The sequence below is a fragment of the Dipodomys merriami genome, unplaced genomic scaffold (assembly GCF_024711535.1).
Source record: "Dipodomys merriami isolate MVZ:Mamm:240054 unplaced genomic scaffold, mDipMer1.0.p SCAF_6, whole genome shotgun sequence".
NCBI classification, from domain to species: Eukaryota; Metazoa; Chordata; class Mammalia; order Rodentia; family Heteromyidae; genus Dipodomys; species Dipodomys merriami.
The window spans coordinates 48,121,282-48,193,370 of record NW_027206179.1 but is presented as its reverse complement, the minus strand read 5'-3'; the positions used below and the strand labels follow the sequence as shown (position 1 = coordinate 48,193,370).

The following is a 72,089-nucleotide window of genomic DNA, read 5'->3' as shown; positions in this document are numbered from 1 at the left end:
TACACCCTTAACCCCAAATAGTTATTTTTATTCTAATGCTTTGTAATCTAAAAACAAGTGCTTTCTGCCTCATGTTTTAACACATTTCACTCTTCCATAATTTATGATATTGAGAATGTCAAAAGGAAGAGTATTTTCTCAGTTATCTAAATACCAAAAGGATTATTTGTTTCACTCCCAGTGAGAATTCCTTCAGAGTTAAAAAGTTTAACCCAGTACAGCTAATGGGAAAAAAAATTAAAGAAAATATATGTTTAGCCCATCACCATCTGAATTATATTTACCACTTTCATTTCTATATATAGGTATTTTTTAATTATATTGGTTCCATGAACACTGTCATTATGTTGTAAATATTCTTTCAGTGCATAACTTGTCTTTTAATTTTATGTTGTCTTTTTAATCTGCAGGTTTTTAAATTTTTATTTATTTTTTTATTTTTGTCAGTGTGGGTCTTGAATTCTGGGCCTGGGCACTGTCTCTGAGCTCTTCAGCTCAAGGCAAGCAAGTGCTCTACCACTTGAAATACAGCACCACTTCTGGTTTTCTGGTGGTTAATTGGAGATGAGTCTCATGAACTTTCGTGGCTGGGCTGGTTTTGAACCATGATCCTCAGATCTCAGCCTCCAGAGTAGCTAGGATTACAGGTATGAGCCACCAGCACCCAGCTACAATTTTATCATTGATGTTTTATTTTTGTGTCAGTTGACTCAGTCACTTTGATTAGTATTTTCTATTTCTTTCACAATGTCTGCATGAGCTGTGAGCTTAGATGATTTAAGCTGGACCACAGAGTAGTCTCGGTAGCTCTAAGGAATGGCAAGATTCCTTATGTCAGCCACAACATCTTTACATTGAAAAATAAGCATGTCACATGCTTCAGGTGTTCCCACGGGAATGATGGATTGTAAGGACCCTTCACAGATACACCAGCACAGGTTTACCTACTTCCTCTCACAGATAGTCTTTATGGTTTTCTTAGCTGTAGATACAGGTTCATGGATAGTTTGCAGTGGTACTATGACAGTAATGTATGGAAATTGAGGTAAGTGACTTCTCAGATTTCTTGCACCCTCCATACAAATCCTAAGTTTTCTTGACTATACACTGATATATATTCTAGATATTGAAAAAATCACCATTTTCATTTGAGATTTTATCTCTTCAGGCCTAGGTACAGTTTACCACAGTATGATGCTTTAGGGAGGTTAATTATTGTTTTCTACTTGAGAAAATCTTGGAGTATAAATAAATCCAAGATATGTGGTTTATTTAGCAGTTTCTTGAGGCCTGATGACTCACACTAGTATGAGACACACATTTTTCGTTTCCCAGGTAACTCATACTTTATGTTCTATTCTTAATAGATGGTAAGTTATATTTAAAAAAGAAAACATCTCCCTCATTTAGTAATTTTGAAAATATATAAACTTAAATTTTTATTTTTGTCCTGATCTTTTCCCTTTTATTTTTACTATATTTGTCTTTAACCACTTTTCCAGAACTCATTTCATGTCATCTTCTAATCACTACTTTCAAAATTAAACACTATCCTGACCTTTACTGCACCTACCTCTGTACAAAATTATCTGGAAAGAGAAGGTTCAGGACTTCTTCTCAAAAACATCTGTACCCCTCCCCCAAATTAACTAGCATTTCAATGGAAGTGAAATGTGTGGAATGTTGAAAAAAGGAGTGTGAAAAAGGGCCACATCTTAAGACCCCTTGACTTTAACTTCAAGTGTACATATCACACTCTTTTGGCACATTGTAAGAATGTTGTAAACAGGAAGAGATGTCCTGATGAAACAAAATACATTCTTTGTCAATTTGTGTTAGGTGCTATTTATATTATTACTAGATCACAGAAGCAACCTACTAAAATAATATATTTTCAAATATTACAGAGGTTCTTTTCTCAGACTTTTGTTTTGCTATTCCTGATGCATTTCCTATTTCCAAGACAGTATGTTAGAGATTTTTTGAAAGTTCTGGAGTATTCTGGATTGTTCTGGACTATGTTCACTTTAACATTTTAGAATCTGTTCTCTTATCTTTCATGGAGGTTAAAAATATCTACCCTTGATTACTTAGGTAAGAACTTTGCAAGAACGATAATGTAATAAAAAAGTGTTAATATTTGTATTTTCTTATACTTGACATTACTTATCATATCATTGTTAAAATACCTTTTTCTTTTTCTTTTCAAGACTTAGAAATTGTTTTAGAAGTTCAGTTGGTTGCCTCATGATAATCTAATGTTTTCTTGTTGGTTCTCATCCTAGATGCGTAGAATTTGAGATAACTCATCACTCTGTAGAGTCAGTATCCCTAGTCACTTTTCTGCTTTCATTCATAGTTCAGCTAAGGATGTATTCCTATTTTTGCCTTCTTTTGTGATTTATATAAATATGATTATTGGAATATATGTATTACTTTATATGTCTGGCTTTATATATTTTTGAGATCCTTCTACCTACTGAGTATTTTAAAGTTCATAAATTCAAGGGAGAATTTATAATATTTCATTATTCTAATTAGCATCCCAAATTATTTTAAATTGGATAATCTTATCAATCAGTTTGCTGGAAAGCATGCTGCCTAATGAAAGAATAGGAAGAAGGAAAGTAAAAAGAAAATTAATTAATGCAAAATGGAAGGAAATAATAGACACCATAAAGAAATAAAAAGAATACCATGGCTTACAATGAAAAAGATATTTATTTATTTATTTTAAATTTATTTTGGTGGTCCTGGGGCTTAAATGCAAGGTGCTGTTCCTGAGCCTGTTTTTGCTCAATGACAGCACTCTACTACTTGAATTACAGGGCCATTTCTGGCTTTTTCTGAATAGATTATTGGAAATAGGAGTCTCACAGATTTTCCTGCCTGGATGGCTTTGAACCGACCTCCTTCTGAGAAGCTAGGATTACAGGCATGAGCTGGTGCCCTGTTTAAAATTTGTTTTCATGTTTTGTACTTGATGATGGTAAGGTGGATGTGACTAGTAGCCATATAGAGTGGATTAAACTTTTGCTCAGAAATAACGCATTAGCTCATCACATTGCATGGAGCCAAAGCAATATGCACAGTGAAGCTGGATTTTCATTTCATTTTATCCATCAGACAGACCTTCAACCCTTTTCTTCATATTTTGCCTTTAACCTTGAATGGGCTCAAAATGATAAATTACTGCCTCAATCTTCTGAGTCATTTGGTATAGGCAAGTACCACCATTTCTGCATTCTTATTTTATGGATATTCAAATTGATAGAGAGACCAGAAGGATGATAATATTTAACAAACGTTTAATTTCCAATTTAAAACAATAACAATGAAACAACAGAGTACACATAATAATTCTTAGAAGAGATCAAAAATAGGAAAGTAGAAGATCTAAGTGTAATCAGAAAAATGGGAGGTTTACACTGAGATCTTTTAGTAACAATATTAATGTAGAAACATAGAAAAAGGATATAATTAGTAAATATTCATCAGTAAATAATGATAAAGGATTTCACCAATTCAAAACAAGAATATTTTATTGTTTTAAGCCTATAATTGATGACTTCAATATCTGTTGTGCCAATGGATCTATTTCCATTTTCTTTTTCTCTGGGTTTTAACCACTTATTTCATTTACTTGTACTTTTGATTATTTTAATAATCTGTTGGAAGTTGAATTTGTAATCTTCTTTATAGAAATACCTTGCTCTCTGAACTGCCATTATTCCTGTAAGTAGGATTTGTGTTTGCCTCTACTAGTCAGCTATGGGCTGAACTATTGTGTCAAATTAATCAGTGAGCTTATTTGAAACTGACCTTAAATCCTTGTGGCAGTAATTAATTTCTTGTCCATATTTATACCTTTGGTAAATTAACTTGAAGAAAGACAGTTTAGTAGGAGCCTTTTTCCTTTCTTCTTTTTTATTTTTATCTCCTCCTGCTCCTCCTCCTTTTTTCTCCTCCCCCTCCGCTTTCTCCTCCTCCTCTTCCTTCTTCCTTGTACTACAAAATATTGGTTGAATGCAGGATGGCAGGTTTTGCTCTTGCTACACAAGCACTGTTCTACTACTTTCTATGCACCCAGTCCTTGGACTTAATTTTCTTTTTCAGAGAGAGTCACAGGCTAATTTTATCCAAGTTGGCCTTAGATCATAATCCTCCTGCCTGTACCAGTCAAGTAGATGGGGTTATAGGGTATAACTATAACCATACCAACTCGTTTTTGCTTTTGAGCTCATCAACTTTTGTGAGCTAATCTAGAACTGAATTCATTTTGTCTTTTTTTCATGAGAAGTTGGGATTATAGACATAAGCCACTATGCTTGGCAAAACATTCTCAATCAGTCTTTTATTCTAGTGGTTTACCTCTGAGCATAATGTACACAATTTTCCCTCAGCCACTCAGCATTTCAGCCCCTTATGTATCCATGTCTTCATTTTGCAGGCAAGCTAGAACTCCCTGAGATGTTTTTTGTCCTTACTATTTGTCATCATATAATTTATTCTAGTTATTTTATATATTTCAAAGTTTGAAGCAATTTTCTAGAAAAATAGATGGACCAATTTATAAGAATCTAGCACAACACTTTATGGGACTTTAATGTAATTACACAACGATCAAAATAACAACTGCCTCTTTATTTTTAAAGAAACAGTCTCACTCTTTATAAGATTATTTGAGTATTAGAATGAGGAAAGTATTATTTCCAGTCTATATAGGAAATAATGAAGGTATAGATTCTGAAAGATAAAAAGGATTTGAACAAATGTTGATAAACTTAATGTAGCTTGTTTCTAAACTTTATTCCTGTTTAGAAAATGTTGATATTCTGAAGTTTGAATATCATTAGCTAATTTGTTGTTGGTGGTGGTGGTCATGGGGTGGTCATGAGCTCAAGGTGATGCTCTACCACTTGAGCCACAGAGTCACTTCTGATTTTCTGGTGGTTAATTGCCTTTGCTGTCTCTGAACTGCAACCCTCAGATTTCAGCCTCCTGAATAGCTAGGATTATAGGTGTGAGCCACCAGCGCCCAGCCAAACATTGCAATTTATCACAGAAATTTTTCTGCTCTTGAAAGTTTGTTAAAAATTAGCTTGGCAAAATTTTCATTTTGTTCTTTCAGAATAAACATCTAATATCTTTGCATGACAATAAAAGATAGTGACTTCAATAGTTATCATTTATATCTATGTATATAGATGATAACAGTTTCATAAATTATTCTAAACAAATTTTGAGGGAAAGCAGAGTATTAAGTTTTCCAGAAGATACAATTCTATATTTAAGGACAAGCTTTGATTTTTAAATCTACTTAAATGAGCTTGTGTACATTGTGAAATGAATATGACTCCTTATTGTCTTGGAAGTTGGGAACAACAATTCAGTTCACTATTTCTTTTTAGCCCATTTTGTCATTACGATACAAATTCTGGCTGTAACTAAAATGGGAGATTGCATTTCTTCATTCTGTTCTACTCAGCAAATGGTTGAATAATATGAATTCCCACATTATATGTCTCAGTTAGGTGAGATGTTCCGGGCATGTATCACATACATTCAACTAATTTTTGCCCAAATGAGTGAGATTAAGTTGGAATAATCAATGTTTGTTCTGTGTTCTTGTCTTGTTCTATCAAAACTGAATTCTTTAACAAGGCTTTGTGTTCCTAACTACACATAATGATGTTTCATAATGTATTCTATAAGAAATGTTGAATTGCAAGGTGCATAACATTTCTGGAAGATAGAAATGTGAAATGTTTATGTTCATTTTTGTACTCATGGTGAGTTTCACTTGGAAATACTTGACAAAGAATTATGTTTTATTATAGTTAAAGGATTTCATAAACCAGGTGCCAGTCGTTCACAAAACATGCTTCTAATTCTAGCTACTCAGAAGGCTGAGAACTAAGGATCATGGTCTGAAGTTAGATTTGGGAGTCTGTGAGACTCTTATTTCCAATTCATCACCACCAACAACAACAAAAAGTAGAAGCGGAGCTATGGCTAAAGGCTCAGCTAACAATATTGAGTGTAGAAATGAAGTGACAGTGTCCAGGCTTTGAATTCAAGCCACACTATTAGCTCAAAAAAAGGAAAAGCAAAAGTATTTCATGATTTTGTAATGCTAAAGGATCCTATGTGATATGTACTACTCTTCATGGTTCTCTCCTCACTATTATAACTTGCATTTCCACAGTGCAGAATAGGCTTTGCTCATCTTTATAGACAAGGTTTATCAGTATTGTCAAGAAATAAGCCAAATTTGGGAGAACATATAACTTCTGTGTGTTCAGCATATTTACTCCCTCCAGTAGGTTTGGTAAAATGAGATTGAAATCTATAGAAACTGAGTCAGTGTACTATTATTATGCATGACTAAAACCCTCAGGAGCAAACTAAATATAGAGGAGTGGACCTTTCATGAAAGAATCATGTATGTATCAGTGCTCTTAGGGGGTCACACATCTTGTAGAATAGAACCCTTTAGTGATCATGTAATTGGTGGCACCTGTTCACATGAATGTATTCTGACATATTAAATTTGAGATAATTCCTAGTAAAACAGTACACAAACACATTTCCTATAGAAAAATAAGAAGTCATCTTGTCATTGTTTTTTCGTACTTTCTTATCTGTCCTCCCTTTTCTTACCAGGAGTCTGACAAGGTTGTCAAAGTACTCTTGCAAAATTTCCAAGTGATCCCGCTGGAAGGAAATATAATAACCTACTGTTTATGTAGTATGAATGAAGCAAGGCATGAATTCTGTACAGGAAGGTAATCACTAGTTTCCAGTATTGTGCATTATAAAAACGTCAGTATGGTTTTAAGATTTTTATGTAGCTCATGGGTTTTAAACTTAAATTGGATCTAGCAAGAATAGAAAAGATTTAAAGACATGCCAGGAAATAGTGTGTTGGTAACCAAGCAGAATTATTCTGAAACTGTGAATTATCAAACACATTGATATCATTTCTAGTTTTGTAAGTAGTCAATATTTCACAAAGGGAATATCCTAAAATTGGAGACTTTACAAACTTTATGGAGGTTTTTCCTGAATAATCCGATAAGGTGGTGACTTTTACTTGCTATATTTTAGATTTTCAAGACTGTATTTCCGAGAAAAGAAACAGTGATCCAGGGCTTCAATATTGCACTTGACATAATCTAAACTGTATTTTTAATTATATTCTCTATAATGTGAGAGATCTTGTGTGACTCAGACTACCTATGGAAGAGAAACCAGGAAGGGTAATAAAAAAAACTAGCATTAAAAGATTTTACTCTATTTATGCAACATATTGGAGATTTGGAAAATAAATTTATTCCTTTATAATAATCTTAATTTTTTTCCAGTGTAGACATTCTCAATCACAGTCTATGGACTGTGCAGTAAAATTACAAATATATGGATTAAGGAACCAAAATAAAAATTTCTCTACTTATTATTTTTTAATTTATGAAGAGATCTTTGTATCTACAAAGCTGGTTGATAATCTTTTGGAACTATAATCCTTATATCGCTACATATGCTCTTTCAAAGAAAGATGTGTGAAGTAAAAATCATCATGTAGGAAGGACCACTTATAATGTTCTAGAACATCGAAATGCCTATTAATAAAATAATGAAATTGAAAGGAAAATGTTGTAGACAAATAACAGGTGTTGACGTCATACAGTCTGTGCCATCCACTATACCTGTCGCCTTGTTGCAGAGGGAGGTGCATGTTTGCATGTAGCCAAACACATAGACTACTGTGATGCAGATAAAATTTTTATATCAATGTAAGGTATACTCTAATGAAGACTGCTGGGCTGGTGTAGGTTGAATATTTGTGGTCCTCAAATATTATTACATGTTATATACATCTGAGTAAAATATTCCCAAACTGAGGACCCATCTCAATCTATCTGATTCAAAACCTCCATGGGAGAGCCTAAGCACTGGTATTTAAAAATAAGACACAAAACTCCTCAGCTGACATCATTATGAAGGGAAATGAGAATCACTGAGAAATTAAATGAACAAGACTTAATTATATCGTTCAAGCAGTAACTGTATGCACATAAAATTTTATTTAATTTTTTCTGACAAAGTCACAAGTAATTTGTTTATTATTCATCAACAACACATTTATAGAATGCTTGCTAACAGGCAAGCCCTTCTGTAGTGTTCACAATTAGTGATAAATATTTGGTTTTATCCTCGAAGACCTTGCACAAAAGTAAAATGATTGTTCTATTTGAGGTTGAATTACCATTCGTAGATTGGTGTGTAAGTAGTTATGAAAGAAAAGTTACTACTTTTTAAGTTCTTTGTGATTTTGATATTTTCATTTCTTCAAGAGATCTTGTCTTTAAAAAAATAAATTCCTTTGTTCATTCCATCCAGCTGTCACTAATTTCACTCATTTGAGAGTGCTCCCTACAGAGACCAGGATCTCACATGAAGTACAACTTTTTTACATTGCTTATTCTAGCCTCTCTGAATGTGTGCCCCTGAGATATTATTTGAACTGTTGGTAGAGTCACAATCATATATTCCAAAATAAGCTTTATGAAATAAACCTATGATAACAGATTATATATTGTTTTGTTCCATTTTTATGAGGCATCCAAAATAGGCCTATGGGTAAGAAAGAAAGAAAGAAAGAAAATTCTTAGTTGCCTGAAGATAGAAGACTGAGATAGATGCAAGTTGCTTTGGTGATGAATATGGGCCATATTTGATCATGTGAGTGATGATACTCCTTCCTTCCTTCTTTCCTTCCTTCCTTCCTCCCTTCCTCCTTTCCTTCCTTCCTTCCTTCCTTCCTTCCTTCTTTCCTCCTTTCCTCCCTCCCTCCTTTCCTTCCTTCCTTCCTTCCTTCCTTCCTTCCTTCCTTCCTTCCTTCCTTCCTTCCTTCCTTCCTTCCTTCCTTCCTTCCTTCCTTCCTTCCTTCCTTCCTTGTTTTCTGCCACTCCTGGGGCACTATGCCTGAGGGGTCTGGGCACTATCCCTGAGACTCTCTGTGCTCAAGGCTAGCATTCCAACACATCAGCCACAGCACCACTTCCACTTTTTCTGTGTATGTGGTACTGAGGAATCAAACCCAGGGCTTTATGCATGCTAGGCAAGTGCTCTATCACTAAGCCACATTCTCAGCCCCTGGCGCTGCTTTCTTAGTATACTAAAATTATTATATTGGGCACTTGAATAGTTGAATTCTGTGGCACATGAATTATATTTTATTAATATCATTAAAATTATCTTTCAGAGTTATTACTCATCATCTCTTCTCACATTACACTGTAGTCTTTTTACCAGCCTCTGGACTTTTCTCTTACTGAGAAAAAGAATAATTGAGGGCATAGGAAGAGATGTGCTTCCTTGCTTTTCTATCCTGAATTTCAACCTGTTATGTCATCAAGGTGCTTTTTTTTTAATCGTGAAAATACCATACAGAGGGGTTGCATCAGCAAGGTAATGAGTACATTTCCCCTTCCCATCCCTTCCCATCACCCCGCCCCCAAAGTTGTAAAGTTCGTTTTTCGACATAATGTCTTGTACATCTCATGGCTGCAATGGGTCCAATTGTATCCCTATTTTAACAGTTTGTTTTTTCCTTTCCCCTCCCCAAATTATACCAACATCAAATACAGTGAAAACAGGGTTATACCATGGGGAGGGACATACAAAGCAACAAAGAAATCATCTTATTGTTTCTAACAATAGCAAGAAAGAAAAACCATTTGAGTCCTTATCATAACCTTTTCCTACTACACCCTCTTCCCACCTTCAGCAAATGGTGAGTTCATTTTTATTTATTTAGACCCCCAATCATGTAATTCTTCTCTTACTAAACCTTAATGACACTACTTCCTTTGCTGCTATCTTTCTCATCTAAACCACCATTGTTGCTTAGATGGATGAAATAGCTGCAGGTGACAAGCCACCTGGTATTCTATATGGCAGCAGGTGGAAGGGAGTTTGGGATTTTAGTATTGATGGTATATGCTTCACTTAATCTTAACTGTTTTGTTGAAGCACTTCCATTCTTTGTGCCTGTGCCTTCTGCTTTATAATCTTGCTCCTCCAATTTTACTAAGAATCTTGTACTTTTCTTGGTGGAATACCAGTTGTCTATTTGACATATAGAGGATCTAGTACTTTTTTAGTATATAACGTCAATACATGTTTCTGAATTTATTTCAACTTGTTCTACCATTTTCATAAATTGCTGGTGTTATTTGATACTCGCAGTAAGCTTTTTCCTTTAGTTAGCTGATTTTTCCCGCAAATTTATTTATTAAATTTATCTTTACCACAATTTTACATGTTATTCCTCCCCTTTTTCCTGGAGTTTCCCTACGACCTTTTAAAAATCCCTATTCTGTTATTGGCATATGGTCTTTGGAAAACTAATAAGAAACAAATTATCAGTCTTAAAATTATTTATATCTCAATTTTTTTTTTTTTGTCTGTCGTGGAGCTTGAACTCTGGGCTTGGGCACTGTCCTTGCGCTCTTCAGATCAACACGAGCACTCTACCGCTTGAGCCACAGTGCTAGTTCCGGTTTTCAAGTGGTTTATTGGAGATAACAGTCTCATGGACTTTCATGCCCAGGCTGTCTTTGAACTGTGATCCTCAGATCTCAGCCTCCTGAATAGCTAGGATTACAGGGGTGAGCCACTGATGCCCTCAATTTTCTTTTTAATCAAATCTATTTAAGATTTTATCTGTACTGTTCCACATAACTTGTTATTGTCATGGCCCAAGACTTCAGTTTTGACAATCTGCCAATCTGTTTTAGCAACTATTAACACTATTAGTTATCCATACAGTATTAAAGTGTTTACCCATATAGTATATAGTACCAGATAAAGTGACCCTGTAGATAAAAGTAGACCCATTGTATTTAAGACCTGTCTTGAAAGCTGAGTGCTGGTGGCTCACACCTGTAATCCTACTACTCTTGAGGCTGAGATCTGAGGATCGTGGTTCAAAGCCAGCTAGGAAAGGAAAGTCCATGAGCCTCTTATTTCTAACCACTAGAAAACCAGAAGTGGTGCTATTAATCAAAGTGGTAGAGTGCTAGCCCTGAGCAAAAGAGATCAGGAACAGTGCCCATGGCCTGAGGATATGCCCTATGACCAACAACAATAACAAAAATAACCTATCTTGATCCAACTCCACAACCATTTCACAAGTTTTGTCTTCCTAATGGAGTAAATTGCATTACATCCTACAAATCCTGAGATTAATTTCTCTCCTTTTACTTCTCACCATGCTTGTAATAAAAACTTAGGCCAAATCATATTACATAGAGTCCTGATTTATCCAGCAACTGTTTGCCTTTTGAATCTTACATTGTTGTATTTCCTCTTTACCTCACTTTGAAGTTTTCAGCTCTGATAAATAGAACTCTCAGTCTTCTCCCTGTCAACTCCTTATTCTGGATCATGTGAACATGGAAGTAACTTACTTTATTACTCTCTGTTCATTACCTGTATATATTCAGATATACAGATATATATATATACCTATATATAAAATATACCTGTAATAAAATATATTTACCTGTAATAAAATGCATTCATATTTTATTACATTACATCTTATATCTGACATGTACTTCAAAATGACTTCATTATCTTATTTACTTCTTTTCTTTTGAAAATATCTATCTTACTTCTTTAGAACATATGATTGACAGAATAAAATGATTAATAAATACAGTGTATAGTAAAAGAGGAGAAAAACAGTGATTAAGAACATCAGGCTTGACATCAAGTCGACTGGACACCAAGACATTAACATTAAGCTACTTGCTTAACTCATATTTCATTTTCCTTAATATTTAAGATAGATCTTGAACTAAGTAAAAGTGGGCAAGAATTCTTAGTAAATCTGGAAGAATGATCTCATGGAAGACAAGAGTACTTTTTTCTTCATGAAGATAATGTGTTCAACAAGTGTTAGTTGATACTAAGATACTAAGAAAGAAATGGAATGGAAGAGTCCCTGGAAAAGGTAAATGCAAGAAGGGACCAGAGTTTATTTCTTTTCTTTTTTTCTTTTTTCTGTTTTGGCTAGTCCTGGGGCTTGAACTCCTCAGGGCCTGAGCACTATCCCTGAGCTTCTTTTGCTCAAGGCTAGCACTCTACCACTTGAGCAACAGCACCACTCTGGCCTTTTCTGTGTATGTGATACTGAGGAATCGGACCCAGGGCTTCATGCATGTAGGCAAGCACTGTAACACTAAGCCACCTTCGCATCCGAGAGTTTATTTCTTTCTTTGAGTTTTATTTCTGAAATAATGCAGGAAAATAATGAGATGTTATGTGTAGAAGATTTATAATCTGGGCAGTTCATTTGCTACTGGGTAGTCCCTTTTGGTGAAATGCAATGGCTGCCCAATAACTTCAGTGAAATAAAGGTTAGTTTCTGAATTCAGAGCTGACCATTAAAGTGCTATTCAGTAGTTTCTTAATAAATTTTAAGCAACGTGTGTCCAAGATTTCATAACCCATGATAAATATTCCATTAAAAATCCATTTCAGCCGGGAGCCGGTGGCTCACGTCTATAATCCTAGCTACTCAGGAGGCTGAGATCTGAGGATCGCGGTTCAAAGCCAGCCCTGGCAGGAAAGTCCCTGAGATTCTTAGCTCCAATAAACCACTAGAAAACCAGAAGTGGCACTGTGGCTCAAGTGGTAGGGTGCTCGCTTTGAGCTGCAGAGCGCAGGGACAGTGCCCAAGCCCAGAGTTCAAGCCCCACAACCGAAAAAAAAAAAAAAAAAAAAGAATCCGTTTCAATCCACTTTCTATTTACCACCTAACTATCTTATATACTGGTATCAGATGATACTTCATGTTTGGATTTTAATATTATGTACATTGATCAGTTTTATATATGTGTACACATTTTCATAGCAATCTAAGCAAATGATTATACTTAGAAACAGTATTTAGTGGTAATCTATATAGATTAAGGTATTTGTATTTTTTTTTTGGGGGGGGTCCGGTCATGGGGCCTGAACTCTAGGCCTGGGTGCTGTCCTTCAGATCTTCAGCTCTTCAGCTCAAGGCTAGCACTCTACCACTTGAGCCACAGCACCACTTCCGGCTTTTTTCTTTTTGCTTTATTTGGTGCTGAGGAATCGAACCCAGGGCCTCAGTCATGCAAGGCAAGCGCTCTACCACCTTCCCAGCCCCAAGGTATTTGTATTTTGATTCTGAAGTTCTTCTTTTTAAAGTGGATTATTAAACAACTAAGCATGTCTCTCTCCTATCAATCAAATTTTATTTTCCATCTATGGAGGGTTGGAACTACTCCTCCTCAAAGTTTTCTGTAGCTTATACAAATTATTTAATGAATCCATTGGCAAATATGATATAATTTATTCTACAGGAATAGTTAAGAAATGCAGGAGTACCATGTAATGTAATATGAGAAATAAAAGGAATATTGAATAGGGATTCTAGGGTTTGGAAGTGATCCTATTTAAACTATTGTGGTGGTTTGTTGCGTTTCATTTTTTTTAAAACTTCTTTTTTTTATTGTGAAAATAATGTACAGAGGGGTTACAATTACATGGGCAAGGTAATGAGTACATTTCTTATCAAGCATTGTAGCCTCCTCCTTTGCTTCCCCTTCCCATCCTACCCCGCCCCCTCACTCCTCCCCGCCCCCCCCCCCCCCACCAAAGTTGTAAAGTTCGTTTTTGACATAACGGTTTGTAATATCATTGTTGCAACGGGTCCACCTGTATCCCTATTTAAACGATTTGTTTTTGCCCTTCCCCTCCACAAATTATACCGACATCAAATACAGTGAAAGCAGGGGTTATACTGTGGGGGAGGGACATACAAAGCAACAAAGAAATAATCTTATAAATAATCTTAGAAGTTTGTTGGGTTTTCTGTATTGAGATATAAACTCACAGCCTTGAACTTGCTAGGCTGGTGAACTACCACTGGAAGCAAAACCTCCTGCCTTGCATTTTTCTGGTTATTATTTAGGAGCTGAGTTTAGAGAAGTTGGCTGCTCTGTTTGGCCTTGCACCATGGACCTCTATATTTCAGCCTCCTGAGTAGATAAAATTATAGATATGGGCCATTGGTGGCCAGCTTACATTTTATTCTAGATCATGTTCATCAAGCACCTGCATATTCACTTGAGTAAGAGTTGTGTTGTACATAGATCAGATATAAATCTATGAAAAATTTCAGGATGTTACTTATCTTAATCATGTTGAGTAAACTATTGAAATTTCAGGGGACAAAGCACATAAAGTTTATTAATATCACACATCATATTTAATTTTCATTAAGTAGTCTGATTTTAATTATTCCAAATTAATTACTTCAGTGCTATTTTAAAATTGTTTGCAGATACTTCTATGAAAATATTAGAACAAATGAGATTAAACTGTTAATGTCAAACTTGGTATATAACACATTTAAAATAAGAAAATAGACCATCTCATACAGTGAAAATTTTAAAAGCTTTTGACTATTAAAGCTTTAGACAATATTTGCTTATTAGCTAACACAAAACCCTTTTTAAAAATAATCACACATAGTTTATTTGTATGGTCAACAAAGTTATACTTCTTTTGATAAGAAATTTCCAAAAATCTAACCTGTGCTGCTTTTTATGTTTTCATTCCCATGAAACTTGAATAATATTAGGACTTAATAGTATTTATTAAATACCAGCTGTCTCATAATCACAATTTCTCTATTATTTAAATACTACTTAAAAACTTTAATTAATTAAATTGCTATGGTTCATATTTACTTAATTTGTATGCCACTTAGTAGTCTAGAAAAATCAGTTAAGCACGACCTTTTAATACATTCAAACACTGATTTTTCAGAGAAAATAATAACTGACTTTTAAAAGAACAACAAGATTGATGACTTAAAAAATAGAACTTTGGTTTCACAAAATGGTAACATGATCCTTGAGAAATGGCATAACAAACATCATGTGTAATTTGACCTGAATTTTCTTTGAAGCAGTTGTAAAGATAAAGAAATGAGCTTCAAGTCTGTGAAGTGTCAGTTAGAAAGGAGAAGTGACTACAACACTGGTAATAGAAATTATCACAAAATTGGTATAGTCTAAAGAATGAAAGTATAGACAGTTGATCTTTACAGGCTAAAGATAAAACTGTGAAGATTGGTACAAGTTAAAAGATAGAATATTATAATCAACATAGGATATTAAAGAGCTACTTGTTCTATTAGCCCAGAGCTTCAAATACTTTCTCTAGTATGTTGGAGGAGTAAATTTGTTCAGAATGCTCTGAGTGAATAATCATAAATATCACAACATCATATTGCAAATACATGGTAATTCAAACACAATCTAGAGAAAATAGAAGAAACATTTCCAAAAATTAACCCCATGAAGTAATATTGCAAATATCTTTTCTCTCTGTCATTTAGTTAGAAGCACCACTAATATAAAGAATTAAAAACATTTTAGAAGTACAGTATTTTCACAATAAAAAACTTATTAAAATATTTTAGAAAGAAAATATTCTTTTTTTTTTAATTTTATTTTATTTTATTTGAGAGCATACTGTACAGAGGGGTTACAATTACATTGGCAGGATAATGCATACATTTCTTACCAAGCATTGCAGCCTCCTCCTTTGTTTACCCTTCACCTCCCTTCCCAGCCTCCCCCCTCCCCCCCACCCAAGCATACCCCCATCCCCCCCCCCACACCGACATTGTAAAGCTTGCTTTGACATGACATTTTGTAATTCTCCTTGTTGCAACAGGTCCACCTGAATCCTTAAACGACTTGTTTGTCCCCATCTCCTCCACATGTTATACTGACATCAAATAAAGTGAAAGCGGGGGTTACACTGTGGGGGAGGGACATACAAAGCAACAAAGAAATAATCTTATAAATGTGTTAGAAACACATGCATGAAAGAAATGAAAACATTAAAATACATATTTAAGGGTTCGTTTTCCTAACATCACATTATCTGACCTTTTCCGCTTGACTCATACATATACTAGATATTGCAAATAAGGGAAACCATGGGACCTATGCTTCTTTGGGCCTGGCTTACTTCACTTAATATAATTTTTTCCAAGCCTTTCCATTTCCTAACAAATGGGGAAATGTCATTCTTTCTGATGGAGGCATAGAATTACATTGTGTATATATACCACATTTTCTTGATCCATTCATCTACTGAGGGGCTTCTGGGTTGGTTCCATATCTTTGCTATGGTAAATAATGCTGCAATAAACATAGTTGTGCTGGTAGCTTTAGTGTGGTCTTGTTTGTATACATTTGGGTAAATGCCCAAAAGTACGATTGCTGGATCATAGGGGAGATCTATGTGAAGTCTTTTGAGGAACCTCCATACTGCTTTCCAAAGTGGTTGAACAAGTTTACATTCCCACCAACAATGAAGTAAGGTTCCTTTCTGTCCACATCCCCTCCAGCATCTGTTGTTGTTAGAGTTCTTGATTTTTGCTGTTCTAACTGGAGTGAGGTGATATCTCAATGTTGTTTTGATTTGCATTTCTTTTATGGCTAGGGATGTTGAACATTTCTTCATGTGTCTATTGGCCATTCTTCTTTCTTCTTCAGAGAAGCTTCTCTTTAAGTCTTTCGCCCACTTATTTATTGGGCAGTTGTTTCTTTGAGGATTTGTTGTTGGGTGGTTTAATTTTTTGAGTTCCAAGTATATTTTAGATATGAGACCCTTGTCCGTTGTATGGCTAGTAAAGATCTTCTCCCAATCGGTGGGCTTTCTATTGATCTTGCTAGCTATGTCATTTGCCCTGCAGAAGCTCTGCAACCTTATGCAATCCCATTTGTCCAACCTTTCTTTGATTTGTTGTGTTTCCGGGTCTCTATTCAGAAAATTTCGGCCTGAGCCAAGGAGACCTAGGGTTTCTCCTATTCCATCCTGTAACGTTTTCAGAGTGTCTGCTTTGAGTTCAAGGTCTTTGATCCATTTGGAGTTGATTCTGGTGCAGGGTGATATATAAGGATCTAGCTTTAGTTTTCTACATGTAGTTAACCAATTTTGCCAGCACCATTTACTGAAGAGGCTGTCTTTCTTCCATTCTATTGTTTTAGCTTCCTTATCGAAGATTAGATGGCTATAGGTCTGTAGGTTCGTTTCTGGGTTTTCAATTCTATTCCATTGGTCCTGAGGTCTGTTCTTATGCCAATACCAAGCTGTTTTGATTACTGTGGCTTTATAGTAGAGTTTGAAATTTGGTATTGATATTCCTCCAGCAGTGTTCTTAGAAAGAAAATATTCTAAATCAACAGAATATTGGAAAATATTTTGATTGTTTCACTGTTGGGCATAATATATGAGAGAGTTCTCTTTATAATTTGGGGGTGGGAGAGAGAGGGAGGGAGGGAAGGGAAGGGATAGTGGGAGAAAAACAAGGGGAAAAGGGTAACAATGCTGGACAAGAAATATACTCATTCCATTACTCATGTAACTGTAACCCCTCTCTCTGTACAGCGTCTTTACAATAAAATAAAATGTAAAGAAAATATTAAAAAGTCAGTTATTAAAGTGACAATGTTAAATATTAAGCCTCATCAAAGTAATAGTTGAATAAAAACACATAATCACATGATAATGTTGAAATTCTATATATTTTAGTGAATAAAATTCGAGAAGCAATATTTTAATTTTCACTTCCTATCATTAATTCATGGAAATTATAAAATTATTATGGTGATCCTTTTAGAAGAAATAGTATTGCCCATGAGAAGAGGAGAACATAGGTGACTGTGACTGTAGAGTGTGTCATATATGTTCTTTAAAAGGCACGTCAGGAAATATACAGTTACGGTGGCATGTTCTAAGTTGAATTGTGCAGATAAAAATCCTTGGCCAGACTTTCCTGGAGGTGAGGACAAATTAATGTTTACCTAGTGATCTCTGTCAGGGAGCTATGAGGACTGTCCACAGTTACAGTCAGTACTTCCTCTGTTCCTGACCCAAATGGATGCCAACTCTCTTAACTGGTCACTTGTCATTTGGGGGCATCCTCTCTGTGAGGAGAGTGTGGATATTTTAATCTTCTGTACAACAGCCTTAAAAAAAACTCACATTGCCTGTCTTCTGCGAAAAATATTCCAAGTGAATCACATCACCCTGCACAGAACAAAGTCCCCCCTGCAATGTTGCCATAACACTGAACAAACGCATGTTTCCCTCAGAAAACAGGAACAGCAGACAGCACAGCTCTACAAAAACATGCTGCTGTTAAAATTCATGGGACAGCCAGTTCTCCGGAGACTCAGCAGAACTGTCTTCTTTCAAAATAAATCCGCACAAGCAAACCAGAGACACTGCGAATTCCCTTCTCCTCGTGAATGAAGCAAACACTGCCCTTGTAAGCAGAGTGTCTGGGGACGGTCCCCAGGAAAATTTGCACCAGTTGACTCCATTTTATTTCGCATAAACAAACACTTTTACAGCATTTGTTTTGTTATCAGCCTCCCTGCCCCCCATTTTTCCCTTTGTGCAATCCTGCACTTTTTAATCCTGGCGAGCAAGTCTAAGAAGGAGTTACTAGCTACACTCCATTTTACAGATAAGAAGATGGAGGCATATTGTGTAATATTAAAAGTAGTTATTGGGGTAGCCTTGTTAATGATCCGATACTCTATGGCTGTAGAATGCAACTGAGTAAGGATTCCAGTGCCCTGCTTTGAAATCAATTGCCATTTTCCAAGGGCTGCTCTGTGCCAGTGGTTTAATTAAGAGGACTTTACTTCTGACCTGGGTGATGCACCTGTCTTTGGTGAATGTGTCCTTAAGCATTTTTCCAGATGGCTTGGATGGTTTTTTGTGCAGCAGCTCTAGATGCATCCTTCCACTGCTCCCTTAACTCAATTCTAATGAACTATTCAAATCCATCACAGAAATGGAATTTCTATTTCATGATTCCAGCATATTTCTGATATTATAAGAAATAAAATATATAATAAAAGGACAGATCATAAAGATATTCTAAATTGCATATAATTTCACTTTTGAATATGTCCTAAATCATAGTTTATATACCCAAAATGAATACAACCCTATATTAAAGAAAAATGAGAAATGTATATTAGGAGACATTTTAAAATGTAGCATCAAAATGTATGTTAGTATTCAAATTCCATTCTTAAAAATTGACATTCAGTTTGCAATATGAGATTACTTTCTTTTTTTTTTTGGATGATCTCATATAGCTGTGAAATTCTTTTTTTTTTATTGTGAAAATACTGTACAGAGGGGTTACAATTACATGGGCAAGGTAATGAGTACATTTCTTATCAAGCATTGTAGCCTCCTCCTTTGTTTCCCCTTCCCATCCATTCCCATCCTCTTTCCACCCTCCCCCACCTGATCCTCCCCCCCACCAAAGTTGTAAAGTTCGTTTTCGAGATAACGACGTGTACATCTCATCGTTGCAATGGGTCCACCTGTATCCCTAGTTAAACGATTTGTTTTTTCCCTTCCCCTCCACAAATTATAGGAATTAACTTAACCAAAGAAGTGAAGGACCTCTATGATGAAAACTTTAAAAACTTGAAAAAGGAAATCAAAACAGAACTTAGACAATGGGAAAACTCCCATGCCCCTGGATTGGGAAGATCAACAACATGAAAATGGCAATACTTCCCAAGGCTATCTACAAATTCAATGTGATATCAATATTCCAACCTCATTCTTCAAGGAAATAGAAGAGGCAATGTAAAAATTCATATGGAACAATAAAAGACCTCGAATAGCAAAAACGTTCCTCAACAGAAAGAACAGTGCTCGAGGAATATTGATATCAAATTTCAAACTCTACTACAAAGCCATAGTAATCAAAAGAGCTTGGTACTGGCACAAGAACATACCTCAGGACCAATGGAATAGAATTGAAAACCCAGAAATGAACCCACAGACCTATAGCCATCTAATCTTCAATAAGGGAGCTTTAAAAAATAGAATGGAAGAAAGCCAGCCTCTTCAGTAAATGGTGCTGGCAAAATTGATTAACTACTTGTAGAAAACTAAAGCTAGATCCTTATATATCATCCTGCACCAGAATCAACTCCAAATGGATCAAAGACCTCGGAGTCAAAGCAGACACCCTGAAAATATTACAGGACATTATATGAGAAACCCTAGGTCTCCCTGGCATAGGTGGAAATTTTCTTAATAGAGACCCAGAAACACAACAAATCAAAGAAAGATTGGACAAATGGGATTGCATGAAGTTGCAGAGCTTCTGCATGGCAAAGGATATACCTAGCAAGATCAATAGAAAGCCCACGGATTGGCAGAAGATCTTCACTAGCCATACAATGGACAAGGGTCTCATATCTAAAATATACCTGGAACTCAAACAATTAAATCCCCCAACAACAAATCTTTAAAGAAACAACTGCCCAATAACTAAGTGGGCTAAAGACTTAAAGAGAAACTTCTCTGAAGAGGAAAGAAGGATGGCCAACAGACACATGGAGATTACTTTCTTAACATGATTGGAAAAATTCCATGTAGTGTCTTTCTTTTGGGGGTCTGGTCATGGGGCGTGAGCTCTGGACCTGGGCACTGTCCCTCAGCTCTTCAGCTCAAGGCTAGTACTCTACCACTTGAGCCACAGCACCACTTCTGGCTTTTTTTTTTTCTGCTTATGTGGTGCTGAGGAATGGAACCCAGGGCCTCATGCTTGCAAGGCAAGCATTCTACCACTAAGCCACCTTCCCAGCCCCATCGTGTCTCTTTTTGTTTATAAATGGGACTAGCTAGTTTTCAAAGATTCTTTGAAGCATTAGCTAAAACTATCAGTTATGCAAGTATAAATATATGATATTTATAATATTAATATAAGATAAGGAAATACATAGTGGTGTTAAAATGCACAATTATGATTTTATCATTTTATTATAACTTCTTTAAAATATTTAAAATTCTAGATTATTTTAAATGAAATACAATGTTCATTATAATATAAGGCTCCAGACATATATTATTTTAACTCATTAGATGCAAGAGTTTAACTTAGTGATAGTTTTGGCAAGCTGATCAGCTTACTTGGTTTTATAGCTGCAATCTAAGACTGTTTTTATCTAGCCTTTGAAGACATTCTGCACAATTGTGGCTTCTCTAGATTAATCTAGATTTGATTAAGAGTCAAGGATTATTCATTTTTGCTTTAAATTGAAAATAGATCAGATATATAACTCTGATTTACTCAATGTAATTATGCATTGTTTATTGAAATGTGTATCTTATTGAGTATAACATGTATTCCTAAGGTAGTTAAAATGTCAATTACACATTTAAATCTATCTTTATTTCAGAAATGGTATACAAGCACATTTTTTTTGCATCTTAAATTTCATGAAATATGGTAGACTCCTGGATCTTCCATGAAAATATACATTTAGATTGCTATGGTGAAATGCCTTTGCCTTGTTTTTCACACTATTGAGAGCAAGTTAGCCATCATTAATGTATTTCAGGGAGCCTAGAAGAAAGGTATTCACAAATTTTATTTCCTTGTAAACTTGTTCTCAGATAATCAAAGTGTCTTTTCCTCAATTCCCACCTCCTGACCAAGATGGCACCATAGAGCGTTATCCTCTTAAGCCTTAATTCCACCATTGCTTACTTTCCTGGCCTAAACCAAAAGTGTTTTCCTTTTGGTTCATCACCTCTCCCCATAATAACCTTTCCCTTTGTTAGTTCCCCACTATTTTGGGTTTCGTCTAGATTGAGCATCTATTCTGTTTTTCAGTCATTGTTCACATATTCTAGTGTGTAAAACTGTAATGTTATTTTCTATTTTTTTAAGTTTTACTTTAAGCCTTGTTTCTATTCTGTAGTGAAAAAAATCTAACAATTGAAAACAAATTCAGTCATATTTGTTATTTCTGTTTAATATGGACTTAAAATTCCATTGTGTAATCTTTTTTCAATTTGTTTTTGTTTCTCCTTGCCTTTCTATACTGAAGTTAATTAAAGTTTTAGTTCTTCTAGACACTTCTTTTACTAGAAGATTATTGGGAAGATAGAAATTTATTGATTCTTTACAGTATAAAATGGATCTGATGACTTATGCATGGCATTACTATATACAATTTACCTTTTTTTAATTTTGCTTATCACTGTCCACTAATGAACTAGTTTGGTTTTCACAGGATCCTTCAGTAGATGTAGCCAGACTCTGCCAAGCACACAAACTCCTGACATTCCCAGTAGATTTCTCAGTAAACTTCTACACCTCAGTATTTGGAAAGAATAACTTTCATGTTGTAACCTGTTCTGTATATATAGGTTTTCTATAAGCATTGTGGGGCTTTTAAGTGCCATACATCTTCATAAGGAAGTTCCCTCACAATACCAGGCTTTCTGCTTTTCTCTCAAGTGAATTTGGAAATAGAAGTACAGATTTTTTTTAATATACTTGGAGAGAGTATTCCAGACCATGGATGTGGAAGCAATTGATTTTCATCTTCATCCCAACAATCAACATCTGACACAGTAGTCTTTTTTTGTCAAAGCTCTTACTCTGCCTCTCTATCTCTCTGTCTCTCTCAGTGTCTTTGTCTTTCTGTTTCTGTGTCTGTCTGTCTCTCTGTCTCTCTCTTTCTTTCTCATACACCTTCTAAGCTTTCAATTTCATAGAATTACTTCAGGGAATTTCTTTTTCCCCTGTATGTGGACTTTGTGTCTCACAGCTGAAACTTAGGCATCTAAGTTTTCAATTTCATAGAATTACTTCAGGGAAATTCTTTTTCCCCTGTATGTGGACTTTGTGTCTCACAGCTGAAACTTAGGCATTTGCACCTAAAACCAGATAATGTTAAGTCTTTTTCTTTGACCTTAATCTGACTCCTTTTCTCTTCAGAGAATGACAGTCCTGTGTCCTGCCCTCTGCATTTCAGTGGTCATGGAAGTTTTACAATTAATGTCTCCAATTATTGTTTTGCCACAACCAGTTAACATCTTCCTGCTCTTCTGTGGCTTTTTCTCTCACTTCCTGAACTAAACTGAAACAAGAGCTTTTTCCCTGAGGGTATTGCTGCCCTCAAGCCCGTTTAATTTTATATATATACGTTTTGATCGGTCTTGGGGCTTGAACTCTGGGCTTGGGCGTTGTCCCTGAGCTTTTCAGCTCAAGGCAAGCACTCTACCACTTGATCCACAGTGCCACTTCTGTTTTTCTAGTGGTTTATTGGAGATAAGAGCGTCATGGACTTCCCTGCAGGGGCTGGCTTTGAACTGCGATCCTTAGATCTCAGCCTCCTGAGAAGCTAGGATTACAGGCATGAGCCACCGGCGCCCAGCCTTAAATTTTCTTATACCCCATATGGTTCAGGTAATCTTGACAATGGCTATTACTCCCTAACCTTGAGTAGAGGCTAACAGCTGCATATAGGCCCAGGCTTCATATCATAGAATTTTAAGGTGAAAACTGATGTAATGAAACTCAATTGCTACTACTTTGAAATCTAGATAGGCAACATGAGAATTATAAATATAAATAATAGTTTGGGTATGGAGAAACTGATACTTAAGTGGTTTAAGGATAAAGGTACTGAATTTGAATCATTGTCTTGGTAGTTAGAGTTGACAAAATATACTTATTTTAGAATTAGCTTTTAAGCAAATTTATGTAAGATTGACTAGAAAAGTATTTAGACAGATGTGAGTTTTTCATTTAGGTGAGTGTGGAGCTTATCCCCGAAGTAAATGTGAGAGTACTGCAAGACAGATTAACAACATTATGCTTTCAAGCTATAGACAATATTCTGCAATGAAACATTGACATCCTGCTATAATCTTTGTCATTATTATCCTCAGTGCTACTGACCACTCCAGCACATGTTCCCTGTTTCCTCCTGTCCCACCTCTGTCCCCTTAGCTGTGTCTTATCCCCTATGTAGTTAATCTAGTCAATACTCTGGTATTGAATTCTCTTACTGAAAAGCACCTTAGCTAAGGATAGACACCTTAGTTAAGTGGTGATTTAACTTCCACTCCCTGGTGGTAGAGCTTTAGCTCATTGGGTTCAATCAGAACTGCTTGACTTTCAAATACAAACATATTTTGTCTGACCATAATCTGTTCTTCTCCTTTAACCGAAAGAAATGTAGTACTCTATTTTATAATGTATGTTTTTAATCTAGAAAAATTCTTTAATCTCTTTATAGCTGCTTTCTTCAGAAATTGTTTGCCTTCTCTCTAAGTTTTAATGTTTCATCAACTTCAAACACTATCCTATTAGTATTTACAGCCTCATTTCCCTTTTTTAGTGTCATTTAGTATTTTTAATATCTTTTTTGTATAGTGTTATCGCCTGTGCACTGATTTCATTATTCTTGGTTTTCAAATGTCCCCTTGAGTCTGTGCATGTGATTGGTGATTACTAAGTTATATGTATTGACAGGGTAGGTTTACACTGTTGCCCCTTCTAATTTTTAACAGATAGTTCTATCTTGCTACTGTTTATTATGACTTTAATTTCTTTTAACCAACTTAAGTTTATTTTAAGCTGTTTTTTTCTTCTTTTGTTTTTTACTAAAATATTCATAGTGTTCACAGCCATTAATACCTCTAACTCTTCACTGGATAATCATTTTCCCGAGGTACCTTGGACTAGAGCAATTTATTCATTGATATTTTCTTTATCAAATTTTCCTTCTTACTCATTACAATCTATCCATTTTTGGTGGTAAATGAGTTTGAACTCAGAATCTTGAACCATGACCTTAGTCATTTCTACTTTAGTTATTAATATACTACCCAGTCCCACACAGGCTGTATTCCTTCTGGCATAATTTGGAAGACAAATGTGCACTATCATTCTGAGCTTTATTAGTTAAAATAGGGTCTTGCTAACTTTTTCATTGAGTAGCCTTGAACCCTAATACTCCTGAACACAGGCTCCAGAGCAGCTAGGATTATAGGCACAAGCTACTTGGCTTCTCGCCTTTTTATTATCTTTCAGTCCTGTCCCCTAATTTTTCTTTCTCCAAGACAGATTTCTCGAATGATTTGTCTATCCTTATTCACTTCGTACAAACTCCAATTCTTTTGCTTTCTTCTCAGTTCCATCACTTTACTGAAACTCCTTTTGTCTAGACCACTGTGGACTCTCTGCTACCAAGTTAGTCTGCATTTTAGAAGGTGTGAATGATTTTCACTTTTTTTGCTTTCTTTTAATGTTTTTTCAGCTTTCTATTACCATCTGTAGTTTCACAAGAAACTAAAATTCTGAAACTGAATTTGTTCAAAATTGTATTGTAGACATAGTACAAGTTGATCTCCAATGGAAATCTTCTGAGTCATGATTGAACACCGTGAAATGATTATCTACTTAAATCCACCATCCTGTAAATATTTACAACTTGTTTTTAGTTAAGGTCTAAAGTTTCATAGCCTATATTAAGAGCAGAGGCCTTCTTTATTAATAATTCTATTCATACAGAAATTTCAGGGGAAATGGAAATCTCCTATGAGAAATTTATCTTGTGAATACATGAGAATATATGAGAAAAGACATATTAGAAACAGAATGTTCCTACTACATTGTATACATCAATTCAAGGACAAATAAAAAGGAATGTACCAAAATATTAAATTAAATATTAAATATTAAAATATCACTTGTTTATTAGTGTAACTGGCTTAAAAACCCAGATACTAAATGAAAAATCTCCAATGTATCTCTGATCTAATTTGTAAATAATTGATTTGAACTTTTTTCCTTTCTCTATGTAACTCTTGTTTCACTAAAGAACTAATGTTTATTTGATAAGAAAATTAGATAGAGCAGTTATAAGGTGTAATAATTTTCACTTAATTGGTACATTATGGTACATTGCTTTTCCCTGGAAATGAGAAAATAAGTGCTCAAGGACCAGCTTTGTAGAAGAAATAAAGGTTAGCTAAGGAGTTAATGAACTTTAGATGAGTCATATGTCAAGGTGGAAAGGGCATGGGAGAGATGTTCACAGGCACGGTTCAGACACAAGGTTACCACACTCATAGGAATTACAGCTTGTTCCAGTGAATTACAAATTAGGATTTTTAGAGAGAGACATTTCAAATTAGGATTTTTAAAGGCAGACAATTCAAAATAATTTGAAGGAATAAGAACAGCAGGGTAGATTGTTTACAAAATGCACCATAACTACAGCAGCATGTTTCCAGCACAGATGGAGCTAATGGCTTAAAACACGAGACCTCTCCTGATTTGCTTTCTCTATTCTCTCTTCCTTTCTTACTCTGTTGTTTTTACTGCTTTCTATCCATTCTCCTTTTGTTTCTTCTTTTCTACAGTGGTGGAATAATACATAAGCAGAATCTTACTACAGAGAAATAAAAGTAATCATTAGCAATGCTGGGCTAAAATTATCCTGGCATTAGTAAATCAAAAAAGCATGTATATATGAATGCTCTTTCTTTTTCTTTTTTTTTTTTTTTTTGGTTGGTCGTGGGGCTTGAACTCTGGGCTTGGGCGCTATCTCTGCACTCTTCAGCTCAAGGTGAGCGCTCTATATCGCTTGAGCCACAGCACCATTTCCGGTTTTCTGGTGGTTAATGGAGATGAGTCTCACGGACATTTCTGCCTGGGCTGGCTTTGAACCTTGGTCCTCAGATCTCAGCCTCCTCAGTAGCTAGGATTACAGGTGTGAGCCACCTGCGCCTGGCTATGAATGATCTTTCTATGTAATGCAAATGTTTGCATTCTATTGACTTCTTTAGCTTATCTTTTGTTTTATATACCTTTTTCAGTAACATGTACATCATATTCACCACTTTTATTCTAGTCGTATAAAGACTCTCTGAAGACTAATCAATTCATTTGAGAAATGTAAGGTAACTAGTAATTGTAGGCAACATACAGAGAAGTTTGAAACTGAGGTTCAGTCTGTGGTCATCTTAACCTGTTTTAAAAAGGAAAAGAAAGTTCTCAGCATTTACGTGAATATTTGTCTTTAATGAATCATGTATTAATGAAAATATGTGGTTTTTTTCCATTATCATCAAGATATTTAGTAAGTGTTCATGTAGGAAAAATTTTGAAGTTTAGTTTGGCTATATGATACATTGTAAGTTTTAAATTATATTTTCAAAATGAACATACTAAAGAAAAGCACTGTCCGATTTTATATGGACAATTAAAATGTAAATCTACTGACTTATTGTTTTTCAGAAAAGTTTCCTGATTTTTCTTCTGGTAACAATCTTCTTGTTTCAGTTTTCTAGTGGCATAGATTCTCTATAATCATGTTCCTTTATAATCGCCAAGATGATAATATAATTATATTGGAGGAAAGTTTCTTTATATAAAGTTCACAAAACAAAATCTATCAATAGCTATCTTCTGTGTCCATGCATGTTCAGGATAATAAAGGATGGCGTTGCTGATAACTTTCATTACCTTATAATTTCTAATCGCTATCTATACGAAATTTTCTACCTGAAGCAGTATGACAGCTATAAGAGATAATTTACAAATTCCAGAGTTTTACAAAATGGAATAAGCAGTTCAGAAAAAGGAAAGCCAAAATGAATATGGCATAGAGTATTGATAGAGTGTCTCAGATGGAATGGCCAGAAAAAAAAAGAAAGAAAGAACCATTTGGGTGTAATTAGAGAGCAGGAGGCAGGGAGAAAAGAGAGTCTGGAAAATACGGAACAGATGATGCCTCTGTCTTCCAAACTCTCCAAAACCTTTCAGATCACCCTCTGCGTTTGTTCAGATATAGCAATATCTGTGGACACTCATTGAAATGTACTCAGCCTTGAGATTATTAATAATTTCAAATTGAAACCAGCTGCACACAAAAATATTGTAAACCAAATGTTTGCATTGATTCTCTTGGCATTGTTCATCCACTATTAAGACACTTACCCCATTAAATTGCAGTTTTATTTGCAATGTCCTTAACCCAACTCTGGGCTCCAAAGAAGAGTTATAATTGCACATTTTAAAGCAGCTCATTATATTCTATATACTCAGAGCTTTATGGAAATTTTAAACAAATTAATGTATTCATTATTTTTCAGAGTTATATATGTTCCCTTCCAGTTTCTATTTAAAGCACTTAAAAGCTGACAAATATTCACTAACTCCATTTATTCATTCAACACATTTAGTGTTAGGGAAATGAATACAACAAAAATAAGTGGCTCTGGAAACTTCTAGGATGTTAATTTTCTAAAAGATAGCATGATAGATGAAAAAAGGAAGTAAAAAGGGAAATTATATTTGAGAAACTGCCTTCCATATGTAAGGCACAGTGCCCAACCTTACCATGCATTATCCCCAGTCTTAGGGATAACATCATAGCCATCTGAGATGTACTTTGGGAAGTAGGAAGGTTTCCTTAAATGTTAATATCAGTACTTGCAGGTGTCAGGATGGCCAACTGGTCTAAGTGCCAGACTCAAGCTCTCACTTCTCAGTCGGTACAAATTAGCTTGGGAATATTTGAACTTCCACGAATAAATCCAGATTTTTAAAAATTTTATCAAGTTGGGCAGCATTTTCATATGTTTTTCAGTCATGCAAAACATAAGGTTAAACAGTGAATTTTTTTGGGGGGGTGGGGGTCCAGTCGTGGAGCCTGAACTCTGGGCCTGGCACTGTCCCTCAGCTCTTCAGCTCAAGGCTAGCACGCTACCACTTGAGCCACAGCGCCACTTCCGTCTTTTTTTTCTTTTTGCTTATGTGGTGCTGGAGAATCGAACCCAGGGCCTCAGGCATGCAAGGCAAGCGCTATACCACTGATCCACCTTCCCAGCCCCATCAGTGAATTTTTATAATACATGTTTATATGTAGGAGCTAACATAGCTAATAATTCCATTTTTGTTTATATCAGGTTTTCATGCCTAAGACATGCTCTTCTACAATTATTTTCTATATTTTATATAATGCTCTGGATCCAACACTTCTCATCATGGAAGAAGAAACAAAGTTTACAGTCCATGAAAATAGAAACATCCAAAATGCATTCAGGTTTTTTCCAGTAGTTACACCTGACACTTCTGATTTCTCTTCTACCCTCTCTTCCCCCTGGACTTTGTTCTCTCAACTGCAACAGTATGGCTGTCGAAAATGATGATGCAGATCATAGTTAGTCAACATGCCCCTCAAAGCAATGACATCACACAACTCTACACTTCTGTGGCAATGCCTTCTGAAGTCCAGATTAAATTATTTTCTTCTTTCATATTCTAATTTGTGTTTCAGGACTACTTCATTCCACAAATCTTTCTATAGTATCTGAGTCCTTTTGCACTATATACTAAGCATGTTCTTAGCCATTATACAGGAATTGATATTCAGAAGGTAGGAACAGACATGCTAATTAACCTTTTAGTGTACTTTTCATGATCATGATGATGCCAAAATCTGATGATGATGGGAAAGAAAGCTTAAATGGTTCCCTGTTGTACATTAGTTTGGAAGAACATGTCAAACTGACTGCCTGCTACCTGTTTAAAGGGAAGGCACCAGGTCTAAATTTGTGATATCCACTTTCCTACAAAGTCAAATTGTCTAAGACTATCTTTAAATTCCTGATGATACTCTGTCAAAACTTATTAATTAAACTGGAAAGTCTGGGAAGGGGACCTGAGGAACTTGGGTTTATTTGTTTTAATTGTTTAACTCTGTAAATTATTTCAACATGAGAACCATGACTTTGAGCATATCTTTCTCAAGCTTAATGTATATACAGTTCACCTGAGGATATTATTTCATGCATATAATGGGTAAATAGATCTGAGTGAACTCTATATTTTTCCTGTCTGCAAAGCATTCAGGTGCTGCAGCATAGGCTGCTGCTGCTCTGTGTGCTGTACACTAAATAGCAAACTCTGCACGATGCTTATCATTTTGTCACAACTCTTAACACTGCTTTTTAAGGAGCAGTAGGTCTGTGCTCCAGTGAAGACATTAAAACATTCACAGGAGAGATCATTTAGGTTTGTAGATTTCTAAAACAGGGTTTTCTGACAAATTTCTCAGGAAGATATACAAACACTCAATGCTGTGTCCTTCCTGCAAATAGTATATTGGAATCCTAACCACCCCCCCACCAAGGTATTGGTTTCAGGGAAAAGGACCTTTTTAAATTCCTATGAGGACAGAGATGTGGTTAGTGCTCTTTCTAACAATGTAAACACAGAGCTAGAAGGTGCCTTAAGACTGAGTCTGCTATCACCCTGAGCTTAGACATTCTATGTTCCAGAACTATGAGAAATACACTTCTGCTGCTATAATCAACCTAGTTGGTGATTGTTTTCGTTACAGCTTCCTAAATAGATTGAGACTTTCATTCTCATCAAGCATGGCTTCTGGTAAACATATCTGAGGATAGTGATGGCTACAGTTTCTTCGAGAAGCATCATCACACATATGATTCATGTTTAATTAGTGACTTTGAAACTCTTGTAATAGAAGAAAAAGGCATTCATCTACTGGGGGGCATCTGGGTTTGTTCCATATCTTAGCTATGATGAATAATGCTGCGATAAACATAGTTGTGCTAGTAGCCTTAGTATGGCCTTGTTTGTGATCATTTGGGTAAATGCCTAAAAGTTGGATTGCTGGGTCATAAGGGAGCTCTATGTGGAGTCTTTTGACGAAGCTCTAAACTGTTTTCCAAAGTGGCTGAACAAGTTTACATTTCCACCAACAAGGCAGTAGGGTTCCCTTTTGACCACATTCCCTCCAGCATCTTTTATTAGATTTCTTGATTATAGCCATTCTAACTAGGATGAGGTTCAATCTCAAGGTTGTTTTGATTTGCATCTTTTTATGGCTAGAGAAGTTGAGCATTTCTTCATGTGTTTATTGGTCATTCTCATTTCTTCTTCAGAGAAGTCTTTCTTTAAGTCTGTAGCCCACTTATTACATATGTCTCCATCAGAAAGAATAACAGCACCCCATTTATTAGGAAATTGAAAGACTTGGAAAAAATTATATTAAGTGAAGTAAGCCAGACCCAAAGAAACATAGGTCCCGTGGTTTCCCTTATCTGGAATAACTAGTAAATGTCTAGGACAAGCAGAAGAGGTCAAAAGCTATGTACACATAATAATATAACCTGATGCTAAGGGAAATGAACCCCAAGATAGGGACCCAAAATTTTATCTTTCTTGCTGTTGTTTTTAATGTACTTATAATGTATTATGTGATTTTTCTTTATATGTTCTTCCCCCATGGTACAACTTTTGTTGTCACAGTATTTGATTCTGGTGTCTTGCATCTTGTATATATTTTTCTAATTTGGGGCAGGGAAGGGAAATAACAAAATCCTGAAATAAGGATACAGGATGACCCCATTGTAACAATGAGATGTACAAGACAATACATTGAAAACAAACTTACAACTTTGTGGAGGTTGGGGGGCGGACAGAGAGAGAATTTGGGGAGGTTGGGAGGAAATCTATGTTAGGGGGAAAACAAAAGGGGGTAACAATGCTTGGTAGGAAATGGACTCATTACCTTGCTCATGTAATTGTAACCCCTCTGTACAGTATCTTTAGAATAAAATAATATTAAAAAAATAGAAAATAAAAGAGGAAATCAGATTTAGTCTTAAAAAATAAGAAGATAAAAGCAGGCTTATCATCTCTTCACTGAACTCCAATCTTGTAGTTTCGTCATATCATAGATTTTTATATTATAAGTAAATATTTTGATTACAGGTTATCCCATAGTGGGGTAACTAAACATGATTGGAAGGACATATTTTGTGTGTGTGTGTGTGTGTGTGAGTGAGAGAGAGAGAGAGCAAAAGAGAGAGAATGTGTGTTTAAGTGGATGTAAAACTATAGGAAATATTAAGAAAGTAGCTCTACAAATGATCATCTAAATTTCGAAACCACCTCCGTGGATTTCCCTTTTCTATCCTGGAATCATTATTTCATGTTAATTCATATTTCAGGTTTACTTTTTTTTTTTGGGTCCGGTCGTGGGCCTGAACTCTGGGCCTGGGCGCTGTCCCTCAGCTCTTCAGCTCAAGGCTAGAGCTCTACCACTTGAGCCACAGCGCCACTTCTGGCTTTTTTTATTTTTTGTTTATGTGGTGCTGAGGAATTGTACCCAGGGCCTCAGGCATGCAAGGCAAGCACTCTACCACTGAGCCACCTTCTCAGCCCTCAGGTTTACTTCTTTTAATGTGAAGCTTTCTTCATTTAATTCTGGAATTTTCTTTCTTCCTATTTAAAAATGCTTAAAAAATGAACACAAAATGGTATGCTGTGGAATAAGTGGAATACAGGTGGTGCAGATAGAAAACAAAATATCAGTGTAATTAAAGTAGCATATGTACATGTCTAGAAATACCGAAATCCCTTTGAATAACTAGCATACACTAACAAAGTAGGGCCAGGAATATAAAACAGGTCCTGTATTTGGTGTGAATCATTGTGGGAGGCAGGCATGCAAATAGAGAAGGTAAATGAGGGAGAATATAATTGCAATACTTTTGTGCTAATAAAAATATTTTATGTGCCTGTGTAAAAAATGAAACAAGGTAGTTTGTTGGGATGGGTTTGGGAAGAGGGCTAGCAAGGCTGAAGAGAGGGATGGAAGTGAGTTTGATCAAGGTACTATATATACATATATTTATATATATATACATATATACATTCATATGGACATGTCAAATAAATCCACTTTGTTCAACTAATTGATTCTAAACTTATCTAGGCCAGTGCCTCATTTTTACCCTTGATTAGAATTTAAGAAAAAGACCTTACAGTTATAAAAAAAAAATGTAAGTGACATTTAAAATAAAAATGTGTTTAAGAAAGAAAAAATATGAAAAATATCCCCTATGACCCAGCAATCCCATTTTTGGGCATTTACCCAAATGTTTACAAACAAGACCACACTAAAGCTACCAGCATGACTATGTTTATTGCAGCACTATTTACTATAGTTAAGATATGGAACCAACCCAGATGCCCTTCAGTAGATGAATGGATCAAGAAAATGTGGTATATATACACAATGGAATTCTATACCTCCATCAGAAAGAATGACATTGCCCCATTTGTTAGGAAATGGAAAGAATTGGAAAAAATTATATTAAGTGAAGTAAGCCAGGCCCAAAGAAACATAAGTCCCATGGTTTCCCTTATTTGCAATATCTAGTATATGTCTGAGTCAAGCAGAAAAGGTCAGATAAGGTAATGTTAGGGAAATGAACCCTAAGATATGTATTCAAATGTTTTTTTCTTTCATGTGATTGTTTCTAACACATTTATAAGATTATTTCTTTGTTGCTTTGTATGTCTCTCCCCCACAGTATAACCCCTGCTATCTCTGCATTTGATGTCGGTATAATAGGGATACAGGTGGACCCATTGCAACAATGCGATGTACAAGTCGTTATGTCAAAAATGAACTTATTACAACTTTGGTGGGGGGGGACGGAGAGGATTGGATGGGGGGCAAGGGGAGGATGGGAAGGGATGGGAAGGAGAAACAAAGGGGGAGGCCACAATGCTTGATAAGAAATGTACTCATTATCTTGCCCATGTAATTGTAACCCCTCTGTACAGTATTTTCACAATGAAAAATATGAAAAATATCAATTTGTATTTTAACTTTTCATTTTTAAAAGCTTAGTATGAACCCAAAACATTTAACTTTGCTTGCAAGATGATACCATTTTACTATTACAAAATATATTCTAAAATACAGTCCTATGTTTTCTGTATTGGGCATCCCAATAGTAAATGTCTGCCATGAACTTGGTGCATACTAAGTCAATGGTTCTAATAAGAGTCATTTTCTACTGTAAGTTCCTTCTGTAGAGTGAAGTAGCTTTTAAACTGGAAGTAAAGTTAATAGAAAAGTAGAGTAAGAATATACATAAAGAGATATATCTAGATACCTATATGTATTTCTTCAAAGTGTGATAATTTTCAGAATATTAAACTATAATAAGTTACCTTAAATGATTCATTAATTAAGGAAACTTAAGGAAATTAAGGAGAGAAACTATCTTGTCTGCAATAACATAAAAATACACATCTTAACATGCATCTTCCTTTCTTTTTATTGGAGCAACCTCTATATATGCATCCATAACACATCCATCAAACGTATCCCCATTACAACTATTAATAATTTAGTTTGTCTGATCCTAAATTGGGTCTGAGAAGAATTCAACAATTCAGTGCTGTTCATTCCAGCTCTAACCATCCAAGAAAATCTGTCATGGAAATAAAAGCACCTCTAGTTTTCTTTTTATTTCAGTGATTTTGTTAGTAAAATTAAAAAAGATCATTATTTTACTGGCAAGGTATGAGTATTTCAGGCTCACAATATGTTTTCCATTTATATTGAGTATTCTAACATTTGTTTTATTTCTTTAGCTTAGAAAATAATTAGGTATATATTTAACCTCCTTGGTTTGGAAGAAAACATTAAACATTTACTGACAAAGTAGATGAGATTTAACTATGTTCTGTTATAATGAGTCAACTAGAGTTGGCCTTTAGTAGGAATCGTTTGAGAAACCAAACATTTGCAGGATAGTTTATTTTGCTAAATTTAAAGTCTTGGGTCATTCAATGTAACTATTTTAGGAATAAGCTAAATACAAGCTATTAAAATTCTCCCCCTTGCAGGGAATTTTAACTGCTACTTACAAGAAAATATGAGGATAGAATGGAAAGTTTTTACTTATGAGAAACTGAAGGAAAGCATCATAAATGGAAAAACTATAGTGGTGATGATTTTAGAAACTTATTCAACAGCTCAAGGTTAGCACTGCCTATATACACTTCAGTTTGAGCACATTTAGGGGGGTCCTTGATTTAACAACAAAAATGTAGTTAATTACAAAGTAGTTGAAAGAGGTAGTAAGGAAGAGAAGAAAGCAGATAGATGGTGCTTCTCCAGCGAGAGAAAGTTCACATTGTATTTATTTTTATTCTTTAACTCAATTTAATTTTTGTTTTTTTTTTTTAAATAATTTTGTTGTGGTAGAGTGTTAGCCTTGAGCATAGAGACGTTCAGAGAGAGAGTTCCAGCCCTTAGTTTAAGCCCCAGGACAGGCAAACAACAACAAAAACAAAAACTTGCTGGGCAACCATGGCTCACACGTATAATCCTAGTTACTCAAGAGGCTGAGATCTAAGGATCCCAGTTTGAAGCCAGGTCAGGCAAAAAAATAAAATCTCCATGAGACTCTTATCTCCAATTAACTACTCAACATATGGAAGTGGTACTGTGGCTCAAGTGGTAGAGCACTACCCTTTAGCACAAAGAAGTTCAGGGAGAGTGCCCAGGCCCTGAGTTCAAGCCCCACAAATGACATCATACTACTACTACTACTACTACTACTACTACTACTACTAATTTTATTGTTATTATTAAGGTGTTGTACAAAGGGGTTATTGTTTCATAATTTAGGTAATGAGTACATGAGTACATTTGTTTTTGGTCATCCCTTCCGTTGCTTTCCTCTAGTTTCCTCTTCCCTACCCCTTCTACAAGTTTCATAGTTCATTTTCCACAGTGTTTACTGAGGACCATGATGGTTTTTGTTCACCCTTCCTCTCTCCATATCTGTGGCCTTCCCTAAAAGACAGAAGAAAATAACCAGCAAAACAAAACAAAAACAAAACAAACAAAACCAAATATCACCACCACCACCAAAACTCACGTTTCCATTTCCTAGAATTTGTTTTACTAAATAGTATTTTAAATGTTGTATTTATTTTGAAAATTTGAAAAAAAGCCTTATCAGTTATTTTTCTTCCCTTTCTTATTTTACTCTTCCTTTAATGTATGATAGGCTAACTTATCTGGAATATTTTTTTCTTCATAGTGAAATTTTATGTAGGAATTCAACATTAGCAGTAAAATGTCTCCTCATCATTGAAAATTATTAGTATATAGTATTATTTGAAAGATTTAGAAACATTTACAAAAGCTCATTTTACATTCTGTCAAGTTTTTCTATGAATTGAAAACTTTACACTTCCCTAAAATGTACATTAAGAAAATACAAAACTGAATTTAAAATAATGTAGTCATTTTTTGCTAAGCAAAATTGTTCTATTATCAAAACACAAATCTGGGTTACTTACACACAGGCAGAATCTATGAATAGAATAATTGCATTTTAGTTTTACTGACATGTGCTTTTTTTTTTTTTTTTGAGGACAGTAGCTGATCTTCATTGCCCATTGCATACATTGCTTTCATATTTTAAGCACTGGGCTTGATTGCTACATAGAATTTCAACTTTCCTATTGAATTCAATTCTGTTCCTAGGAAACATTCAATCTGAAATTTGTAATCAACTTTTAAAATTATATTCTCCATGTACTTGCAATATTTGCATTTACTACATTCCAGTATGCTATACATATCTCTTGACTACACTTTTATATTCCACCATCATTGTCTTTCCTTTGTAGAGAAGTTCCTGGAGAGCCAGAGGTAGAACTTACATATAGGAGGGACATATTCCACCTTCTATAGGAAGGCTTTTACTAGTTCTTCTAAAAAGGAAATTACTTATTTTTCAGGGTGGAAGAATGTTTACTCCCACTTATTTTTCAGGGTGGAAGAATGTTTACTCCCATATACCACCCAGCAAAATGCCTAATATTTGTAATAGGCATAACCTTAAGCAAATACACTTGGAAAACTAACAGTTAATATACAGAGTACTTTATTTCTGTTGAAATTTCACTGTGTTGTGTTGTAAATTATAAGGAATAATAATCTCCAATTGCATGGAGTTGAGGACTTTTGTGAGTGAGTTCCTAACATTTAGCCAGACTTGGTTTACCTTTGTTTCCTCACTATTCACAATCCTGAGAATCTTCATTTTGTTTTTTTTCCCCACACTTAAAAGGATTTACTAACTTTCATTCCCTGTATAACGTTCTAAATCCATTCATGTCCAATATTTTCCCTTATTTCTCCAACTTTCTTTTACTTTTCTGCATTCAGCAATACTTCCCCATTCTCATTTTTAAACTAGTTATGCTCTTCATATTCAAATTCTACCCTGACCTATGGAAATCTGACATAGAAATGTCTTTTGTATCCTTAAACAAACCAGTTGTTTAAGGATACAGGTGGACCTGTTGCAACAATGAGAAGTACAAGTTGTCATGTCCAAAACGAGCTTTACAACGTCGGTGGGGGGGGGGAAGGGGGGGAAGGAGAAGGATTGGGATTGGGGGGGAGGGGGGAGGCTGGGAAGGGATGTGAAGGGTAAACAAAGGAGGAGGCTGCAATGCTTGGTAAGAAATGTACGCATTATCCTGCCCATGTAATTGTAACTCCTCTGTACAGTATGTTCACAAATAAAATAAAATTAAATAAAAAAAAGAAATGTCTTTTGTAATTAAATACTTATTCCTTTGTTGCAAATCAAGATGATCACTTCTTTTTTTTCTATATATCTTATAAAAATTTACCTTGTTATAATTTGTTTGGCCTTTTGTGTCATGTATATTTTTCAATTTTATTTATCTACTTATTTACTCACTAAAATGGTGTTAGAACTTAGTACCTCAAACTTGCTAGGAAGCTACTCTATCACTTGAGGTACACCTCCAACCCTGTAATTTACTAGTTACTTTGGAGATGTTGTCTAGTAAACTTTCCTTTTTATTCTGCTGGAGTTGATCTCCAATGATGATAATCCAGATCTCAGGCTCCTGCACAGATAGAAGTATAGGCTTAAGCCATGGACACCATGTTTCAAAGGTTTAATTTTGTGCTATTTCTGTATCTCTCTATTTATGAAGTCAAATGACATTATTTTAAGAAAACAGTATAATTTTCTGTAAATATAGAGATGTGTACTTTCATTTTAAGAATTAATTTTGATTGGTTTTAAAGTTGAATGAGATTTTCTTACCTCAATTTGTTTTCATACATAATTTATTGTCTTTGTTAATTTCAATTTGTTTAATTTTCCAATGAAGGTAAACTTAAAGGATTGTTTTCACGGAGCATTTTAAGAAAAAGTAAAATCATACCTGATATGGAAGGGGGTTCATGATCTCCACATAGATAGATTTTATGAGAGAGAACAGTGCAAACTTTATCAAACTGTCTTGTATATTTATTCTGTGATTGTTTAGCTGAATTTAACCAGTGAACATTGGGAACAATTAATTTAAAAATGACTGAAGCATTAGGTATGTTAAGTGATTTTTTTTTCATTTAACAATAACATAAATCCTCAAGTCCTGTATACTTCTTGGCTAAAGTTAGCTATTTCGTGTAGCCATATTTCCTAGCTCTTTCAGAATCACTGTGATAGTCAAACCATTCTTTCTTGATATTCAATAAAACTGGAAGTTATACTTATGTTGTATGTTGTCCACTGACACCACGTTACTTAAGTTATCAACATGACTTTTCTCTTTGCATATCTTTAGTGTAGTTGTAAGGAAAATATTACAAATATTTGGGATAAAATATACTTGAAGCCAACACCATCATGGAATATCTACCATACAGGCACACAGTAATGTTTGTTAAATTCAATGGAATTAACAGTCATAAAAATGAAATAAACTGGAGAGATTAATATCTTTATAATTCTGTTTCATAAAGCCAAATGATAGAGAAGGGTCTATTGCTCCACTACTTCCACTGCTGATTTAGTATTTAGTGAATGAGATCCATATCCTTCTTGAATGTGTTAAAATAGCTCCTGAAACCAATTACAGAAACTATGTACTTGCTAGTTATCCTATGTGAAATCCTAAAATATCACATTTCTTCATAGCTATACATTATTAACTTACTTTGCAATATGCTAAAGGATATCTGATTGATATACCTTAGTATAGACAGTATTATTTGCTTAATTGTCAATGAACCACCTCACCAAATCTATAACTCTTTCTTAATACAAGCTCATACATGAGCAAAGTAATCTTTTCTGAACATTCATATGTCCTGTTTATTTAACCTTTAACAAAGCAGTTTATGAATACAATTCATCTTGATCAATGTCACCCTTCAACCTCCTCACCCATAAAGTGATCTTTTAAAAGCAAAAATGTATTGGTTAATGTTTTAAAATGTTCTTTCCTTAACTTATCAAGCTATTGTTAATAATATTTGTTCTTTGTACTTCTTTATTGAAGAACTATATTCCTTGTGAATCTTCAAGAATGACATGTTCACTCATATATGTGTGCTCTGTGTACTATTTTTTCTTCATCACATTCCCTTCCTCTCACCTATGTTTTTGCCTTCCTCTCACCTATGTTTTGTCCTTGAGGACCCTGGCTAAGAAGGGCTCAAAATACAAATGACATCCACCAGAAATCTGGGATTTCCCAAAGGTTGAGTTAAGACCAGCTCATATAGCTTCAAGGGAATATGCATTTACATATCATATGTTTAAAAATATTGTTTCCATGCTGGACCTCCATGCCATAATGCAAGTTCATTAAAGACTGTCTCTTCTTTGTTAAATTACTGTTGATTACAGATCTTAAAATATGCACAGAACAAAACAACTGAATTTTTTAAATCACTGCAATGTTCTCACATCTTGAAACAAATGGATTGTGGTAGAGTTTACTCAGTTTTGTTTTGTGCCCAAACACCAGTTTGGGACTTTATCAAGAAAGAAAATGTGCTACTTGTTTAAGAATAACTATGTATAAATTACACTTGAAAATGATGAATTCATCTGAAAAATATACATAATCATTTCTTATTCAAAATAGAAATAATGAAAACATTATGATAGAACTTTGTGCAAAAATCAGGAATGGCTAAAAATTGATTGAGATTATTTTTCTGCTTAGAGTCTATTTGAATAATTGTTAATATGTATTTATTGACTGAGTAGTCAAGGAATAATGACAGGTGGTGATTAGGCAAGTCAGCAGTATGGCATTTTGTTTTAGCACTGCTGTTCTGTAGTGGGCATGAAAAAAATGTTGGATCTTTGGGGTTCTGGCCTCTATCAACTGAAGTTTTCCAGTGCAGCTGAAGAGCAACATATTTCCAGTGTGCCACTGTCATTACGTTTTCTATTGTCTGATATATGTCAGGATTCCTCAGTAAGGTGAGGAGATTGAAACCTGAATCTCAAGAGGATTGCTTAATTCTTCTTTTACAATCATCAATTTAGTTGGTTTCTGGGAAGCACAGAAAAAAAATCTGTGTAAAAGATCTTACCACAATTAAGTCAACCTACATACTGCTTCCAGAAATGTTTCATAGTACGGTCATGTCTGACATTTTCTCAAACACATTCAGATCACTAAGGATTTGGGATTTTCTAACACTCTTGTGAAATAAAACAGAACTGCTTTAAGAAAAGTGTTTTTAAAATTAACCCTCTCAATTTCTATTACTAAAAGCAAAAATACCAAGTATAACTTGTAAAAGCAAAATAAGTTCAGGAAATATACTTTAAAGAGTCACACAATAAGAAACAATATATTTTTTTCTCCCAGTAGCTGAATTTCTTTGTTGGTTTTAAATTTCTCAGTTCAAATTAATGAACAAGTTTCTCTATAATATTAGGGTGTACTTGATAATAATACAAGATCAGAGCTCTTCTTCATTAAATTGGGCAAGGAGAACTTACTGGTACTTAAACTGTTAAATGGATATTAGGATCTTTAATGAATGGAACATTTATTTTGTGCCAGCTCCACTAACAACACTGACACGATTAGCATACATTTTGGCAAGTCTTCTAGCACAAGGTGTTAGGAAAAAGAGCCTTTTATCTTTGAGCTTAAATTAAGTTAGCTTTCCCTGCCATTAATATTTTTAATGTAAATAAGCTGCTTTTGTAAAGGAAATCCTACCTCAAGAAGTTATTCAGACGTATGTCTTTTTGTGAAGGTTAGAAACATTTCTCAGCCTGGATATGAAGTCCATGCCCCCAAATGCAGGAACTTTCTTGTGATTTAAAAATGAATAGATTTTAAAAAATTCTACTAATAGTAGAAGTTATTGAACTTATAGAGGATTGAGGTTTTATTGATAGTACAATGTGCATCTTACGAGGTTTCTTTTTGTAAACAGAAATGTGCAGAAGATATGACTAGGAAAGAATGGTTTCTTCCACTGCTATCAACCATGGAAGACAACTTTTGGGAGTTAAATGCTCTTATACTCTCTTAGCTCAAATGTCTCTCACATACAAAGATCTTACAAGAAAAAAATTGTTTTTTACAGCCAACACTGTTGTCTTGAATGTTTGCTATTTCCCTTATTCATATTAACAAATTGGAAGGAAAATAAACCAACAAAAATCCAAGATATTTGCATTCCATTCTCTGTTTTGCTTTGTATTTTTTTCCTTAAAAATCATGGTAAGCTACTGACACACAGCTAACTAGGGATTTTCTCTAAGAATGTGGTACCTTAAAAGTTTATAACTAATATTAAGCCAACAATTTACTAATATGCTTATACACATTCATGTGTGAAATTTTTCATCTGAATTTAAATACCTAAAGATACTCTCTTTTACTGTATATCTGCAACTACATGCATCCTCAGTAATATCCCGTAGAGTAATGAAAGTTTAGTTTAATATAATCTTTAGCATAGCAGAATTCTACATTTTATCCATTTCATCCAAAGATATATCAGTATCAGGCACTTCAGTGAAAGAACCATGTTCAAATATAAAATGGTAAAAATGAGAAAGAAATTATGAAAATAGATACCTTTAATTTGCAGACATATAAACACGTTTGGTACATTACAGACATAAGATGGCAGGGAGTAAAATAACCCAGGTTAAGCTAATAGGTTCTTTGCTTACACATATAATTTTGCTATAGCTCTCAATATAAAATAAAATTCCAGCTCAGATAACGAAGTAAAATTGATAAATAACTGAGAAGACAGCTTGCTATACTGAAGAAAAAAAGCAACAACTCAGTTAAAGCAAAATTACCAGAGGAATTTGTTTTGGGGCTTACAAATAAACTCTTGGACGGAATCCAAAGCCCAGGGGGAGATGGTGGAGGGGAAGGCAGAAATGGTAGCCAACAAATCGAAACAACAACAAAAAGGAAATATAAATTCTACATAAAATGCCCAACTGAAAGAACCCGAAGTGCACATTAGCTTCTAGAATGATTTTAATGGGACTTTTACTTTTCTCATGAGAGGGATGTTTAAGTATATAAAAATCAAATCACATCCCAAGTACAAAGTGCAACTGACAAGTTGTGAATGCACTAAAACTTCATAGACACTGAAAGAGCAACTAAATCATCTATGGATCGAGGTGTTTATTTGTTTCAGTTGTTTTTCTGGGGCATTATTTCTAGTTACATTTTCTGTAAGAATACATAGATTTTCCCCCCTGTAATTATAACAAGTGCAATGGTGAAGCAAACAGAAAGCAAATTGTGTACACAGGAAGTAAAACGCTCTTCAGCAGGTCATATTTATAGCACATGGCAATGTTGATATACTTACTCAAAGCCTCCACCTTCAAACTACTAATGATATACCTGTGAGGTAATAGACTTTCTGTGGATAAGTATATTTCTTTTATTTCTTATGTATTTAAATAGGGGAACATTCAAATTGCTTTAATTTCGTATTTATTTAGTGTTAGAAACAATATATTTAAAATATACTCTCTCATTAATCTCATGTACAACTTTCATGTACAATACCTCACAGTTCCCTGCAAAGGAGCAGCTGATGCCCTCTTGTGGTCAAAGGAAATTTTAGAAGAACAACAACAACAAAAATACCATTTTCTTACCTGACTCCCAGGTTTTACCAATCAGCTTGGTGTATGAAAGCCGAAAATCAGTTCCAAACTTTTTAGATATATAAATAACATTTTTATAGCTGTTAGTATCTTTTTTCATTTAAAAATGCTGTACACATTTTATAACCTCTGAATTTGAATTTAAAAACCTGTAAAGAGCTATTTACAACATATTACAAGTTATAAATTAGTGGTCCTTCATTGGAACTGCCAGAGACACTCATATTCAAGTGTCAAAACCTGTCCCAAGTCAGTTAAAACATTTCTGTTATTCCAGAACAAAATATCAAATATTGGAAATATCCATCGGTTTCCTCTCTCTCATATGCAAGTCGATTTTTCCTTTCAGTGGAATCTGTACTTCCAAATTGTCATCTTTCCTGTGATGTTTTTTCCCTTTCCTCAAGCAGATATATATGCCCATCCCTGTTACCAGTGTAATGGAACCCAAGCTTATGACAGACAGAGCTACTAAGGTAGGCACACAGGATGCAGACTCAACCTTCCTGTGGGTGGGTTCTATTGAGATCTGTGGTTCCTTCTCTTCTATGTTAATCTCTGGTTCTTTCCTTAAAAGACTTTCGATGTAGCTCTCATTGCTGACAGTGTCATTGACAAACAGGTTCACCATGACGGTGGAATGGAGAGGTTCAGGATAACCATGGTCACTCACTTTGACCAGTAAGCGATGCAGTCCATAATCTGTCTGTAGCAATGCCTCTTCCAATGTTATGTTGCCTGTTTTGGGGTCAATCCTAAAGGACTCTGGTCTAGGGCCTCTCCTCCCTATGATGCTGTAAGCTATCACAGCATTCATGCCTGTGTCTTTGTCCACAGCATAGACCTCTGTAATTGGGGAGCCAGGGAGAGTGGAAGGCAGTACCAGCAGATAAGACATATTAGACTGAGGAAATAAAACCAGAGGGGGGTTGTCATTGATATCAAGAAGGAGAATTGTGATTTTTGTGGTAGAAGAAAGGGCAGGCTCACCCCCATCCACAGCTTCGACCCACAAAGTATAGGAGCTTTGCTGCTCTCGGTCCAAAGACACTTTAGCTCTCAACATGCCCTTTCCTGTGTCGATAACAAAAATGTCACTCTGGTTCACCACTGAAAGGGCAACCCATCCATTTTGCCCAGCATCTGCATCAGTGACACTTATGATGCCGATCTCTCCATAGCCTGGGAAGTTTTCGGGCACAAAAAAGCTGAAGTCCTTGTTGATGAACCTAGGGCTGTTGTCATTTTTATCCAGCACGGTGAGAGCCACAGTGGCCACCGATTCTCTCGGTGGCTTCCCACAGTCCACGGCTCTGACTGTGTACCTGTATTTTTCTTTCTCTTCCCTGTCCAGCTGAGTTGAGACAGTCAGAACCCCTGTGACACTGTCTAAGGAAAAATAGGAAGGAGCGTCGGGTCCCAGGAAATAGGAAACTTGGCCTCTCTCTCCACTGTCAGCATCAGTGGCATACAGCTTAGTCAAAAAGGCATTGGGTGCATTGTTTTCTTCAATGGTTAGTTCAATCAAGGGCTGAAGGAAAACAGGTGCATTATCATTATCATCTAAAAGTTGTACTTTAATGATTCTTTTGACGTGAAATCCCTCTGAGTTCCAGGCCACAACAGCTATTTCATAGAACTGCTGTAGCTCGTAGTCCATAGGTTTGGTAGTCTCTAGCAAATATTCATTACTGTACGGTTTGTAGGGTGATAACCTAAATGGCCCATCACCCTCTAGGTAGCAGTTAATCTTGTATTTACCTTCTGGATCTCGGATGGTGAAGAATGCAATAGGGGTGTTCACGGGTTCCAGTTCTTTCAGATAAACCACACCGTCGATCTCGTTCGCTATGTAACGTGGGACAATTTCGGGTGGTCTGAAAATGACTTTGATAATAGACACCAGGGCAGTGATCACAGCAGGGATGCAGCCTGGCCCGTTGGCGAGGACGGTGAGCTTGTGCATTTGTAAAACACTTCCTCCGATCTTGCTGAAAAGTGTAATGACTCCAGTCGTTTCATCGAGATGGAATAAATCCCTGGATGCCTGTGGGACTTTCTGGCTGTAAGTATAAGTGATCTGGGCATTTGTTCCTAAGTCTCTATCCACAGCCTGCACAACTGCGATCGGGGTGCCCACTGTAGCATTCCCATATACAGTGACATTGATTTGTGAATCTACGAAGAGAGGACAATTGTCATTTATGTCACTTATGCCAATTGTCAGGGTGGCACTTCCCAACAGTGGCGGAGACCCACCATCCTCTGCTATGATGATGCTTATGTACTCGTCCTGCTTTTCCCTGTCCAGAGCACCCATGACAATTAAGTAAGGAGTGCGCTCCCCATTCTCATTCTCCTCCACGTCCAGGGTAAACATGCCATGGTAGTCCAGTAAGCGATAGGTCTGCACTCCATTAATGCCTATATCAGGGTCCACAGCAGGGTGCTCTATGGCCAGCCGGGTATTGACAGGTGCATTTTCTGGAACCCACACCAGGATCTGGGAAACAGGGAACTGCGGAGCATTGTCATTGATGTCTCTGATGGCAATTTTCACCTTCACGAACCTGAAGTATTCTTGAGGCAGGACCAACACATCCAGAAGCAAAAGGCAAGAATCAGAGGAAGGGGAGGAAGAGATGGCAATGCTGCTGCCCCAGGCAGCTGCTCCACCCTCGTCCACACACAGGGCCTCTCGGTCGATCTCCTGGGTAGAAGTGTGCAGCTCCCCAGATCTGTTGTCCAGGGTCACATACTGGCCACTCAGGCCTCCGGAAGCCAGGCTGAAAGAGAGAGGCGGGTTCCACTGCGCACCAGCGCGCTCCGGTGGCTGCTCCTGCTGTGGCTCCGCTCTCCCCGCAGCCCTGGGCACCAGCCGCAAGTCCTCAGCCAGGCTGCCAATCAGCACCCCGGCGGGTAGTCCCTCGTTCAGGCTGTACAGGAGCTCTGTGGCCCGGCTGTAACTCGCCAGGCAGGTGAAGGGTCCCACGAAGAGGAAAAATAGAAGCACATGCTGGAGTGAAGGGAAGGGAGAGGATTCATCATACACGTGAGGAAATACCGAGATCGATCCGAGTTAGATATCAGGGCCCCCGGCGTGGGAAAAGGGGGTGGGGATGGGGTAAAGGCAAAAAACCCCGCAAAAAACAGAACAAACAAACAAACAAAACCCTTGCTGGAAGGAAAGGCTTGGGAGCAACCCAGTTCCCAAAACTTGAACGTGTATTTCTCAGTACGTTTTCTATTCGACCCACCCCTTCCCCCCGACCCCCTGCCAACCCCTCTTAACCTCCTTGGATCTCCACGTCCTGCCATCCGACAGGGAAACCTCTATAGGTTATGGGGCAAATGCGAGGGTCCCAGACAGACCAGGTGGGCGATTTATTTCTCATGTGAATAATTCAGCTGTTAAGGTCCCCGAACACAAATGATGTAAATTATGTCACATCCCTTTCTAAGAGTACCGACCATTTCTTAAAGCATTAGGAATAACAGCAATAGCAATAATCGTGTGGACTATTACAGCAGCAGTAATGACCCGAGACCCTCAGCAACCTTCTCACCTGCTATATACACCACCCAACGTTTTTAGGTCGGGGGGGGGGAGGAAAAAGAAAAAAAAAGTGCTTTTCCTTTTAGCATGAGATCGAATCCAAGTCTGGATCTCTACCTTCCAGCCGAGCCTACCCTCACCCCACCCACCCTCCTCTTCCTTGGGGGGAAATGAAGTCCACGCGGGAAATTGTTATGTTCAAAACAAATTTGTCACTAGGCAGACGCCAGCAGCGGGGTAACCATCTTCTCAGATGCCCAGAATCTACAGCGGATGGTGCGCACCCTCCGCAACCCTCCCCCCGCCCCCCCGCCCCCCCCTCATCTGACTGCTTTTCTGCTTCAGAAACTTCCCCACGCGACCCAAAGACTTGGCTCTTCCCCGCGAAAATCTAAACACATCACCCCAAACTCCTTCCGCCCCACCCCCACCCCCGTCCTCCGGTGAAGTTTGAATGAAAAGGAAAGCTTTGAAGACCCCTTCGGGAAACTGCCTCCTCCGAGTACCGCAACTTGTCTGGGATGCAGGACTCTTGGATCCTTACCGGCAGGTTCCTGTGGCTGCTGCGGCTGCTGCTGCTGCTGCTGCGGCTGCTGCGGCTGCTGCGGCTGCTGCTGCTGCTGCTGGGACGACTTAGGCGCCCCATATCCAGGCGCGGGTGCCAGGTCGCCGGGCGCCAGCTCACTGCCAGGGCCGGAGAGCTGCTGCGCGCATTGCCTGGGCCGCGCATTCCCGGGAAGGCTGCAGTCAGCGCGCTCCAGAGGGGAGGGTGGCAGAAGACACTCCCTCTCCGCTCATGCAAATCACTGGGGAACTTCAGCCAATAGTCTCCGGCTCTTCAAATTAAGGACTGGCACTAAGCCGGACTGAATAGTGAGGCGGGGACAGAAAGGCGCATTGAAGGTTTCCTGCCCCGGTACCTCCAGACCCCACACCTCCCGCGCCCACAGAGCAGAATCTAGGACTAGCCAGGGAAGACTGCCATCCCGCGCCACCTGGTCCTGCTCTGAGCACTGGAGCCGGTGCCTACCAGCCTGTCTTCTGGCCACACCAAGTCAGATTGCTGGTCTACAGGTTGCTACTAAGGGAGCGTTAAAATGAATGGATAAGCCCATATTTGTATCCGACTGAGGGGAGGGAAAAGAAGAAGGAAGTCGGCTTCACAGAGCAATCACAAGTGAGGTACACCCTCCCCCCGCCCAGATCCACTCAAAACAAAAAAAACAAATACAACCTGATTTACTGCCCAGAGAATGTTTGCACCGCAGAGAGAGAGAGAGAGAGAGAGAGAGAGAGAGAGAGAGAGAGAGAGAGAGAGAGAGAGAGAGAGAGAGAGAGAGAGAGAGAGAGAGAGAGAGAGAGAGAGAGAGAGAGAGAGAGAGAGAGAGAGAGAGAGAGAGAGAGAGAGAGAACTTTTTCTCATTGAGGAGTCACAACTTCTACATAACGCGATGTGAGCCAGATAAACAAATATATGAACTCAGCGCAGGTTTCCACGTAGTCACATAGTTCAGTTTTGAATCTTCGCTGTTGGTGGTAGCAGAGCTGTAGCTGGTTTCCTAGGTGCCTGCGTGAGCATCTCTAGGTATCTCTCTTGTAGTTTTATTTTAGACGGAGCCCAAGCTTCTGACCAAAATAAAGACAAAGGAAAAAGTGGAGAGCTATGCCCTGTAACCCAAATGGTTCTGACCGAAATTAATGTCCACATCCTATCTAAAGGAAACCCTGGAGGGAGAGAACTGAAGCTTAGATAAAAATCTAATTTCTTTTTGAATTACTAGTATTTCTTTCTTCTGCTCCAGCCCTATTGCCTACTGGGCAAAGGCTCTTGAGAAAGAAATCCTGGAGAAAGTTGGAGCAAATATTGGGATATTCACTCTGACTGATCTTAAGTAGTCATGTGACTTGGAATCACTCATATTTATTAAACTCAATGCTCAAGCCTCGTGGTAGACTCCAGTGCATTGACTCAGTGAAACTCTTTGTGGGGTGTGTTTGTTGGGGGCGGGGGTCATGTGGGGTTTGAACTCAGGGCCAAGGTGCTGAGATTTTTGCTCAAGGCTAGAGTTCTACCACTTTGAGCCACAGAGCCACTTCCAGTTTTTTGGTGATACAGGCTAGGCTTGGCTTTGGGCCTTATGCTCGGATCTCAGATCTCCTGAGTAGCTAGGCTTACAAGCATGAGCCTCCAGTGCTGGCCTTGAAACATAGAAGTAAGAGGAAAAAGCTATTGTCCTTTCCCTGAACAGGCATTTCTCTACACCCTCTTTTATCAGTAGGCTCCCAGATCCCTTCCCTCATCTTATTGCCTTAAACATAAGACCTCACCATAAAACCTGACTTAGCTAGAGAACTCCAAGGCCTTCCTCTTGAGTCAGACAATTAGGCATTCTCTGTGCTTTCCAAAGGAGTTCTTTACCCTATTCTACTGTATGCTAACCAGAACATAAATTGTTTGGCTGAGCTAAACTGTTTTGCTTCTGACCCTATATTCTCCCCATTTCCACTAATCTTTGAGACAGACTTCTAAATATTAACAATGCACTACATGAGAACACCTGGTGTTTAGCAGTTTGTTATTGTGCAAATGATACTACATATGCAGTCAGCAAAACCATATAAAACAAATCTGGGATATAATAGGAAACTGTGTGATAAACTCTTGTAAGCTCTTTCAAGACCTGACAAAATGGGGAACTCATGTGGGACGTGAGTTTAGAGGCATTGTGCAGCCAGAAAAAAAAAAAAAAGACTGAACAGTCAGGAAGCATGATTTGCTTCTTCCCTCTCAGCTGCCAGCTCTGCCCTACCGCTGAACTCTTATCATTGCTGGTAAATATTTACACTGAGGTCTGTAGTTTAAACATACCTGAGTTAAAAAAGAAATTCAGTACCAATATGCTTTGGCTGTCTATTTATGTCTTCACAAAATTTCCATACCTCCTAAAAGTTAGGGGTGCATGGATAGAAATAGGAAATCAATCTTTAGCCAGAAAACCTATAATCTGAAGCACTTCTGTTTCTATACAGATGGAAAATAAATTAGATTCTATATTCTCACACAGCTCAGGTCCTCAGGCTTCTTTACTTGGTTAGATAATCACTTGTTTTGTTTTTTGTTTTTGTTTTTATCTTTGTGCTAAAACTGTAGGGAAGGTTTATGGCTTTGGCTTGGCTTTTACTCCCCTTCTTCCTATTTTGTTTATAGAGAAGTTACACAGGAACTATTGTTTATGAAGATAGTTTAACTGGAGTAACATCTCTCATCTCTTTGTAATTATTTTTTCAACTATCTTTAATCTCCCCTGTACTTGCCTGGTTTTTGCAGTGGACACTTTTGTGTACAAAAGTATCCTTTTCCTTTATACCAAGACAGGAAATGTTGATCTGTTGGCATATATTCCACCTGTTCCCTATAGAAAGGTTATTAATATTCCTCCTCTTTGTTTAGCTGAAAAGAAATTAAATCTACCCATTTGCCCCTAAATTACTGAGAATGTTTCTGAAAAGTATAAACAATAGCACATGATATTCATGTAAGTTGAAATACAGGATTACAGAAATACATTCTGAAAATAATGCTTAAAATGAACAATAATAATCACTCTAATCACTCTGTTTTAAGTTACTGTGCTGGGAGCAGAATATGTGAATGGAAGTTTGTCATCAGCACTGTAAGATCTTGGCACAATACTGAGTACAATGCTACATATCACATGCCAAACTGTTAACTGAACTAACTTGTTATAATCTTTGTCTTTGAAGATCTAGGCAGAGGTTTCATTGCAGCTTTATGATTTTTAGTTGGGCTTTTAGAAAAGTTTAAAAGACCAAATGAACTTCTTTCTTTCCATCTACGATCTTCTTCGTCATTGGGAAAGCTTGCCCAACCTCATGTCTTATGACTTGCCATATTCACAGGTATTTCTGATTTAGAGAGATTTCATGTTATTAGTCCCTTGAAAATAACACTTGATAACTTTTTAAATGTCTCATTTGCTCTGGACCTACCTGCTTCCCAGGTGTTTTGTAAAAAATAATCTACAAGAATAGTTGGATTATTTGCCCTCCTAACACTATTTTTTCTATAGACAAAGAAACAACATGATACAATAACTGATACTTTAAACTGAGTTAGAGGATTTGGATGTCATTCTCTATAAGTTCCAGTATGGCTTTAGGAAAGTTGTCACATCTCTGCTTCACTTTCTAATAAAATGTTTCCACAAACTACATGCACTTGTATGAATGAGATAGTTTGCGTTGTATGTGTAATTAATGATACTACATGATGAAAACAAGTTAATTTGTTTACTGTTTTCTGAATTATGTCACTCAAAAGCATTTTACTGCAAGCCTTCTTTCTTTGTGGCTTTATTTCATTAGAAATGTGTAAGTCATCTTACATGTGTGTGTCAAGATACTATTTAAAACATTATACATTTGGTAAAAACATTTTAAAATAATCATAGAGCTTTTTGAAATATGTACTTCACATATTGTATTTACATCTTTTAGTTAATTTTCATAGTGCCATCTGAAGTATTTTAATAATATGTCTCTAAAATTCTATGTCACCCAGGGCCTCATGCATGCAAGGCAAGTATTCTACCACTGAGGTCACCTTCCCAGCCCTGATAGTACCTTATTTTTAAATTCAGGGTTTCCTTTAAGGTGATTTATAATGTATGTACGTATACGAATTTATGCATGTGTTTAGTGTAAATTTTATTATATATATAACACAATGATAAAATGAACAATAAATATAAAATTAAAAGAAATATATGATATCTCTCTAATCAAGGTTAGGGGATTGGGGCTGGGAAGGTGGCTCAGTGGTAGAGCACTTGCCTTGCATGCTCGAGGCCCTGGGTTCGATTCCTCAGCACCACATAAGCAAAAAGAAAAAAGCCGGAAGTGGCGCTGTGGCTCATAGTGGTAGAGCGCTAGCCTTGAGCTGAAGAGCTGAGGGACAGCGCCCAGGCCCAGAGTTCAGGCCCCACGACCGGACCCAAAAAAAAAAAAAAAAAAAAAAAAAAAAAAAAGGTTAGGGGATTAAAAAAACTAAAGCAAGCTGAGTGCTGGTACTCATGCCTATAATTCTAGCTACTTAGGAGGTAGAGATCTGAGAATCCTATTTTGGAGCAAACTTTTCAGAAAAATTGGAGAGAGTCATCTCAGCCAATATAAACCAGAACTAGAAGTAGAGCTCAGGAGGTAGAGTGCCAGTCATGAAGGAAAAAAAGCTGAGCGAAATATGAGGTCCAAAGTAAAAAAAAATGACCATTTTTCAGTGATATTTATGTTCCAAACAAGCAAATAAGTGCTTAACATATTATTTACTGAATCTAAATAACAATCTTATAGTGTGGTTATTATTGCACCCATTTTATAGCTACAGAGTACATGATTTTTTGGTTTACTGGGCCCTGATATGTGGCCTCAAAAATTCATAGAATGAGTAGATCTAACTCATGAAAGTATTTGAGAGTATTTCCATTAACAAATGTTTATCACTTATCTTAAAAGGAGGACAACAACAACAATAGCATTGCTAAAGGTACAGTTTTGCTATATGATACCTTTTTGAAGTAAAAGATGTTTTAGTCCATTACTACTTGCTAGATAGATATGTGTGTATTGACACAACTTATCTGCATTTGGCGACCTTAGATCTCTTAATATGTATACTTAAAATATAACTGTATATTTTTCTTACATTTGAAAGTATTGAAAAGTTCTAAGAAATCTTACATTGTGTACTTTGAACTTTTTTATATGTCAGTTGACACAAGAGAGAAAAACACATAATGGATTCCAAATTTCACAGTGCTTTAAATCTTAAAATAGTTTTAGATATTGGTCTGAGGATTGTTTGATAATGAGAGATACCTTTAGAAAACAACACTTTTTGTATTTTCTGTTTACATCAAAAGCCTGCTCTTAAGCATCATGACGACCATTGATTATTTTATTTTCTTATTATTTTATTGATGTTTAAATTTTCTATTTTTTAAAGAAGCGGCTAGTGTGGGTTTTAAACAATTAGGCACACTTTAAATTATCCTATTTCATTTTCCTTATATGATTCAGACATTGTATAAAGTAAATAAGAAATCAAAATATTGGATCTTTTTCTAAAAAAGTTTACAGATAATTTCATAAATGAATATATATTTATTCTATTTATGTTGAGCAGATGCTTATATGATAAATTACTGCAATATAGTAATACACTTGTGTATCCTAACACCAGTACTTTTCTACTGTGTAATTTACAAATGGGATGTTACAAGCATTCATTTATTCTAATGGCTACCTTTTTATATTTTAGAAAACTTGATATTGAAAAGCTTTCCATGTCTCCTTTTCCCCTAAATATTCCAGGAGGATAGTGAGCAATAAAGGCCCGATGTTTTTTTTTTGTGTGTGTTTTTTTTTTTTTAAATTTTCATTACTAAATTAGCATCACTTCAACAGGGCTAAGTATAGCTGGGTGAAGTAACTAGAAAATTCCAGATTTAATTTTAACTAACATTTTCTGTTTCCTGTCCTTATCCTCAAAATAAATTTTAAAAGTCATTTACAACTCATTTGAATTTCACATTCTTCCTTCTCACTTCTGTCGGAGGTGATAATGAGCAGTGAAATCATCAAAGGAAAGGTGGTAGGATTGAGGAGGAGAAGAAATGAAGGGCATGGAAAATCCACAAAGTGGATCAGCACTTGCGGAATAATGAAGAAGGTTAACTGGATGCAAGTTAATTGATAACGTATATATGTCTTGCTCCCTGAAACCAGGTGTGGGAAACCTGCAAGAAGAGAAAAATACCCTCAGTGCATGGAATAAAGGAATTGTAAACCATCCAAATTAGCATAGAAATTAGGTCAAGGCCAAAGTAAATCCAGTGAAGGAAAGAATGAATTTTAAATGTTCTTTTAGGGCACTGATCTTGCCTTTCTTCAGATATCTGTTCATTCGCACAAGCTCAACCATAACATATGGGACAGTTTGATGAAAATTTATACCCAGGTAATGTTTTTGTACATTTGGCTCCTTTGCCTGGCTTGAGATTGTTGAAAACTTCAGCACTATGCTGGCTGCAATGTGGGGGTCAGTGAATCACTTTACCAATGAAAGATGTCAACATTTTCATGGTGGTATAGTTATATTCATGAACTGCTTCTATCTGGATATCTTCCTAAAGGAAGCAATTAGAGGCTTCTGACCTCTAGTGCATTTACAGCTAGCAGCTACCAATTATCAAGCATCCTACTTTTATGGCATGCATGGTGAGCATTGCGCTAATCTTCACAAGGTCTACAAGCTAATGATGATTGGAGGCTTTCATGAATTAAATAGCTGGCTTGAGGTCACACAGCCATGAAGTGGCTGAGTTGGGACAGGGCAAGAAAAATTTGAAGTAATTCGTTATAATGTGTGTGTCTGTGTAGAGATGAGTTGTTCTAATATTTACTGAGGCAACCATATGTTGAATATTGAATATATGCCTCTCATAGGCTGGCTCAGAATTTGATAGTAATAGAGCCATACAAATATCATACTTCTGTAAAAATTAAATAATTATGCATTTCCATAAAAATGTGCATATGTTACATTCATTAAATAATAAGTATTTATTTTTTCCAAATTACTTAGTATAACAAGGAAGGATATAAATTTTGTGTTTCCATTATCTGTTTAGAATGATTAGCAATGAACATTTACTTGGGGTAATAATATACCTCTTGAAAATGAAATCATGCCAGGTGCTGGTGGCTCACCCCTGTAATCCTAGCCACTCAGGAGGCTGGGATCTGAGGATGGCAGTTCAAAGCCAGCCAGGACAGGAAAGACCGTGAGACTCCTATGTCCAATAAACCACTAGAAAACCAGAAGTGACGCTGTAGCTCAAGTGGTAGAGTGCTCGCCTTGAGCTGAGGAGCTAAGGGACAGCACCCAGGCCCAGAGTTCAAGCCCCATGACAGACAAAAAAAAAAGAAAAAAAAAGAAAATGAAATAAAATATGCCAAAGATCTACCAGTTACTGATTTAAAGATATATTTAAATCAGATCCAATTTATATTAATTTCATTTAGTATATAATAATTATTATAATTTTTATAGATTGCTTGTTACTATGAATATCTAAATGCCCCATTAGGCATATGTAGATGAAATTGAGTACTAGTGACAAAACTTTATTAATAACTTTAAAAATATTTATGTTTAGGATTTAAAATAAATTAAACAAATATACATAAGATAAATGTTGTTAGATAAATAACTAACACTACCCATTACTTTTACAGTTCAACACACTGATAGAAAAAGTTGAAAAGGAAGTTTAAAAAAAGAAAATTGATACTATACTCATATGAGGAGCAATATTTTAATGTTATTTTTGATAAATGGAAAGGATTAAAATTCCTTTACTATTCCATAAACATGGAATATATTCTCCAATAGAGTAATTTTCCTATTCTAGAAAGGAATCTATCTTTTGAACTTCCTTAAGTAAAAAACATTATAGCACACTGTCACTTCCATAGTCCAATACCTTTGGAAAAAGCCCTGAATCTATTAGTCCTGCCACAGCTTGTTAAACTATTCAGTAATGATCATAAAAGGCATTTTACACACAATGTGTACCAGTCATAAAGCTGTGAATCCTTAGGTTACCCTGACAGCTGTGAGCAAGAATATTTTAACACTCCTGTGGGATTTCTGGATCAAGACTGATTTCAGGTACTGTCTCCAACATATCCAGATAATATCTAAAAAAGAAGCTTTTATGGGCTAACCATGGATCTCTCTAATCTGCCTCATTGCTAAAAGTGCTGTAGGGTGTTACACACTGGTCTCTAGTGAAGCTACTTACCCTCATGTTCAAAGCAGCCAGGACCTCAGTTTTAGCATAAAGGACAAGTCCTCACATGACACGGACTGTTTAGCAATAAAAAATATTAGAAATCTTGAGTTAATTTTACATATTTTCTCTAAACGATATTTTTAAGGAGTTATTGACACAAAAATCCTACCAATATAGAAGGTGCCACATTTTTATTGTTTTGTTGTTTGTTGTTTTCCTTGTGAGCCCTTTACATACACATAGTCCACTTTCCTTGACTTCTGTGACACATCTTTAACTTTCACTATAGTTCTAGCCATCCAATTTTATACTTAGACTCTCCAATTCCACTTCCAAAGTCCTTAAATTCTATGCACCAAATTTTCTTCTTGCTGAAAGATGTTATCTAGATTGTCAAAGACACATCTCCTTAGGTGACACAAATAAGTTCTCCACTGAGGATTCTTACACCCTCTTCCAGCAAACAGCTTGTCCTAAGTAGAACATGTAGCACAGAGCAATGCTTCTAGAACTGTTTACACTTACAAAAGTATTAGCAGAGGTATTTCTAAATCAAAGTTACATTGTGCTATGAAATTAATTACTACTAGTGCCATCTGTTGGTGAAAGAAAAAATTGAGGTTCACATCTTCCTTATTAATACATAGAAGACTGTTCTTAGAGCATAGAAGATGTGGGTGTTTAAGGAAAGCACATACTAAAATAGAGCCCTGCTGCTTGAGGAGAATCAGCTGCCTGATTTGCAAGAGGATGGTATTATAGTGTTAAGAAAATAGCAACAGCTACTATGTTTGAACATTCACTGGGCTACTTATCTAAGTATAGGTGTATTGCGTACATACATTCTCACAATGACTCTTCCAGATAAATATAATGATATCCATTTTTAAAATGATGAGATTGTAATTTATAGCATTATGTACCTTATCAAAGGTTATACAACTATGATTTAAATTCTGCCAAGTATTACTTTAAATCAGACACTTTGGTCTTGAGTGTACTGGGTTCCACAGCTGGAAAAAAAAATAATGCAGGAAAGCAAGAATAGAGACACCACTTTTAAACCTTAGGTCTTAAGTTATGCTTAGAAAACTTGACTATATGTTTTGATTGATCAGAATAGCTTCTTTTTAGCTTGTTTTCCAGAGCTATTGTAGGGCCTGCTCTCTTTCACTGATCAATTACTGTGGTTTAGATAATAAAACAGTGGTCTACTTACATACCAGAAAGCCAGTGTATAAGAAAATCATACTCCTATGACTTGCTGCTGAATTTTTTCCTTGTAGATGGAAATGAGAAGCAAAAGAGGAGTTAGGGGAGTCAAACTGTAAAATGAGTGAAATGTGTTTTCATAGCCAGCTGAGCCCGGAAGGATCCAGCAGTAGCTTTGTTTCCCTGGGCATCTTTCTGAGATTGTGTTTCAGAACCTGGTCAGTCTTTGACACAGAGTACAATTTCTCTAAAAGCTCAAGGATTTGCTGAGGGTATAGGAGTCTGATGTCTAAGGGCATTGTTTTTCAGTGAAAGGCACTTTCAGGCTTCTGTTCTAATGTGAATTGAATCAGGGACAGGGTGTTTCTCAAGTAAGAGAAGGCATTTCACTGTCAGGACAAAAGAAAAACCATTCGTCATAATATTAGGTTTTGTGATATAAAAAAGATAAAAAAGAGATTTAGGCAAACAGAGGTTATACATTTCTATATATTTCTAGAAAAACCTAGACACAACAAAGAAACTTGAAGTTTAGATTCCTGATGGTGCAGTTAGTGACTTGAGATTGAACTTGATTTAGATGAAAAGTTAATGGATTTCTACCAATCACTTTTTTATATTAGAAAAATATTGAAATTCATCATCTATGATGATGAATTGCTTTAATTTTTCAAATACTTTCATTTTTTTCAAATATTGTAATACGCGCAAATAGAACCAATTTCAGTAAGCCCAGATTTAGTTAACTTTTACAATTAATGAAGATAGAACTAGCATTAGAATGAATGAGAGAATGAATGAGGCGCATCAACAATGGTTGATGCCTTAGCCTATCTGGTGTTCTAAACATCATTTCCTCTATACATGAAAGTTAGCCCTAGAGAAATTAAGGTATGCAATCATAGAGCTGGCTATTAGAAAAATAGGTTATATCTTTTTCTATAATTTTTCATTGAACTCTGGAGATGATACATTTTAAAATGTCAATTTATGATTTATTAAATTATTATGAATATGTCTAATGTTTACACTTTAAATTTCACAGAATAAACAAGAGCATCACTGAAACAATACAAAGATAGATCTATAAGTGTATGTCGCTTTTGTTTTTACAATATTGGGAATTGAAAACAGGAACATAACTTGTTTAACTTGCTTACTCATCTGATACTCTTTCACTGAAGCCAGCCCTCCAATCTGGCATTTTGATAGTTATTTTGTAGATAGCGTTTCATGGACATTTATGGTCTGGTTGGTTTTGAACCAAAATCCTCCAGATCTTAAATTTCCTGATTAGCTAGAATTATAGGTATGTGATCTGGTGCCCAAAACACAAGAAAATTCTTTTTTAAAAAACATTATTAATTAATTTAGTTATTTAGTTAGTTCTGGTCCTGAGCTTGAACTGGAGGCCTAGACACTGGTTCTGAGCTTCTTTTTTTCAAAACTAGTGATGTTGTACTTGAATGACAGCTCTATTTGCAGCTTTTTTGGTGTTTAGTTGAAATAAGAATCTCACAGATTTTCCTGCCTGTTCTGGGTTCAAACCATGAGCTTCAGATCTAAGCCTCTCAATAGGTAGGATTAATAGCTAAATTGCTTAATTTGCTATTATGGCAACATTAGTTGTGGCTTTATGATGGTTAATAGTTGTTGTCATCTCCATTTATTCCATAGGTTTGAATGCCATTTTAATCGTCTCAAAGAAGAAATACCTTTTATTATGGTCTTTAAGGTTATGATCCATAAATTACTCTTTTATTACAAAATGTATTTAAAGATACTGTTTTTATTCTATTTGTCTAAAAGCAGTTTCTGTTTTTGTTTGGTAGCAAATGCTCCACCTTAGTCTCCATTTGACCTCACATTCAATGTGATTATATGTATATATCACCACCCACAGAAATTTTTAATTAAAGACTTAGAATTCTTCTACTTTTACATTTATTCTGGTATCCACTACTACTCTCTTTAGGTAAATTATTACTGCAAAATTGTTCTAAAGCAATGCACTAAAATTAATGGGAAACTTGAATATCAAAATATTTCAACAATTTTCCCCTCTAAACATGTATATCTCAAATTGTTTTGTATAGATCAGTTACATAATATGCACATATTCTTCCTGTCGCTATGAGTAGCGTCCAACAAAAATTCAAATAAGAATAATATGTACTGTTTCATACTATGTGACTTTGCCCAGTTCAGCTTTAGAAGTGAGCAAAGGGAATGCAGATAGTGATATGCTGAGGAAAAAATGAGAAATGCAGTAGTGGTGGTAATAAACATAGTTTATTTTTCTCAATGTGTGGCTGGTCTAAAGATCGCCTTGGGGATACAGTTGAATGGTCTGATGGGAATTAAAGAAGCAGAAACATGTTGAGACTATATGTTGAGAGAAATTGAAGATGGAAAAGTTGATGGAGCAATACCTTGAAGGAGGTCTGTTAAACAGTGGACATAGCTGATAATGATGGATTTGTGTGATCCCCTGATAAATTTTTCTTTTCTTTTTATACCCCTTTGAAAGTCAGGTTTTGGGTGTCTTGCTGATAGATTTCCGACTAACTTTCAGAAAAATCTGAGCCAGGATTTATTTCCTCTGCTGCTGAGTAGCGATGGGACTGAGGGCCAGTCACTCACTGTCCCCAAAGTCCTGTGTTATTTTGTGTAATAACACAATGGAGCTGGAAAATCCCTGACATAAAACTGACATCAGTTTAAAACAGTTTAGTGGTTAAAACAGGTTTTCCTTGAATTAGTATTTTCCATCCTTCTTTTAACCTATTAAGTATGGGGAAGTAAAAATAAAGAAACAAAATAATGTGCTTTACACATTGTGTAACAGTGGGTAGTGAGAAAATTTTCAATTGGTTGACTTCAATGAACTCAGGTGTTTGTTTATGGGCTAATAATACAGGCATGCAATCCAATGGTTTGCATTCCTTCTTTCTTCTTGATTTTTTCATCTTTCTTTCCTTGAAATAAATAGGGCAAACTGTTTTTATTCCTTAGTCTTTAGCAATCTGCTATTCTTTGCCTGAAATGCAAACTTGATTTAGAGGTAAATATCTATTGTAAATAGTATTATGTGATATACTATTACTAAATACAAAACACTAGAAATAGTCATTAGAGAAATATCTACTTTCAAGATTTGTTGTGTTATGAGCCTATGGTTCTTAAAGAAGAAGGCAGAAAGTATGTAAATTATTGTACAATTTCACTCATTGTAGTATTTAACCTTTTAAAATCAACTGTAAACTCAAGATTATTTTATATAACCATCTAATTGGCAATTAAACTGTACATATGTGCAAAAATTTCCAGGATAATTGGCTAAAGAGTAAACTGGAAAGGTATTTAGACTTCCATTCTAGGAATTTTCAATGACCATGCATTAATTTGTTATGTATTCCCTTCATCTATTGCTATCAAGATTGACATTAAAGAAAAAAGTATGACCATTATGCCAATATGTTCCTTGGGCGTCATTAGGAAGTAGACAATATCAAATAGAGAGAAAGAACTCTTTTAGTTCTTTAATAAGTAAGCCACCAAATGAAGTCAGTGTCTGGTATAATGTCTTTCTTTATGCAGAAGTAGCTTATCCATCCAAATTCTGCAGAAGTTTACTTGTCCCTCCAAATTCTGAAGCAGCAGAATTTCTTCCTACCAACAATAAATAAGTAAATGAAGATTTAAAAAAATCTATCTCATTACATGAGTTAGTGAAATGATCTTTGCATGAACTAGTTTAGGCAATTTTGCATGTAGATAGTAAGTATTGATTTTCTAAGGGACTTTTTAAATTTTTTTCTAATTTTTCTAGGGAACAAATAGTAATTCTGCATGTTTTGATGTTTGTAACACAAGACATTTGAAATCATGAAGGGCAACACCTTTACATACTTTATAGAAACCTTCTAGCTTGAATTATCTGATTGTTGCTTTTGCACAGGGACACAAATAAGTACCCTCATTATCACAGGCTATGCACAGCTTCACACATACAAACACATCAACTTAAAAAAGTACTTCCATATAAAATACACTTACATTTCTGCCTACAGATAATAATTTTGAAAGAATAAGAACCAATACAAATTTCCAGAACAATTTTTTTTACATTCCCAGATGCTATCATAAACCGATGTTGTTAGACACATTTTGATTTGGGGAAAAGTTGAAGATATATACGTTTAAAATAGTAAAACCTTGAAACCAATATGCTTTTCTGTTTCCTATCCCATTAGCTCTTTACCAGTTATTTTTTAGCATGAAAGTCATAACATAACAATTATTTCTGTATTGTACTATATAGAAATAGTCTATGATACAGCACTAATATGATACAGCTGAAATGTCTAATACCTTAAGTCTTTCATGGCATTTCTTATCACATTGACACAGGGACAGCATTCCTCTTCTAGCCAGCTTAATTTTCCCCTTGCATGCAAGTGTTGGAGACTCATGAATATTTAAAAGTTATTCTGGAGATAGGAACAGTGAACCAATACAGTCACAATACACAATTTACCCATATGAAAATGGAAATAGTTAACTTTAGGAGATGGGTCGGTTTTTGATAGATGTGTATGTTGGGGGGGGTGATGATGGAAAAGGTGATATTGACCAAGATGCATTGTATTCTAAGTTGACATGTTGAACTGAAACCCTTTTGTACTTAAAGATAATTTTTTAAAGAAAAATATGAAAATAATCTCCTGTTGTGTTATGGGTTAACATTGAGATCGATCTTTTTTAGTTTTTCCTTCTAGACAGTAGAATTTCTTGAAGAATGATAAGTTTACTCAAGTTGAATAGAGCCTTAAGGCTGTATTGCATTAGCATGGTACTGTGCTTTCCTGTAGCAAGTAAAGGTAGTTTCATTTCCCTTTAAGTCTAAAGAAAGAAGGATAACAAGCATATCTTCCAGCTATATGTTGTAAGGTAAATCAGATACAAAGCCAGTCACAAGAAAACAGAGAAGACATTTTGAGTGGTCAGATTAGGAGTCTTTATTAAAAGATGGGTATCTGCGTGGCACTGGTGGCTCATGCCTGTAATCCTTGCTACTCAGGAGGCTGAGATCTGAGGATCACAGTTCAAAGTCAGCACAGCCAGGAAAGTCCATGAGACTCTTATCTCCAATAAGCCACTAGAAAAACTGGAAATGGTGCTGTGGCTCAAATGGTAGGGGGCTTGCCTTGAGCTGAAGAGCTCAGGGACAGTGCCCATGGTCAGAGTTCAAGCCCCACGACCTATTAAAAAAAAAAAAGATGAGTATCTAAAGATGGACTCTTGTCTCAAAGATTTGCAGCCCTGAACAAAGCCCACATCAAACTTTCAAAGACAAACAAACAACAACAACAACAAAAACACATGCTTGGGGTGGAGATGCTCAAGCCTTAACAAAAGCAGACCATATTTGAACTCAGGTACATACTCAGGTACAAGCTCAGGTACCAGCAGAACTTTTCCATCTCGGGAAGATAGGCCTCAGTCTTTGGGAAATCTTAGAGGCTACTCAGAGGCCAGTGATTCAAGCCATTTAAGGAGGTAATCAAGGCAGATTCAGAACATTCTCTCTGCAAAATTTTCCTAGGGCTATGACATATGCATCTCTGAAACTGGGCTCTCCAAGCTCACCTTGAGCCAGGCATCTAAGTCCAATGAATTGCCTCTCTCATCACTAGGCTTTTCAGCACTGGGTAGAGAACTCCCTCCATCCAGCAAGAGGCACCTGGATGGCTGTAAGAAGGTACTTAAACTAAGCCTCCTCCCTTCATATGGATTATAATTTTCCCTTGAATTCCAGGAAATTTACTAGACATAACCATGTTCAATAGCACTAATGCTTACTAGGATTATGACACAGGATGAATGACCTATACTAGGGTCAATCAGTGGGAACGGAGTTTGTAATTGCTTCTAGGCACTTTGACTTGGCAATAGAAAGGATAAATGAATTAAATTTGGATCTGTTTGGAAAAATGGAAGGGAAATTGGGTTCTAGCAAAAAATCATTTTAATTGGCTGATATGCTTTACTTTAAATAGATAATTAAAAACCTATTATTAATGAAAGTAATACAATTATTGTGTGATTCTCTCTATGGTAGTTATGTAGACAAGTCCAATTCATAGAAAGAGAAAATAGAATGGTATTTCCCAGGATCTGGGAGAAGCATAAATGGTTAGCCATTGACCATGGTGTTCCACAGTAAATAATTTGATGTTTGTTATGTATAAGATTGAAATATACAGTAAATATTAAAAGTAGATCTTGTTTTGTGTACATGTATTTTTTTTTTACCAAGTATGAGGATGCATATAATTCATTCTGCTCTTTTTCCTGTTGAATGTTGGGTTAGAGGATCATTCAGTGTTCCTCTGTATATCCATTCAGATGATTCCATGAGATGTAGAGTTTGCACAAATTTGAAATGAATTATTGTTTGTAATGATTTGTGGACAGCTTTCGTGTTAGTCTCCATGATCTCACTTACGTCTGCTTGTGGATGAAGGTCTTGCAAGGTCTGTGCCAGCTGGATGACTGGGCCCTTTTTCCTCGTTGTCTTTCATCTGAGCTTTTTTGCATCAATTTGTCTCATGGTTCCCAAAGGGCAACAGTAAAAACTGTCATGACTCTGAAAGCCTGGGAAGTAGAACAATATAATTTCTTTCACATTTCATTCATCAAAAGAAGTCAAAGTCCAGTCCAGATTCCTGAGAGGCAAATTTACAGCCATTTAAAAGGAGGAATAAGAAAAAAGTCACGTTACAAATGTGACATGGATGAATAATGCTGGTCTTTATTGTGAAAATCATGATAACCATCAGCCACAAAGTTATAAAAAACAGATGAATAATGAATGCAGGTAAAATGACACCTGGTAATATAAATGAAAACCATCAACTACTACTCTGCTGGGAATGTAAATAACTTTTAATAATTTGGGTGGAGAGGATGTGATAGTTTTGGGAAGGTTGTTCAACAGGAAATTTATAAAATCTATATATGAAGGAAAAAATAGTTAAAAGAATGAAATGAAGGCTCAAACTTATGAGGAATTATTTGGAGGCTTGAAAAATATTTGTGTCAAGAACTACTTCTCTCCGTAATGGGCTTTTGTGTTGGTGGGGAGGTGGTAGATAGGGATGTCAATTTTTGAAAGTATGAACTACTATTATTATCTCATTACTATGTATCACTATCAAATAAAACTTAAATAAATAATCAAGCAAATCAATAACAATTATTTTTCCTTAAAGTTATTCTGAATTAGAATCCCTAGAACATATTCTTTTTTTATATTTTTAATTGTAAAAAATAGTCTACAGAGGGGTTACAGTTACATGAGTACATTTCCTATAGAGCATTGTTACCTCCTTTGTTTTTCCCCTACCATCCTTTGCCTCCCCACCTCCCCAACTTCCCCCTCCCCCCTCCAAGTTATAAAGTTCGTTTTCTACATTAGTGTCTTGTACATCTCAGTATTACAATGGGTCAACCTGTATCCTCATTTCAGCATTTAGTTATTTCCCTTGCCCTCCCCAAATTAGAAAAATGTATATACAAGATTCAGGGCACCAACATCAAATACAGTGGAAATGGGTTATACCGTGGGGGAAGAACTTACAAGAGAAACAAAAAAATGACATAGTCTATTTTAGATACATTAAAAACAGTAGCAACAAAGAAAAAATTGTGTCTCTATCTTGGGGTTCATTTCACTTTACATCATCTTATATGGTCATATGTACATAGCTTTTGACCTTTGCTGCTTGTCCTAAACTTATACTAGTTACTGCAAATAAGGGAAACCATAGGACCTTTGGGCCTGGCTTACTTCACTTAATATAATTTTTTCTAAGTCTTTCCATTTCCTAACAAATGGGGCAATGCCATTCTTTCTGATGGAGGCATAGAATTCCATTATATACCACATTTTCTTGATCTATTCATCTACTGAGGGGCATCTGGATTGGTTCCATATCTTAGCTATGGTAAATAATGCTGTCATAAACATAGTTGTGCTATTAGCTTTAGTATAGCCTTGTTTGTGATCATTTGAGTAAATGCCCAAAAGTGGGATTGCTGGGTCATAGGGGAACTCTATGTGGAGTCTTTTGAGGAACCTCCATACTGCTTTCCAAAGAGGTTGAACAAGTTTACACTCCCACCAACAATAATCAATAGAAAACCAAGGAACTGGGAGAAGATCTTGGCTAGTCATACATCTGACAAGGGTCTCATATCTAAAATATACTTAGAACTTAAAAAACTAAATCCCCCAACAACAAATCCTCTAAGAAACAAATGCCCGACAAATAAGTGGGCTAAAGACTTAAAGAAAAGCTTCTCTGAAGAGGAAATAAGAATGGCCAATAGAAATATGAAGAAATGCTCAACTTCTCTAGCCATAAAAGAAATGCAAATCAAAACAACAGTTAGATTCCAACCTTACCCCAGTTAGAATGGCTATAATCAAGAAATCTAATAACAATAGATGCTGGATGGGATGTGGCCAAAAGAACATATTTTTTTTTTTGGCCTAATTAAATGGTTTAGGAAAAGACAGAGGAGAAATAGACATTTGACAGAGCATAAGCTGGGACTTGAAATTACCAGGCTGAATTATTTACCATAGCTAAGATATGGAACCAATCCAGATGCCCCTCAATAGATGAGTGGATCAAGAAAATGTGGTACATATATACAATGGAATTCTATGCTTCCATCAGAAAGAACAACACTGCCCCATTTGTGAGGAAATGGAAAGACTTGGAAAAAATCATATCAATTTAAATTACCCAATCCCAAAGAAATTTAGGTCCCATGGTTTTCCTTATTTGTAATTATTAGCATCCATATAGGATAATCTTATCAGATGAGCTGAAAAGCTCAAAAACCATGTACAAATGACCATATAACTTGATGCTAAGTGAAATGAACTCAAGATATGGACACAAGAGGTCTGTCTTTATTATAACTATTTTAAATGTACCATGTGATTTTATTATTTTTGTTGTTGTTTCCTTTGTATGTTCTTTCTCCTAACTGGTGTATCTCCTGTTTTCACTGTAGTTGATTTTGATATCCTGCATCTTGTATATGTCTAATCTGGGGAGAGAAAGGGTAAAAACAAAACGCTGAAACAAAGACACAGGATGACCCATTGCAATGAAGATACCTACTGGATTATATATTGGAAATGAACTTTACAACTTGGAGTGGCGAGGTGGGGAGGGGATAGAAGTGTGGGAGCTGGGGGAGGGAAGGGATAGTGGGACAAAAACAAGGGAAAGGGCAACCGAGATCGACAAGTAATGTACTCATTGCCTTACTCATGTAACTATAACCCCTCTGTAGAACATCTTAGCAATAAAATAAAAATAAAAATTAAGAAAAATTACCAGGCTGAGGAGTCAATTCATTTATAATGGCACATGCCATGTTTCCTTGAAAGTAACTTCTTATCCAAATCTGCTCTCTAGTTCAGAGCATGAATGCTCTGAGAAATTTAACCTGAAAGTTTAATATCTGATGACTGCAGAGAGTAACAATGAAAAAAATCAAACAAGTGTTCCTGAATCCACTCCTACATTGCTAACAACTGGCAGGAAATCTTTGTGCTTGGCTGGGATTTGGGATGGGGAAGTAAACATCCTCAGTTGTATATGATATATGCAAAAGTGTCCTCATAGTCAAAGTTCTTGAGGCAGATCCAAGCAATGAACAATGCCCTAGTAACAGTTCCAATGGTTCCGTGTGTGTTTTGCATAATGTTTTGAATTTAGTTTGTATAGTATTGGGAATGATAATTTTGTTTTTCTTCATAAATCCCTGCCTTTTGCAATGTCAACCAACCAAGCATGCCCAAGAAGAATATTCCATTTCAATTCAAGAAAACAATAGTCAAAGAAAGCCCACAGAATACAGAATGATGAGATGACAGCTACTGAATAAGGGAGAAATCTGAACACAACTATTTTTGCATAGTGTGAAATTACCAAGTAATAATTCACTTTTCCACACTATTTGTATCCTATCTATGGCAAGTACACGTGACAAAAGGAGTATCAAAAGGCACTGGATCATGTTAAGGATTATTGTGCAACATTCACATATTTATTTCTTTCAATTATTTTACCTTTCCTAAATGACCACAAACTAATTGTACAGTATGAAAGGTCAATATTAATAAGGATCATAAGCAAAAGATTATGCTTGACAACAAAAGGAACAGAAATCTGCATTTGTAAAAGCAGTCAGAAAGTGTTTTTCCCCGCTTCTTCCATCCTTTTATTCTCTAGGCATTCTAACTATCACAATTACAACTTTCTCCAGATTTTATCATGATACTGTCTCTGACTGTGACTCTTCTAATGTAATAATATATTTGTATGTTTGACATTCTATTTTGTTTGTGTAGTCTCATGAACAGTATGTTGGAGCCCAGTCTCTTGACCTGGTTAGATAGCATGAAATTAATTAATACATTTCTCTGCTTTGTAACTTTAGGCTTGATGATCTGATTTATTTTGGCCAATGAAATATTAGCAGAGATAGAGAAAACAGGAGCTTGAATGGTTTTAGTTTGCTATTGGGTTTGCTCTTTGCTCTACATCTCAACCACTGCATAGGAAAGAATGTATTATGGCCAGCTCATTGGTCCAAAAAGGATTAGCAATGTGTGGAACTGAGCTGTCCAGTTGAGCCCTGACTCAGTCTGTTAACTACCCAGGGATGAAGGCAATGCTATTCTTTTGTTATTTGAGGTCACTGAATTTAGAAAATCATTTCTATACTTCTGTAGAAATTGGATAGAGTTCTGTAAATATGGTATATTTTCATGTACATGAAATAACTTTATATGAAAACATGACCTGATTTGCTCCAGATTTCTTTAGTTTTACTACTGAAAGTCTCACAGTAAAAGAAAAAAAGAACCTTTTCTATTCTGGGAAAAGTGTGGTAGGTACATAAACATATAACACAGCTTGAAAAATTTTAAGCATCTTAGGACAACTTCCTGTATCTCATAACAGATTTCCCACTTCCACTTGAAGTGTTACAAACACACACCACTCCTTCCCTCCCCACATGACAATGCTATAATATAGCACACTATACAATGTATTATAATGCTATATATGCTATATAATGCTATAATATAGCATTCTGTACATTATGTGATTTTATAGTATTTACAGAAAAACCTATGAGACTATATAAGATAATACTATAAATAGCTTATATATAGTTCAATATATTATTTAATAGATGCACTATTAAACTAACAATAATAACACAAGGTTTATAATATATTCCATTGTAGCTTCTTTAAAATAATATTTTAAATCTGAAAATTTGTAAAAGATGTATTTCTTAGGTTTTCTTAAAGATATTGTTGAACCAAGAATGAGGGACAAATTGTTTTTTTGTTTGTTGTTGTTCTTGTTTTGGTTGTGGGGCCTGACCACTGTCCCTCAGCTCTTAGCTCAAGGCTAATGCTCTGCAACTTGAGCCACAGCGCCACTTCCAGCTTTTTCTGCTTATGTGGTACTGAGGAATCAAACCCAGGGCCTTATGCATGCAAGGCAAGCACTCTACCACTGAGCCACCTTCTCAGCCCCAGAAGAGACAAATCTTAATGTATATTCTTAGAATCTATAAATGAAAGTTGCATTTGCTCTAGCAAGATAAAAATTACCTAATTACCACTATCCTAACACATAGTGAACAGTAAAACCAAACAATTCATTGAGCACTTGTTTGGATCAAAGTATTCTGAAAATACATGAGAGTTATCTCTAAAAGTCATTTAAGTAAAAGAGTCAGAAAATTTAAAATGTAATGAAAAATTGCTAAATATTAGAAACACGGCGTACATATAATTTTATTTCTACAACTCTGTAAGAAATCTAATGTGTGACTAGAGTGGATATAATTCAAATCAACTTCCTGATGGTTTCAGAAAATAGCTTTACTTTGACAAAAGATATGCTACCAATTTAAGTTATTTATTCTTTTCTTAAATGCTGATCACGCAATTACATTCATTCCTAAGAAGTAAAATTTACTCCATTCTCTAAAAGCAGAATTTGGTGCTAATTGTGTAATCATGTAATCTAGTTTCAAAATATCTACCTCTCACTATATATTTTTTTTTATCAATTTGCTTGCATTCTACAGTCTGAGAAGACATTATCCCTCTTGTAGAGGTTAGTTCTGCCCCAAATAGTGAACATTTTATTCTGAGAACAAATGTTTAACATTGCATAGAAGATATGCACAAATTTCTCATTTTGAAAAACAGGAACATTACACCTGTTGCTTATCAATTCTTCATTTTTTCCCTTCAGCTCTTGATAACTACTATGATAATTTTAACTTCTGATTGATTAGCTTAGATACTTCAATTAAAAGAAACTGGCAGAGTTTGTACTGTGACTAGCTTATTTTGCCCAGCATAACTTTCTGCAGGCTAACTTATGATGTCACACAGTGAAGAGCTTTTGTTTGTGTTTATTTATTTGAAGAATGAAAAATATATCATTATTGATATACTATACTTTCTTTCTCTGTTTATGCATCACCAGATATTTGAATTGTTTGCACACCTAGGCAGTTGTGAATGATGCATCAAACATGGATGGCTCATATTCCTTTGAAGCAACTATTTTATCTCCCTTTGATCTATACTAGAAAGTAGGCTTGCTGGATCACATGGCAATGATGTTTTGAGATTTTTTTTAATGTTTTGAGATTTATTGTAAAGATACTGTATAGAGGGCTTGCAGTTACACGAGTAGGATAATGAATACATTTCCTATTGAGTATTGTTTCCCCCTCTCTTGGTTTTCCCCTACCATCTCTTTTTTTGGGAAAAAAGTACTCTTTTCTGTAGCCTCTTCATCATTGTACAACAACCCTCTCCCCCCATCAGTGCAACCAAAGGTTCAATTCTCCATGCCTTTGCTAACACTTCTCTTTTAACTTGTAATTGCAATGTCTTGTTTCATTGTGGAATTGACTTGTTTTTCCTTGATTATTAGTGATAGTTTACATAGTTCATAAATTTTTATGCTTCTTCAGAGAAATGTGTGTTGAAGTTATTTTCCATTTTAAAATCAGGTTGTTTGCTATTTAGTTTTTTCAGTCTAGTATATATATATATATATATATATATATATATATATATATATATATATATATATATATTTCATGGTATATATTTTTAAAACATTTACAATTTCCACTCTTACAATTCTTTTTAACCCATATTGAAGTAATTTTTGTGTAATATATAAGATACAGCCCAGTTTTCTTTGCACATGTGGATTTGCAGTTTTTCCTATACTTTTAAGAAGCTGCTCTTTCCTCCATTATTTGATCTACAGGGTGCTGCTCTGAGATCAGTTGAGTATATATGAATGGAAAGTTCTGGTCTCTCTTTATTTAAGAACCACATTGTCTACAATTATAGTAGCTTTGTAATATAGTCAGAAATCAAGTGATCTGATGTCCACTTTGTTTTTCTATCTGAATATTTTGACTTTTGAAGGTTATTTGGTCTTCATACGAAAGTACACAATATTTTCTATTTCTTTATAAATGCTATTGGAATTATAATAGTTCATTAAATCTATTGATATCTGAGATATCTGAATAATATGAACATTCAAAATAATTCAAAATTTTCTAATTCACAACCACAGAAATCCATTTATTTAAATAGATTGAACACTTAAATGTATTTTACATATGTTTCTTTAAGTTTTCTGTTTTTTTCCTAAATATTTTGTCCCTTATTAATTAATAAAATTTCTATTAGCATCAATATTTCAATTTTTTCTATTAACTTTTTTGGATAGCTTGTTGTTAGTGGACAGACACAGAAACAATTTTTTATGTTAATTTTTGTCCTGGAATTGACTAAAACCCTTATTAATTTTTATATTTTTGTGGTGTTTTATGGTTTTCTACATATAAAACCATCTCATACATTTAGGATGTCCTTTTTTGTTTTTATTGTCTACAAACTCTGGTAAGGAATTCTATTTTCTATTAAGGAGAGGTGGCAAGAATTTTGATGTTCATATTGAATAGAATGTTATCTGTGGACAGTGCCAATAAAGAATATATTATTTTGAAATACTGCCCTTCTGTTGCTACTTCATGAGAATTTCATAATTAATGGTGTTGAATTTGGTCCCAGGTTTTTTCTGTAAGCATTGATAGCATGTAAATTTTAGGCATCATTTATTAAGACAGTATGTATTATGAACGGAATTTCTATCACAGGAATTAATAAGACCTGGAATATATATATATATATATATATGTATATATATATATATATACATATATATGAGATTCTTTAAACCAATCTTATCCTTTACAAGTTTCTCTATGTTTGTTGTAGATTTATATATATATATATCTTCAGGAGGGAAGTGTGTTTTTGTTCATTTTTGGTGTGCGGATTTAGAAAGAATTTCCTTTTCTTCAGTGGTTTGCAAGAGTTTGAGAAGTATTGGTGATTCTTTACTAACTTGAGTATGCCCTTGAAACCACTGTTATTATGAGTCTATTTTGACTCACAATTGACATTCAGTCTAAATCAAACCACTATACTCCCTTGCATATTTAGTGCTATTGTTGAAAAAACTAGCATCTTCATATCATGTATCAATGGACATACTTGTCACTATAAATATTTTATAGGTGTCTTTTAATATCTACATTAGTTTTACTATTCTCTCAGTTGCTTCTTTCACCATTTTAAGGCACGTTCTTGGTGAGCTCAGGAGAGTACCAGATTTACTATTAACAGCACAGGTGTTTTTTTTTTTTTTTTTACAATCTCTACTTAATTCAATTAATAATAATATACTGTGGTATTGCTTCATTATAATATCTAGTCTACTGCAAGGAAATTTCTGTATCTTACACATAGCATATTGAAGTGTAATTGTAGCAAGAATACATGAACATAGAATACATGAAACAGTTCAATTGAACGAAATTTAATAAAGACTCCAGCTGTCCAGATGCAAAACGGGCTAGCTCTAAATTACTGTGCTTATGAACACTTGACATTTTTTATCCAAAGGATAAATAACCATCTGTCAGTGAGACGGAAATCCCAGAAGGGTTTATACAAATATTGGTCAGGGAAGCTGATAGTATCGCCTCCAACATCCGTTCTGACCTTTATATTCAGTGAATTACAAGTTATTTTATAATACAACTTGCTTGTAAGTTGGAATTGCCAGTACTTTATAAACAATCAAAATCATTCTGAAACAAGATCAGAGAATGATACCTATTGGTTATTTGCCCATGAAATTCATGATCAGTTACTGGGTGAGATAGTCATGTTGAGAGATGTCATTTCCTTTCTCATTTGGTCCTTGTATGTCAAGGACCGAATTAAGTCAATGGATGTTAAAAGGGAAGTTTGAGGTAGACTAAGTTTTATGTTATTAATTTTTAACTGACAATATTAAATACCAGAATATATTAGATGGTTAAAACATATTATTTTCATACACACATATCTATATGGACCAATATATATATATACACATATATGTATATATATATATATATACACATATATGTATATATATATATAT

At 35.6% G+C, this 72,089-nt stretch overlaps 1 protein-coding gene across 1 annotated transcript; it reads right to left on the bottom strand.

Annotated features, from left to right (window-relative positions):
* Nucleotides 1-41,730: 41,730 nt before the first annotated feature.
* Nucleotides 41,731-47,078, bottom strand: Pcdh20 (protocadherin 20). Its single transcript, XM_070003310.1, has 2 exons — nt 46,893-47,078; nt 41,731-45,808 (listed from the first exon to the last, which is right to left on the bottom strand). The coding sequence occupies exons 1-2, from the start codon at nt 47,076-47,078 to the stop codon at nt 43,079-43,081; spliced, it is 2,916 nt and encodes a 971-aa protein (XP_069859411.1). The 3' UTR covers nt 41,731-43,078.
* Between the last annotated feature and the right edge of the window lie 25,011 nt (nt 47,079-72,089).

Coding starts and splice junctions, on each gene's coding strand:
- Pcdh20 (XM_070003310.1), bottom strand. CDS start 47,078: ATGCGCGGCCCAGGCAATGCGCGCAGCAGCTCTCCGGCCCTGGCAGTG. Junction 45,809..46,892: donor GCAGCCACAGGAACCTGCCG/GTAAGGATCCAA, acceptor CCTTCACTCCAG/CATGTGCTTCTATTTTTCCT.